Here is a 72,089-nt window from a genome sequence, read left to right as displayed (position 1 = left end):
TAGATGATGATATGTTAGATGACGGATCGGATGTAGAAGATCCCGATTTTTAGATTTGAAGTTTTTAGTGTTTGTTTTATTTATTTTTTATTGTAATAAGTGAAAATTGTTTTCCAAATGAATAACATGCTATTTGAATATCATGTGTGAGTTTGATTCTATTTTCGCAATCATAATAAATACTAAATAACATGAATAATGACTAAGTTCGGTGAGGGTGGATACAAATCAATGAACCTGGTTTCCTTATTGAGAGTTAGGGGGCCATAGTAGTGGGAACGATTTTACTGATCCCAGCCCTCCCTCAATATGGTTAACTATGGAACAAAGATAAGTTTCGAGCCTGAGAATTAAGTCATATAGGATGATTAGAAACACACTTAGAAAATAAAGATGACTTGTTTTTCTAAGTATAGAAACCCACTCTAACAATAAATAAAGACCTATATAATTTTTTCATAAGAAGTCATAATAAATAGGTCTGAGATATGTTTGTTTTAGAATAAGTTTTTGCCTTAGAGCCTATTAGGAAAAGTTCTAACATGTTTCTTTTAAACTGTTAGAACTCTGCTACGATGTCGCTCCGAAGATCTGCACGCACCAACGGAAACGCCTCCAACGATGTTCCAGCGACCAATGCGGTTCCAACAGTTCGCCGAAGGGGAGTGCGTGCTACTGCTCGCCGCAACGCACCGGCACAGCCAGCTGACAACATTGCGGAGATTGCCAAACTGCGACAGCAAGTCGAGGAACTTCTACAGCAACAACGCCAACATGCTCAATCTCAGCCTCAGCCGCAGCCGCAGCCACAGCAAATGGCCCCAGCACCCCAACAAGTTGGTCCGTATGGGGGATGGCCTATGACGAATTACGCGCCGTATCCAGTACAGCACCTGGAGCCAGTGTACGAGAGGTTCCGCAAACAGCACGCTCCAAACTTCGAAGGGACTACAAACCCCTTTGAGGCAGAAGAGTGGCTAAGGAACGTGGAGCCGATTCTAGCCCACATGAACCTAAGTAATGCAGACCGCATATCCTGCGTCTCATCTTTGCTCAAGAAAGATGCCAGGATATGGTGGGACTTGGTCTAGCAATCCCATGATGCTGCCACCATGACGTGGACCCGATTTGTGGAGCTGTTCCACAAAAAGTACTATAACTCGGCTGTACTCGCTACGAGGGTTGAGGAGTTCACCAATCTAAAGCAAGGTACTTTAACAGTTAGTCAATCCTCTATCGATGACTTACTAACGAGTTGGGTGCAAATTATCGTTTTACTAAGTTCCTTATAAATGATATTTTCGTGAACTTAATCACAGAAATGAGATCTCAATCATTTAACCTTTCGAACAAAGGAATTAAGGAAATCATCTTTTAACTTCTCATACAGAAGTTGTAGATTTCACATCTATGAATAATACTCCAACTCAATTACACTACTAAATCTCCAAGATGTAAGTATGGGCTAGACAGTAGGGTAAACTGGTAACGAACAAGTCAAAAGATTTAAATAATATAATTAGCAGAATGTTATCACTCAGAATTAAGATCGACTTAACCTATAGTCAACGTTGTGACATTGATTAGATTCGATAACAACAATACTTATTTATCAATCAATAATTAATACCGGTCCTAGTCCGATGTAACCAAATACATCTGATCTTATTTACTTGGTCAATGCCTTGGACAAGACATCACACCCCGAATGTATAAGTAGATTATATCGTAAATTGCCTAATCAGTGAAAATCCAATGCACTGATCTAATCTTAGGACTCGTTCTTTTGAACATTTAATTACAAATATAATCCACTGTGACCTAGTCACTATAATTGTAACTATCCATATGTTAAGGATTTTATAAATGTTTGTATTATTTCAATAATCATGTAATAAAACAAGCAAGCAACACGGTTGTCAAACTAAATGATTTATACTACTTTTATTGACAATATGAAATTGTGTTACATGTTCGACATGATTTTACAAGGGCATAAAACCCAACACACGCGAGTGTGGTGCACTCGCCTGTCACCAACCAAAATTTTGGCTCACATGCTCTCTCCGCGAATGGTTATCGTCTGCACCACTTAAAGACGTGTGTTGAAATGTTTTTTGCCTCTTATTTAGGTGCTGCCAAGTGTCCCATTTTCACCCAATAAGGTCTTGACAAGTGTCCAAGTTGCAGCCCACTTTAACCAACAATAATGTGACACATGTCTAGCTGCCCAAACTCAGCCAATCAGCTTATGACACGTGGCAAGTGTGAAATTTAATATTTTTTATTACAAAATCATCCTATGCAATTTGTAGTAAACTATTTCACTTTTAGTTATTTTGCCTTACTATAAATATGTGCTTAGGTTTTTAGAAAAGATATATCATTAAAAACAAAGAAATCCAGGGATGACACTATTAGCCCTTATAGACTTTTTTTTTAAAAAAAAAATTTAAAAAGAAAAATTTATTAACAAAAAACCCGAACTACTGAGAAGGAAAATCTGCTAAAAGAAGAGTAGATGCACAATAAGGAATAAAATCCAGCCAACATCTTTTTGTTGACTTGTTAAAAGCAACCTTAGAAATATAGCGAGCTACCTTATTAGCCTCACGAAAAGAATGAAACAAATTCCTACAATGATGGAAACTAGAGGAACTTTTGATATGATTAATAATGACAGACCAGTCTAAGAGGTTCTCAAAAGAAGTCCTTAACGCCTCTATCATTATAGCACTATGTGAAGTGAGATGGAAATTAGTGCAGCCAATATGCTGAGCAAGTTGGAAACCTAGATCAATGGCCAAAATTTTAGCCACCTCAAGAGAGAAAATCCCTTGCTTATAATCTGCTTCAGCTGCTATGACAATCCCCAAATGTTAACGAATAATCACACCTAAAGCATAACATGCAGATGTAAGTTTTAAAGAAGCATCACAGTCGATTAAAAGAACTCCTAGAGGAGGGGCTTTCCAGTGCACACTTTGAATTTTGATAAGTAGCCTGCTGTTATGGCAAGAAGATGGTAGAAGAGATAGCACCCAGAAAATCAAATCAACATCACTAGGGACAAATTGATGGTGAAAATACTTATTCCTCCTATGCCAGATTGCCCAAGAAAGCAGACAACCCTGAGTCGAGCTTATCACTGACAGTAAGTGTACATGTTCGGTCATTCTCCAGAAAGCATAAACCTTGGCTCGCTCTGATACCAACACTGTAATGCCCTACTTCCTTAGAGCTGTTACTAAGTGAGTTTAAAACGTGCATTTAACTCGCTAATCGAGGTTTTAAGACAAAAGTGTAACTAAGCCACAAACAGAGTCATAAACTTAGAAAATAATTCCATTTACTGAAGATCATAAAGTGTTTAATATTTGGGATCCCAAAATACTGTTTAGAAATATTTACAACTAAAAAATATAACTAAAGTCGGCTAAACGACAAAATTCAGGTTTAGTACAAACATCTCCCAAAAATACCCCTGGCCGTGGCAGCCAGGCAAACAAAACATGTACGCACCGCTTCACGCTCTCCGTACTCATGGTTGGTCGACTTTCCTTTTGCCCTTACCTGCACCATATAGCACCTGTGAGCCGAAGTCCAGCAAGAAAACCCTCATAAGCAGATAACATATGCATATTTAACATTCAACAAATAATCAAGCCGCCAATAGGCTAAACATATATGGTTATGCCGTCCTAGGCGCTTTACCAGGCCCTAGGTTCACGGTCTACACCGTAAGGATATCCCAGGTATCCTATAGGGTCTCGCCCTGGCAACTCGCACTCCGCGTGCTAACCGCTGCTTCCGGCCCCTTGCCGTACTCGGCCTTGCCGTTCTCGGCTCTTGTCGTTCATCCACACATATACATGCATAGCATCAAAAAATAAACACTTAAACACGTATAATCATTATCAATGGGCTACACCCAGCAACACAATCATATAGGGTTGTGCCCTGCAACACAAGCTATAAGGCCTCGCCCTGCTCTATGGGTACAACAGTATTCTTACCTGTGTCCCGAGCTTCCAAGCACAGTCCCCTAGTCCGAGCCTCGCTGAAACCCTAGTCACAATGCACCAAAAATATTCATCCATCAAGTTCGAATCCGTTAAATAGCTTTGGGTCATAATTCTAGTCTCCGGATCATTGAATTCTATCAATCTGGGTGATAAAATCCATCCCGAGCCTTAACTATTGGATTCCCGAGCCTAAAACCTTCTTAAAGCCCAAAAATGCACTAAGTGTCGCGACCCTAAGAATCCATGCCGCGGCCCCAAGCTCAACTAGAGGCCCTGCCTCATTTTGCCCACACGCGCCGCGGCCCTGCTTGTAGGGCGTTGCGGCACGCCTCCACTTTCAGGCGCCCAGGTGTTCTAAGGGGTCGTGGCTCAGCAAGAACAATGTCGCGGCCCGACCCCTCGAACCTAGAAAAACTCACCATTTTCACCACAAAAACCAATCCAATTAACCCCAAAATAAACCCAACAGCCCAAGCTAATCATCACAGAAGTTATACCATGGACACAGTAACAAAACCTAACAAAAAGTCCAGCTCAAAACCTCCTCAAACTAAAATATGATTCTTCACCCAACACACATGCAACACTCTAAAATTTCAACAGAAAACTAGCATAATTCACTAAGTTTAGAGCTTACCTTGAGCTGAGATGAGTCCCTGGATTAGTTCCCTAAGCTCTAAGCCTCTAGCTCCCAAAATCCCAGCTCAAACTTCTTAGTCTTTGATTAGTTTTCACCAAAAATTCTTCAAGCTTCTAATGAGAGAAACTCCAAGAGAGAGAGAGAGGAAGAAATAGGGTCAGTTCCTGAATTTCTAAAAGCTTCTTTGGTTTTGTTTTATTTAACTTAAGTTTCTAAGGTTACCTCAAGGCTCGGGGTACCAAAAACGTCATCGAGGGAAAAATAGTAAATTTCCCCAATATTCCCTCCTAAACATTCTATCTTCAAATATATCTCCAAATATTTATTTCCATACCCCGATAACCCCATAAAACGTCTAATACCTGAAATACCCCTCGACTCGCTCCGAGTTGGGCTTTCAACCCCGTTGTGACTTTCTAGCTAACCGCTCCCTAAGATTGTCTCGGATCGTGCAACACAGATATATCACAAGTGTAATGCCCTGGTTACCCCAAAACAGTTACGGTGAACCAGAAATTTGACTCGCTACCCGAGTCCTTTGGTTAAAAACGTGCATTTAAGTGTTATTAACAGGCTAAGGTGGAAAACCAATAAAAATGAAAGAATATATTTTATTTAATACATAAAACAGTTCCTGGGCCCATAAAAATGTTTTCCAAGTTATTTACAACTCAAAATGGTCATTATTGTTTCAAGTTTACAAACCCACCGACCTAAGCGGCAAAAATAAGGTAAAACCCCTAGTTCCTCTGAGAACTCCTTGGTCGTGGTGGTCAAGCGGCCGCATATGTACACATCACCACCTAAGCTCTCCACTAAAGGCTGGGTGAGCTTTTCTTTCCCTTTACCTGCACCACATAGCACCCATGAGACAAGGTCTAGCAAGAAAACACAATAATGCATATAGATATTAACAACTGATTATTATTATAATCACACAGAGCTTATAGCTCTTAAACAGATGAGTGAATATCACTTGAGGTTTTGGTAAACCATAATGAGTGATTGACAAGCAAGTCACTAATTTAAACAGATGAGTGACTGTTGGGTAAGTCACTAACTTAAACAGATGAGTGACTGCTGGGTAAGTCACTAGCTTAAACAGATGAGAGACTGATGGGTAAGAATCTAACTTAACAGATGAGAGACTGCTGGGTTAGTCACTAGCTTAAACAGATGAGAGACTGATGGGTAAGTCTCACAAGCGCTTTTAGTTTTCATCGAACTTGAGGTCGGTCCGGCATTAACGCTCTTCTGAGTCATTTAATGCAGATGTCAATTAGATCTAATCTTTATTGGCTTACGTTGAATACGCTAAGGCCGTCCTGACTCATAAGTCAGCACTGTGTGACCAGTGCCCAGTACCATTGCCGAACTTGACTAATAAGTCCCAGCTTCACAGTTAATACTGACACCTTTGCAAAATCTGACTAATTAGTCAGTACCATGCACAAGTGCGCAAGATTTGCTAAGCATTCAATAATCAATCCATGTCCACATTTACACAATCAACATGCCTCATGAATGACCATGCATGTCACATATGGGGTGTGCAGTTTTCTTACCTCTGATTCGAGCGAGAATGAATAAAAGAACGACCCTTGGGAACGATCTGACTTTTAGTCCTTTAGCGGTCACCTAGTCATAACAAATTATAGGATACCATCAATAAAATGATTAACAAAGGTTCCCAAACCAAGATCTAGCCTCCAGGACATCAATCCCCACTAATCTGGGTAGTAAGAACGATCCCGAGTCTTAAAACCAAGTTCCTGGGGCAAAAAACACTCAAACGGGCTCAAACCTGTCCAAGGGCTGCGACCCTAACACCTTGGGCCGCGGCCCCCAGCCACTCCAAGAGCAAGGGCCATGGCGCCCAACACCTAGGGCTGCGGCGCCCAGCAAGGCCAAACTTGCTCCACCAGCTTCTTCGAGCTAGGGTCGTGGTGCCCAAAGACAGGGTTGCGGCCCAACCCAGAACCATCCCCAAACTCGTTCTCCTTCATCCCAAACCTCCCAAAAACATACCTAAACATTCCAAATCATCAAATCAAAGTTCCCAAGCTTTCCAATGATCCAAAACCATCAAACCCCATGGCTCAAACGAACCAAAAACTCAACGATTCACAAAAGCCAATTCGAAGCTTAGAAACGCTAAAAACTCAAAACTTAAAACTTAGATTACCTTTGATTCGGAGGTTTCTCGTCAAATCCTTCGGTCAAGAAGCTTCTACTCTTTCCTAGGATCGCTATGCCTCAATCCTCGCTTGATTCCGACTCCTAGAACTCGAGATTTCTTCGAAAATGCTTCGAACGGTAAAATGAGCTAACGGGAAGAGAACGAGAGGTTTTCTAACGCACGGTTCTATCTGAAAAGCTACTTCAAGCTTAAGTAACCTCAAATAAAACCTAGTGCTCGGGGTCCCGAAAGCACCCCCGGGGACATTATAGTCAAAACTCCCAGAATTTCCTCCTGATCTCAATAATTCCCAATTTATCTTCAAATAACATTCTCATAACTCACTATCCCAATAAAAGACCCCCCCGTTATGACAAAACGGCTAATTCATAATATAAGACCGTCTCATGCCGAATAGCTCGAATATATCTCCATAATAATGGGATCTCATTCACAAATAACAATATGCACCCAAATTCACAAATATGCCCCCATCGGGCCAAATTACCAAAACATCATAATAATCAAATGTAGACCTACATGCATGCATATAACATCATATTATAATATAATTCACATAAACATGCATATATTCATTTAATGGCACAATTAAACAGTTATGGCCCTCCCGGCCTACTAATCCAGCCATTAAACCGCATTAGGGATTCCGGGCATTACAACAAGTATATCACAATTATTACAATTATCACATTTATGCCCTCAACGGGCTAAAATTACAAACTTGCCCCTAATAACCAAACGGGGCCCACATGCATATTTAATTCACCTAAACATGCATCATTAATCACATATTCACACCAATTCACATATTATAACAATAAATCACTTATTGCCCTCCAAGCACGCTAATCAAGGACCTAAGCCTTATTAACAAATTTGGGTCATTACAACTATCCCCTCCTAACAGAAATTTCGTCCTCGAAATTACCGGAACAACTCAGGATACCGCTCCCGCATTTCTGACTCAAGTTCCCACGTCGTCTCCTCAACCTTGATGTTCCCCCACAACACTTTCACCAAGGCGATGGTTTTGATCCACAAGACTTTGTCCTTCCGGTTAAGAATCTGAACCGACTTCTCCTCATAAGACAAATCCTAGTCTAGCTCCAAATTCTCATAACTCAGTATATGTGTCGAATCAGATACATACCTCCGGAGCATGGATACGTAAAAAATATTATGAACCCCTGATAAGGCTGGAGGCATCGCCAATTTGTAAGCTACCTCTCCAACCCATTCCAGAACCTCTAAGGGGCCAACAAACCTAGGACTCAGCTTGCCCCGAACACCAAACCGTTTCACTCCCCTCAATGGTGAAACCTTAAGGAACACATGGTCACCAACCTGAAATTCTACGCTCCTGCGTTTCAGGTCTGAGTAACTCTTCTGGCGACTCTGGGAGGCGAGCATTCGAGCTCTAATCTTTTCAACCACTCATTGGTCTTCTGAACTATCTCAGGACCTAAGTACCTCCTCCCACCCGTCTCATCCCAATGGATAGATGATTTGCACTTCCTCCCATATAGCATCTCATACGGAGCCACTCCGATGGTCTCCTGATAACTGTTGTTGTACGAGAACTCAATCAAAGAGAGATACTTACTCCAAGATCCCCCAAAATCTAGCACACAGGCTCGTAGCATGTCCTCCAATATCTAAATCGTTCCTCTCAGACTGTCCATCTGTCTGAGGATGATAAGCGGTACTAAACCGCAACTTTGTGACCATAGCCTTCTGCAGACTCTCCCAAAACTTGGAGGTGAAGGTGGGGTCCCTGTCGGATACTATCGACCTTGGAGCCCCATGAAGTTGTACAATTTCCTTCACATATAACTCAACATAATGTTCCATATTATAAGTCATCCTGACAGGTAAGAAGTGGGTGGACTCGGTATACCTATCCACAATTACCAACACCGAGTCGTGTTGTCCCACGGTCTTCGACAAACCAACCACGAAGTCCATGGTAATATCTTCCCACTTCCACTCCAGAATCCCTAGAGGCTGCAGCAGCCCTGCTGGCCTCTGATGTTCAGCCTTGACCTGCTGGCAAGTTAAGCACTTGGCCACGTAATCCACCACATCCCTCTTCATGCCCGACCACCAATACAAAGCTCTCAGATCCTGATACATCTTCATCGTACCTGGATGTAAGGAATAGGGAGTGGTATACGACTCATCTAAGATCTCCCGCCGTACATTAGAATCCATCGGAACACATATCCAACCCTTGTACTTTAGTAACCCCATCTTTGAGATAGAGAAGTCCTTAGCCACTCCAACTAAGACGTTCTCCCTGTAACCCCTCAACTGGGAATCCTTCCCCTGCACCTCCTTGATCCTCTCAAGAAGTGTAGACTGAAGAGTGATGTTGTCTAATCGACCAACCACCAACTCTATACCCGCTCTAGTCATCTCCTCTGCTACCTTATCGGATATTTGTCTCGAATTGAACAACTGTCCTGGGCCTTTCCGGCTCAATGCATCAGCAACCACATTAGCCTTCCCAGGATGGTATAGGATATCACAATCATAATCCTTAACCAACTCTATCCACCGTCTCTGGCGCATATTCAGATCCTTCTGGGTAAAGAAGTACTTCAAACTCTTATGGTCGGTGTATATCTCGCACTTCTCACTATACAAATAATGTCTCCAAATATTAAGTGTGAATACCACCACTGCCAACTCTAGATCATGCGTGGGATATCTCTGCTCATACTCCTTTAACTGTCTCAATGCGTAGGCTATCACCTTCTCAGCTTGCATTAGCACACACCCTAAACCTTGTCTGGAAGCATCACAATAAACCACAAACTTCTCATTGCCTGTCGACAAACTCAACACTGGCGCGGTGGTCAGTTGCCGCTTCAACTCCTTGAAATTGTTCTCACATCTATCTGTCCAAACATACTTTTCCTTCTTCTTTGTCAATTTTTTCAATGGTGTAGCTATCCTGGAGAACCCCTCAACAAATCGCCGGTAATACCTTGCCAACCCTAGAAAACTCCTCACTTCAGAAACACTGCTCGGTCTAGGCCAGTCTCTTACTGCCTCAATCTTACTTGGGTCAACCAGAATCCCCTCCTTATTGATGATATGGCCCAGAAATGTAACTTGCGGTAACCAGAACTCACACTTGCTGAACTTAGCATATAACCTATGCTCCCTCAACCGCTGCAACACCAAACGTTGATGCTGCTCATGCTCTGTCTCTCATTGAGAGTACACCAGAATGTCGTCGATGAACACAATCACAAACTTGTCCAAATAGTCCTTGAAAACCCTATTAATCATGTCCACAAAAGCTGCTGGAGCATTGGTTAATCCAAAGGACATAACCAGAAATTCATAGTGTCCATACCTCGTTCGGAAAGTGGTCTTTGGTATGTCCTCTTCTTTAATCCTTAACTGGTGGTAACCTGATCGGAGATCAATCTTGGAAAACACTTACCTTCCCTGTAGCTGATCAAACAAATCGTAGATCCTAGGCAGTGGATACTTGTTCTTAATAGTCAACTTGTTCAACTCTCTGTAGTCAATACACATCCTAAGAGATCCATCCTTCTTCTTGACAAACAACACTGGAGCACCCCATGGCGAGAAACTCAGTCTAATCAACCCCAAATCCAATAACTCCTGCAACTGAATCTTCAACTCCTTCAACTCTGCCGGAGCCATTCTGTAAGGTGTCATAGATACTGGCTCCGCCCCTGGTACCAACTCTATAACAAAATCAATCTCCCGCTGCGGCGGCAGCCCTGGCAGATCTGCTGGAAATAAATCTGGAAACTCACATACCAATCTGGTCTCCCCTGGTCCCACCGACACAACCCTAGAGGTATCAGCAACATTCGCTAGGAATCCTATGCAACCTTCATGCATCAGGTCTCTAGCCTTCAGTGCTGAAATCATAAGTACTCGCGGTCCACTAACTGTCCCCACAAATACAAAGGGTACATCCCCTTCTGGTTCAAAAGTTACCATCATGCGCTTGTGATACAAATTTTTTTACCGCAAGTGTACGGTGTATTGAAATATAGTTTTAAATTAAAAGATGTCGAACCCACAGGGATTAAATATTAAATTCACTAATTACTATTACTGTTAAGTCTATAATTTTAATTAGAAAAGCCAATAAATAAATCAAACAATAAAATAAAGAATATGAAATAAGAAGATAATCAAATCTAATGCTCTTGGAAAATGATTAAATAAAAGATAAATGTACTAGAGTAATGATTTCAATATTCAATTATGAACATGGTTTCTTTATTATCCTAATTAGTTCTCCTCATTTGTAATTTCTAGAATTCTAATATAATGCATTTATCTCTCTCAAGCATATATGCAATTAATCTCAATTAATCAATATGATATCTCTATTCAGTATTAATTAATCAAGACGTCATTAAGCAATAGTTATTCTAAACCAAATTCATAGAGTTCAAGGAATCTCTCAATCTCACAATCACTCTATGTCAAATCTTCTTATATCCAATCTATGTTTATCTTTCTCAAGCATAAACCCTAGATCTCAATTCACAATAATGATGGCCAAACATTAATATGAGAAAATTAAATCAAGAAGATATGAACAAACGAGAAGAACTTCATAGAAATAATAATAAAAACCACAATTCAATAATCAAAATAGATTCATCTAATACTCTAGCACAAAAAGAGTTTAGTTATCCATTACAAACATCAACATAATAGCAATGTAGTTGTTCATAATTAAAAACTAAAAATGAAAGGAAGAAGAAATAAACTAGATATAATGGTGATGATCTTGATGAAGTCTAGCCTCCTCTTCTTTCCCAAGCATGTAATCTCTGATCTAATCTCCTCCAAAACCTAATTAGAACCCTAATTAAACTTTTCATTTTATATCCCCTTCAAAAAGACCTTTTTTGCTCTTCAAAAATCGCAATTTAAACTTTCCGTACGGATCCCGGCGCTCCAGCCCTTTAAACAGGCACTGCTGCGCTACAAAAATGCCAATAACAAGCTCTCTGTTTCAGTCAGGCGCTGCAGCCCTTAATGATGGCGCTGCAGCCCTAATTCAGGTCAGAAATTGCGATGCAGCCCCTGAATATGGCGATGCAGCCCTATTTCATGAATTTTTTATTTTTCTTCGTTTCACTTCCGTTTTGTACGAATTTCGCGCCACTTTTCCTTGGACCCTACACAAACACAACACAAGCATAAAACCAAACAAAACAACCTAAACACCTACAACTTAGACATAAAATGACACTAATAAGTGAATCTAAAATTCACTTATCAGCTTGCAGTCTATCGTTGCCCCATACTTCGATAACCAATCCATCCCTAAGATCATATCGAAGTCATCCATCACTAGCTCAATCAAGTCAACAGATAACTCCCCACCATCTATCTCTACTGGTAAAGCTCTATCCTATCTCCTAGAGACAACCAGTTCCCTAGTCGGCAACAAAGTCTGAAAACCCCTAGCATGCAAAACACTAGGTCTACACAGTTGATCTATCACTCTAGCAGATACAAATGAATGAGTAGCTCCCGAATCAATCAATACAGTATAAGAAAATCCAACACTAGAAATTTGAATTGTCACAACCGAAGGACTAGCCTCTGCCTCAGTCTGAGTCAAAGTAAACACTCTGGCAGGAGCGAGGCTGTCGCCCTGCTTTGGCTCCTCCTTTCTGACTTGTGGGCAGTCCTTCTTCAGATGATTGGCACTCCCACAGACAAAACAGGCCCTAATCCTGCACTCACCCTGATGTCGTCATCTGCACCGGGGACACACTGGAAAACTCCTCTAGTTGTCACTTCCGCCCTGACGGCCACTAGAAGCACCCCGTGCCCTCCTATCCAAATTGGGAGGAACAAAGGAATCTGGGGCCTTTCTCTTTTTCTCACTGGAGCCACTACCCCGACTGGATCCAATGAAATGAGGCACCGCCCTCCTAACATCGCGCCTAACAGCGCTCTCTCTCCAAATTTGATCCTCGGTCCCCTTAGCTATAAGGACCTTGTCCACAACCTGAGCATAGGTAGTAGTCTCTGGATCTAAAGTGATCTTTACATCGCGGGCGATCATAACATTCAACCCCCGCAAAAATCTGTCTCTTCTTGCCGCATCAGTCGGCACCAACTCCGGCGCGAACTTTGCCAACCGGTCAAATTTCAAGACATACTCTGTCACGGTCAACTGGTTCTGAGTCAGGTTGATGAACTCGTCAACCTTTGTAGCCTGGACTGCAACACTATAGTATTTCTCGTTAAAGATGTTCCTGAACTCTTCCCAAGTCATAACTGTCACATTTTTCCTCTGAGCTACTACATCCCACCAGATGCGGGCATCCTCTCTGAACATGTAGCTATCATAAGCTACTCTCTCGTTCCCCTCAACCCTCATAAAATCGAGAATAGAGGAAATCATATTCATCCACTGCTCTACCCGCAGTGGGTCTGGTCCACCCTCAAAGGTGGGAGGATGCTGTTTTCTGAATCTCTCAAATAAAGGTTCCCACTTGTTCTCCACAACAGATTGAACTGGCACTGGCGCCACAACCTATTGAACTAGCAACCCAGTGACCTGTGGAGGGGCTGACTGCCTCAACTATCGAAGTTCTTCCTCTGTTCACTGCAATCTTGCTTCCATTTTGACAAACATCTGTTGCTAATTCTGTGGGGCAGGTGGAGGGTCCTGACCCTGGTTATCATCCTCGGCCCTACTGCCACGGAGTCTAGATGATTGTCGAGGCATCTCAACAAATATGCCTGCAATCAACGACGCTGCTCATTAGGCATGATAACAACATCCAAAACCACCTCCCAATCACATCAGCCAACCATAAACAACAATCCACATAACATACAAATAGCATATAACACACAACGGGCCATGCCCTGGCATCATGCATATGTTAAACCATTCATCATGCTCTATATGAAATAATCAGGCAAACATGGCATTTAAACACATATTCAAACATATAAGTTAATCATTACCAACCAACCCTGAGTCGAGCTTATCACTGACAGCGAGTGTACATGTTCGGTCATTCTCCCTTAAGCATAAACTTTGGCTCGCTCTGATACCAACACTGTAACGCCCTACTTCCTTAGAGTCGTTACTAAGTGAGTTTAAAACGTGCATTTATCTCGCTAATCAAGGTTTTAAGACAAAAGTGTAACTAAGCCACAAACAGAGTTACAAACTTAGAAAATAATTCCATTTACTGAAGATCATAAAGCGTTTAATATTTTGGATCCCAAAATACTAATTAGAAATATTTACAACTAAAAAATATAACTAAATTCGGCTAAACGACAAAATTCAGGTTTAGTACAAACATCTCCCAAAAATACCCCTGGTCGTGGCAGCCAGGCAGGCCAAACATGTACGCGCCGCTTCACGCTCTCCGTACTCATGGTTGGTCGACTTTCCCTTTGCCCTTACCTGCACCATAGAGCACCCATGAGCCGAAGCCCAGCAAGAAAACCCTCATAAGCAGATAACATATGCATATTTAACATTCAACAAATAATCAAGCCGCCAATAGGCTAAACATATACGGCCATGCCATCATAGGCGCTTTACCAGGCCCTAGGTTCGCAGTCTACACCGTAAGGATATCCCAGGTATCCTATAAGGTCTCGCCCTGGCAACTCGCACTCCGTGTGCTAACCTCTGCTTCCGGCCCCTTGCCGTACTCGGCCTTGCCGTTTGATGCGTGTCGTATTGCGTACCAAATTTAACAAATATTTTATTTACTCTAAAGCCAATTATTTAGTATAACGGCAAATAGAGGTCGAACCCAAGGGAACTATATTCAGTTTATTATTCACAAAAGCTTAACAAAGTTAAATTGGAAAAATGGGGTTTTGAAAAGTAAAAGTAAAAGCAAGAATTAAGAAAACAATTGATAGCAAGACGAGATTAACAACGATTTTAAAGACGGTTAAGAATTATTCTCCACCTCAGAAAATCATGCATGATCATCAATAATAAATATTATTCCGATTCCAATTAAACTATTAACCCCGCAGATAACGCTTAAGCAGTCAATTATCCCAATCTCCCAATCACAATCAATTACGGCTTAGCGCTCAATAATCAATTATTTTTACCAAACAACAAACCTATTAAGCATACAATTCATTCAATTTAGTAAAAGCATTAACAACAGTGGAGATAGGTTAATCTAGGCAATAAATCAATGAAGCATTTAATTCATTTAACCTAGGTTCTATTCTTCATCACAATCAACAACGCTTTTGACCACATCATCAATTGCAATTTATCACAAACACTTAGAATCCTAAACTATTAGGTGAATAGAAATTCTAAGATGACAGTAAAATAATGCAAGCCCTAATTAGTTGTACACCCTAACAAGGAATCACAATATTTCATACAATAGGCATAGAAGAATAGAAGCAATTTAACATTATGGAAATCAAGAACAATATTCACATCTCAAATCTAACATTCATGTCTGGGTTTTGAATAACCCTTAACCTAAAAGAAACTTAGCCAAAAATCATGATGAAAAACATAACCAAAATCAAAGAATAGAAGAGTTTAGAGAAGAAGAAAACTATTGAAAAAGTTGAATGCGATCGTCCTTCTTCTCATGCGCTCTCTCTGTGTTTCTCTCTCTAAAACCCTCTATGTCCAACTCTCTTCACGAATATGACCTAATCCCCCTTTTATTTCCCGTCCAAAAATTAAGAAAAATTGAATTTAAATTTGAATTCAAACGCGTGCCGCAGCAGCCATATTTCCTTGCCGCGGCACGAGACTTCAGATATGCGATATAGGCTTTGCGTGCCGCGGTATGCAACTTTCCTTGTCGCGGCACGAGACTCTCTGTTTCTCTTGTAGCGGCAGGGACTTTTCCCTGTAGCGGCAAGCTCTCAGATTTCTTGTACTTTTGTTCTTTTCTCGATTTTTCTTCTCTTTAACACTTTACTCCAATGGTTAGAATCCTACAAAATCATCATTCAACCAAAAATCATCAAAAATATACAATTATCCTTAAAAATAATGATTTAGATTAAATGAAACAAATTAACAAAACGATTCTAACTATCCCCAAACACACTACTTATGAACACAAAATCTGATAAGTAGAAAGGTAAACTTTATACAAAAATATACTTATCACCGTTCTCGGCTCTTGTGATTCATCCACATATATGCACGCATAGCATCAATAAATAAACACTTAAACACATATAATCATTATCAATGGGCTACACCCAGCAACACAATCATATAGGGTTGTGCCCTGCAACACAAGCTATAGGGCCTCGCCTTGCTCTATGGGTACAACAGTTTTCTTACCTGTGTCTCGAGCTTCCAAGCACCGATGTCCCGAGTGTGGCGTGCTGCCCCTTTGGCACACCCACATGGGGCCATTTTGTAAGTGAGCATGCCTTGGTGCTTGATCATTAGTCAAGTCTTGCACCAAGCAACCTCGTGGGGTAGGGTAGTGGCAATTGTGTAATTATGCATAAGTCTCCCAGACAAAAATCATATGTTATTGGGAATACCTTGTATCCCTAGAAGGCTCCTTAGGGGGAGGTGACCTGGTGACTTAGGGAAGCACCATGGCCACCAGCAGATATGGGCCAAAGTTGTGTACTCCTTTGCCCTATCAAGGCTATATATTAATAAAACGATGTTTATCCATACTTTCCCTTGTATGCTCCTTTGTTGCCTATGTGTTACTTGTTTACTATCTTCATTGGGCCATTGTGTGCCACTTGCCTTGTTGTGTTCTTTGTGTTGTGTGGACGTTCCAATGAATGACTTGCTTTGTGCTTGCTCATACTTCGTTATTGCCCGTTGCATGTCCAAGATGTGTATGTGGCTAACCACTGAGTTTGTTTGCCTGTAGGTGTGTGTTGTAGGCTGACTTGCTAGCTTGAAGTGTCTGCAAGTGCCGCACGTTCCGTCTACTTAGAGTACCCAAATAGTCGGCCCGTGACAGTTGGTATCAGAGACATGTTAGAGAAAGCTTGGCAAAACACACTAATGGTGAGCAACATTCAGAGGATCGAAACACTTGAGAAGCGTGTGGGGGAATTAGATGGCCTGGAGGAAAGGGTCAGGGATCTTTCCTCTGCAAGTCATAACTTTGGATCGTCAGATGCAAGCAATCGCATAGCTGTGCTAGAGAAGGAAAATGATGTTCTCTTATCCAGAATAATCGCGTTGGAGCAAAGAAACACTCCAACAAGTACTTATGTTTCCTCTCGGTGGGAAGAGTGCATTGCGGCGGTGGAGCGCGTGCTGAAGGAACAACAAGTTTCCATAAATGACACTACGGAAGACTGTAGGGAGGCAGTTGGCGTGCTCAGAGAATAAATGGATGAGCTAACTGCAAAGGTAAACCTAACCATGCGAGCAGTTAGGAATGCACCTGCAACAGGGCCGATAGGTATGGAATATGGCCGAGATAAAGTGCCTGAGCCGAGGCCCTATAACGAGGCTAGAGACGCAAAGGACTTGGAAAATTTCCTCTTCGACATGGAACACTATTTTAGAGTCGTGCAGGCTGATTTAGAAGAAGGAAAGGTCGCCATGGATACCATGTACTTGTCTGGGGATGCCAAGGTGTGGTGGAGGACAAAATATGATGACATAGAGAATGTTAGATGCACCATCACATCTTGGGTAGACCTAAAGAGAGAGCTGAAGACGCAATTTCTGCCAGAAAATGTCGCCTACATGGCTCGACGCCAGTTGAGAGAGCTTAAACAAGTCGGGACAGTCCGAGAATATGTGAAGAAGTTTTCGGGACTAATGCTCGATATAAAGGACATGCCCGAAGTAGACAGGCTCTTCTGCTTCCTCGAGGGATTGAAACCGTGGGCCAAGAAAGAACTTCAGAGACAGCGTGTGTCTGACCTAGCCATCGCTCAAGCTGCTGCTGAATGATTGACAGACAACACTCTGGAGAGCAGCCTGCCGAAAAGGGCTACCCCTCCAACCAGCTCAAGTAGCGCTGGGAGTAAGAAGTCTGGGAAGTCATGGCAGGGCAAGAGTGGGGGAGAGAAGAGGACAACAAAGTCCAGTTCTTCTAGCGGTACAGATGCTATTGCATGGAGGAAGCTGCTAGCTTTTTGGCTCTGTAAAGGACCACATAAGTCGGCAGTTTGCCCTTACAGGGGCAAGTTGAATGCCCTCATTGGCCAAGAAGAACAATGCGAAGGAGAAGAGGAGGATGAAAAGTACGCGCACATGGGCGCTGTCCGCCTGTTGAATGCTCTCAAAAGGCATGTCGAAAAAGGGAAGAAGACCTTGGGGAAGGGGCTAATGTTCATGGATCCCACCATCAACGACAAGCCCACCAAAAGCATGATGATTGATACTGGCACCACCCACAACTTCATCTCAGAACTCAAAGCCAAGCGACTGGGACTAAAACTGGAGAAAGATGCAGGCCGCATGAAAGCGGTCAACTCCAAGGCCTTGGCCACAACTAGAGTGGCTAAAGGCGTAAAAGTGAAAATCAACACGTGGGAGGGGCAAACTGACTTAGTGGTGGTCCATATGGATGACTGATGTAGTTTTGGGAATGGACTTCCTAACCGAGAAAGGTGCCATCCCAATTCTTGCCACTGGGAGTTCACTCATAATGGGAGAGACTCCTTCAATGGTGCCCGCAAAGGTGAAACCAACCCTAGTGTGAAGCTTTTATCAGCTTTACATTTCAAGAAGGGTGTGAAGAAGCAGGAGCCCACTTATGTAGCGGTACCCACCGTGTTCGAAGAATCAGTGGAAGAGATTGTTCCACTATAAATTATAAAGGTCTTGAAGATGTATGGGGACGTGATGCCAGATAAACTCCCCAAAGCCTTGCCACCAAAGAGGGGGATTGATCACCCGATAGAGCTGGTGCCGAGAGCGAAACCTCCAAAAAAAGCGTCGTACATAATGGCACCCCCTGAGCTAGAAAAGTTGAGGAAACAACTAAAAGAGTTATTGGAGGCAGGCTTCATCAGACCGTCGAAGGCGCCATTTGGCGCACCTGTGCTATTCCAGAAGAAACACGATGGGAGCTTGAGACTGTACATTGATTATAGGGCTCTCAACAAGGTGACAATTCGCAACACCTACCCCATCCCTCTGATTGCTGATTTGTTCGACCAGCTAAGTTGAGCTAAATACTTCACAAATTTGGACTTGAGATCAGGATATTATCAGGTGAGGATCGCAGATGGGGATGAACCAAAGACAACGTGCGTTACTCGATATGGAGCATTTGAGTTTCGAGTAATGCCGTTTGGGTTGACAAATGCACCTGCCACTTTCTGCACACTGATGAACCAAGTATTCCAAGAGTATCTAGATAAGTTCGTGGTGGTGTACTTGGATGATATCGTGCTTTATAGCGCCACGATTGAAGAGCATCAAGAACACTTGGCTCAAGTGTTTCAGAAGTTGAGAGATAACCAGCTATATGTGAAGTGCGAGAAATGCTCATTTGCACAGGAGAGCATCAAGTTCCTAGGCCACGTTGTGGAACGTGGCCGAATTCGTATGGATCTGGAGAAGGTGAGGGCAATCCAAGAATGGAAAGCCCCCACAAACGTGAAATAACTCCGCTCTTTCTTGGGCCTAGCCAACTACTATAGGCGATTTGTGGACAGCTACTCAAGAAGAGCGACACCCTTGACCGAGCTGCTGAAAAAGGGTGTGACTTGGGCGTGGATTGACAAGTGTGCTGAAGCATTCAGGAGTTTGAAGGAAGCCATGATGAAGGATCCTTTTCTTGCCTTGCCAGATTTAGCAAGCCCTTCGAAGTACAGACAAATGCCTCAGATTATGCTTTGGGAGGGGTACTAGTACAAGAAGACCACCTGGTAGCATATGAGAGTCGCAAGCTGTCTAAAGCTGAGAGGCGGTATACTGCCTAGGAGAGGAACTCCTCGCAGTTATCCATTGCTTGTGAGTGTGGAGACACTACTTGTTGGGGTCGAAGTTTGTGGTGAAGACGGATAATGCAGCGGTTAGTCATTTCCTTACACAGCCAAAATTGACCCCTAAGCAAGCTCGATGGCACAGGGCAGGACGTTTGAACCAGACAGCTGATGCCTTGAGTCACAAAGCAGAATTGGTGACTCTAAAGACCTTGGCTAGTTTTTCGGCTAGCGTGGTGAACACTCCACTTAAGGAGCGCATCGAAGAAAACCTGGAGAAAGACCTGGTTGTCAGAACCATCCTGAAGCTCGTAAAAGAAGGCAAGACTCGCCAATTCTGGGTGGAGAATGATCTTCTGTGGGCCAAAGGGGGCTGCTTGTATGTTCCGAAAGCTGGAGATTTGCGGAAGACATTACTAAGCGAGTGTCATGACACCTTGTGGGCAGGTCATCCAGGGGGGCAGAGAACACATGCCCTTATGAAGCAGGGATACTACTGGCCACAAATGCGAGATGATGTAGTGGAGTACACCAAGACCTGTCTCGTCTGTCAGCAAGAAAAGGTCGATAGGAACAAGACACCTGGGTTGTTGGAGCTGTTTCGAGTCCCAAGCCAACCATGGGAGAGTGTGTCGCTTGACTTTATAACCAGCCTACTGAAGACAAGGGATTTAAGTGCGATCTTGGTAGTCGTGGACAGATTCTCGAAATACGCAACATTCATCCCGGTGTCGAAGTACTGTTCGGCAGAGGAGATAGCACGAAAATTCTTCAAGCATATTGTCAAATATTGGGGAATGCCCCAGAACATTGTTAGTGACCGAGATTGAAGATTCACTGGGACCTTTTGGTCCGAACTGCTCAGTCTCTTGGGGTCACAATTGAACATATCCTCGAGCTACCATCCACAGACAGATGGGCAGACAGAAAGATTCAACGGCATGTTGGAGGAGTACTTGCACCACTTTGTCAATGCCAATTAGAAGAACTGGCTGCAACTATTCGATGTAGCTCAATTTTGCTTCAACTCTCAAAAGAGTTCTTCATCGAATATGAGCCCTTTTGAAGTTGTTAATGGACAGTAGCCACTGTTGCCCCACAGAATGGATGAATACCGCGGTCGGAACCTGCGAGCCTTTCACTTCACAAAAGACTGGAAGAAAACAACAGAGATTGCCTGAGCTTATTTAGAAAAAGCATCAAGAAGAATGAAGAAGTGGGCAGATCAGAAGCGCAGACCACTGGAGTTCAAAGCAGGTGACTTAGTGTTAATCAAGCTGAGGTCCAAACAGTTGAGATTCCGAGGGGACAAAGACATCAGACTCGTTCGCAAGTACGAGGGTCCGGTCTCAATCATCTCAAAAGTTGGCCTAACTTCCTACAAATTTGACCTACCAGCATGGATGAAGATACACCCGGTCCTTCACGTCAGCAACTTGAAGCCGTATCATGAAGATCCAACAAATCCAGAGCGTAACTAGTCAACTAGATGAGGAGTCATCATTCAGTCAAGGAGCAAGCGTCAACCTGAAGAAATCCTGGCGGAAAGGACAGTCACCACTGACCGTACAAAGCATAAGGAGTATCTGGTAAAATGGAAGGGGCTCGCAGATGACGAGATCAACTGGGAGAGGGCAGAAGATTGAAGATCTACAAGCTACTTTATCGAGGACGCCGAAGAATTGAGTGGGGGAGAGTGTGGCGTGCTGCCCCTTTGGCACACCCACATGGGGCCATTTTGTAAGTGAGCATGCCTTGGTGCTTGATCACTAGTCAAGTCTTGCACCAAGCAACCTCATGGGGTAGGGTAATGGCAATTTTGTAATTATGCATATGTCTCCTAGACAAAAATCATATATGTTACTGGGAAGACCTTGTATCCCTAGAAGGCTCCTTAGGGGGAGGTGACCTGGTGACTTAGGGAGCACCATGGCCACCAACAGATATGGGACAAAGTTGTGTACTCCCTTGCCCTATCAAGGCTATATATTAATAAAACGATGTTTATCCATACTTGCCCTTGTATGCTCCCTTGTTGCCTATGTGTTACTTGTTTGCTATCTTCGTTGGGCCATTGTGTGCCACTTGCCTTGTTGTGTTCTTTGTGTTGTGTGGACGTTCCAAGAAATGACTTGCTGTGTGTTTGCTCATACTTCGTTATTGCCCGTTGCATGTCTGAGATGTGTATGTGGCTAACCACTGAGTTTGTTTGCCTGTAGGTGTGTGTTGTAGACTGACTTGCTAGCTTGAAGTGTCTGCAAGTGCCGCACGTTCCATCTACTTGGAGTACCCGAATAGCCGACCCGTGACACCGAGCACAGTCCCCTAGTCTGAGCCTCGCTGAAACCCTAGTCACAACACACCAAAAATATTCATCCATCAAGCTCTAATCCGTTAAATAGCTTTGGGTCATAATTCTAGTCTTCGGAGCATTGAATTCTATCAATCCGGGTGATAAAATCCATCCCGAGCCTTAACTATTGGATTCCCGAGCCTAAAATCTCCTTAAAGCCCAAAAATGCACTAAGCGTCGCGACCCTAAGAATCCATGCCACGGCCCCCAACTCAACCAGAGGCCCTGCCTCATTTTTCCCACACCATCGCGACCCTGCCTGTAGGGCGTTGCGACGCGCCTCCACTTTCAGGCACCCAGGTGTTCTAAGGGGTCGCGGCTCAGCAAGAACAATGCCGCGGCCCAACCCCTCGAACCCAGAAAAACTCACCATTTTCACCACGAAAACCAATCCAATTAACCCCAAAATCAACCCAACAACCCAAGTTAATCATCACAGAAGTTATACTATGGACTTAGTAACAAAACCTAACAAAAATTCTAGCTCAAAACCTCATCAAACTCAAATATGATTCTTCACCCAACACACATGCAACACTCTAAAATTTCAACAGAAAACTAGCATAATTCACTAAGTTTAGAGCTTACCTTGAGCTAAGTTGAGTCCCTAGATTAGTTCCCTAAGCTCCAAGCCTCTAGCTCCCAAAATCCCAACTCAAACTTCTTAGTCTTTGATTAGTTTTCACCGAAAATTCTTCAAGCTTCCAATGGGAGAAACTCCAAGAGAGAGAGAGAGAGGAAGAAAGAGGGTCGGTTCCTGTTTTTCTAAAAGCTTCTTTGGTTTTGTTTTATTTAACTTAAGTTTCTAAGGTTACCTCAAGGCACGGGGTACCAAAAACGTCCCCGTGGGCAAAATAGTAAATTTTCCCAATATTCCATCATAAACATTATATCTTCAAATATATCTCCAAATATTAATTTTCATACCCCGATAACCTTATAAAACATCTAATACCTGAAATACCCCTCAACTCGCCCCGAGTCAGGATTTCGACCCCGTTGTGACTTTCTAGCTAACCGCTCCCTTAAGACTGTCTCAGATCGTGCAACACAAATATATCACAAGTATATCACAATTATTACAATTATCACATTTATGCCCTCAACGTGCTAAAATTACAAACATGCCCATAATAACCAAACAGGGCCCACATGCATATTTAATTCAACTAAACATGCCTCACTAATCACATATTCACACCAATTCACATACTATAACAATAAATTACTTATTGCCCTCCAGACACGTTAATCAAGGTCCTAAGCCTTATTAGCAAATTTAGGTCATTACAAACATCCTGCCTCCCTGCCACCTGGGCCCGTCTCCACAGGCCCAACGAAGGCCCCTCCCCAAGCTACCTTTGGCCCAGCCTGGCCCCTTACACCAACAACCAAGCCCAATTCCCCCAATTCCCTCGAGGCCCACCACACCAGAGCTGCCTCCCAAGCCCAATCATAGCCACCCCCAGCCAGCTGTCGTTTTGCCTTGATCCCATCATTTGTCCCTTTGTCCAAAAATGTCATTTTTACCCAAACTTTTCTACTCACTTTACCCCAAAATCATCATTACACCCTAAAATTTACCCTTATATGCCATATTATTATTCATTTCAAATTTAATTTAATCAATTTAAATTGATTCTTTTAAACATTTTTTTTTCTATAAATAGGGAATTTTCAAGACCATTTGGGGGTGCTTATTTGAGGAGAGGCCATACCACAAAATTCCTACACTTGGAAGACCACTCCATTATCTTCATCTTTTTCTTCTTTTTGGTCATTTTTCTATGAGTTTTTAGAGGAGAAATTTGGGGGTTCCTCCAAATTTTCCTATTTATGTTTGTAATCTCTATTCTAGTTATGAGTTTCTAATCTTTTTAAGATTATTAAGGTAATGATGAAACAATATGTAACTAGATAGTATTTATGTTGTATGTTGATTTCCCATTTTGTGCAATAAAGTTTATGGATTTTCTTCTTCAAATATTTTATTTCATCAACATATTTACAATTTGTTCTTCATTAGTGCAAAAACATAATATTCTTTGTGTAAGATGTGTCATTAAATTGTACACATCCAATGCTTAGAACAAAAATATTATGTTTTGCCTTATAAATAATATTATTTGATTTTTTGTTGTTTCATTAGGTTGATTCACATTAAATACTTTGAAATTGTACTTTTTGAAAAGTGAAGAAAAATCCTATCTTTTTAGAAGTAATTTGTGCTTAAAATTATAAATTTATTTGGAAAATAATATTTTGATTTATTTTAACTATCACTAAAACTTGGGGATCAATGTATTATAAATATTATTGAACTTATATTTTGTGGATTCTAATACCTTAATAATCTTCTTTTACCATCTTGATTTCTACTAGTAATTTATTTTTATTTATTTTCTTAAATTTCTTTATTATTGTCTTTTATTTTATTTTCATTAAACAAAAATCTCATCAATCTTTGGAGCTAGGTTAGAATTTATTAATTTTTATTTAAAATAGTTTTCTTTTTTTATTTTAGACAACTCCTTTGGGTTCGATCTCGTGCTTACACAAACACTATACTTCATGTACGATTCGTGCACTTGCGAATATAAAATTTTAAAACATACCCGTTTTGGGTCCATCAGCTGAAAACTTTTGTTTTAGGAACTCATTGATGTAGATGGCTAGGAACATAATATATAGATATGAAATCTATACATTTCCGAGAATGGTTGATTTTTGGAACTGAAAGGTTATTAAGCTTAAATTCATAAATCAGTTCATGAATTAACCTTCACTAGTAAAGTTAATGGTACCTAAGGAAACAAGATATAATTAAAGATGTTAAACGGTAATTAATTCCTATTTTAATTATAACCATTAATAGATGATTGAATTTTATGTAGTTATTAAATCGATGGAAACATTTTATATTTAAAAGTACTTGTTATCCCCATTTCCTGACGTGGGCCCGGGACAGCGGTTTAAGCCCATGGACTGGGCGCTCGAATGTGGGCCCGGCCCAAGCCCGCTTGGTATAGGAATATCCGAGGGGGGGCACGGCCCTAGTGCTCTTCGGGGCCCTAATGGTGATCCAGGACGGTTGTCCGGGAGACGTACAGAGCTCAAGCCTCGTTCAAGTACGCGTGAACGTTCCCGGAGCCTGGTTCGGTCCGGGCCTGTGGTAAACAAAGAAGGACAAAGGTAAATGATGTATGCCTCAGGGCGACCCCTTTTCTAATAATAAAAATGGCGTGTACAAAACGTCATAAAGAAATATTGTAAAACAATGAGAATCTTTCCCAAGTGACCCCAGACCAGTCTCCGCTCACTTGCAGGGGGGTATCCCGGATATAAGAGAATACCCGGCGGGGCGCAAGCTCAGGCTAGTCCCGGTTCGGACCAACGAGGTCCGAATGACACGAACCCCGCGAGCCCAAGGCTGGTCCCGCCCGGTCGAACGATGTCCAGGGGTATAAATTAAAGGGACCGAGCCCAAGGCTGGTCCCTCCAGACGAACGATGTCCGGGGGCATAAATTAAAAAGGACCGAGCCCAAGGCCGGTCCCATCCCAGACGAGTGACGTCCGGGGGTATAAATTAAAGGGACCAAGCCCAAGGCTGGTCCCGCCCGGACGAACGATGTCTGGGGGTATAAATTAAAGGGACCGAGCCCAAGGCTGGTCCCGCCCGGACGAACGATGTCCGGGGGTATAAATTAAAGGGACCTAGCCTAAGGCTGGTCCCTCCGGACGAACGATGTCCGGGGGCATAAATTAAAGAGGATCGAGCCCAAGGCCGGTCCCACCCCAGATGAACGACGTCTGGGGGTACAAATTAAAGGGACCGAGCCCAAGGCTGGTCCCGCCCGAACGAACGATGTCCGGGGGTATAAATTAAAGGGACCGAGCCCAAGGCTGGTCCCGCCTGGACGAGCGATGTCCGGGGGTATAAATTAAAAGGACCAAGCCCAAGGCTGGTCCCACTCCGGATGAGCGTCCGGGAGTGAGAAGCATCCGGTATGCCCCAGTGCAAAGTCGTGGCCTACGATTGGCAAAGGGAGGACAAGGTTCCAAAAATTAAAAACTCAACAAATTAGTCAGTTGGTTTAGTCCAGGCCGTTGGAACCAGGACCAAACCCTCATAATCAATCAAGCACGGCAATAAAATGAAGTTTCTACTCAGGGAATAACAAAAATATATATATAAAAACTGGAGAAAGCAACATAAAGTGTTTTGGACGCGCGCACGTCTGGAAAAGTTATAAAATTACAAAAACAAGAGACAAGGTGAGGATCTGGGCCTAGCTTTTGTCCGCAAGGAGCTCCGCGTCTTCCTTCTCCTTGGCCTCGAATTCGGCCCGCTTTGATTCCAGATCGGGGAAGACCAGGAGGTTCATACTCTTATCCTTGCGCCAGGCCATGTAAATGGCCTCATTGAAGGTGACCTCCAGCATGCCCTCGGCCTTCTCCTTCTCGCGGCGGGATGCTTCGTGCGCCGCCTTCTCCTCGAGAAGAGAATCGCCCAGTTCGCAGACCCGGGCCTTCAAGGTGTGGATCTCCTCCTTGTCCAGGTCGGATTGAGACGCGGCCGCCTCCAAGAGTGTTGCCCGCTCATCGACCTCCTTTGTCTTCCGGGACAAAGCTTCTACTAGTCCGGCCTTGACGCGGTCGAACTCCTCGCGATCCGCTTGGGCCTGGGCCGTCCCCCTGGCAAGGGCCTCCTTAGAGGCCTCCCTCTGATTCGCTGCCGCCTCCAGCTCCCGCTTGGCCGTCTCCATCTTCATGGCCAGCTCGGCCACCAGATCAGCACTCCGGTGGGATAGCAGATCAACCTAGAGCAAAGAAAAGTTAGAGATTCTTATTAACAAGTAAGAAGGGGGAAGAAAGAGAAGAAGAACCTACCGCAGTGGCCTGGTGGCGGAGCGCCTGGGAAATGAACAGCACGTCCGGCTTGGCAATCGTGGCGTACCGTTTGAGCTGGAGATCGGACATGGTGTTCCCCACCTGGTCCAGCAGGTCAGCCGCCACAGGGGCCATGTCCTGCCCGAGCTTAGGACGGAAGCCCGTCTCGACGACTGGCCGATCCACGATCGGCTGAGGAACGCTGAACGCTGTCGGACGCTCTGCGAATTTTACCTGACGATAGATTGTCAGGGCCCGGTATGTGTCATCCCTCCAACTTCGACCGTGTTCCCAGGTCCGGTTGATAAGTCGGGACTGCTCATCTCGCGCAGCGGACTCCCCCTCCTCGAGAAGAGTCGGACGTATGGGGAGGACAGGCAGGACGAGGACCTCTTTCGCGGCGAGCCGACTCTCGCTGTGTGACTCATCGGTCGAGCCAGCCCGCCTAGTCCGAGGCCTCTTCCCGGTGTTGGCCTCCTCAGCACCGGCTTCTAAGCCCCTTTTTCCGGAACTTTGGCTAGCTGCTGCACCCACCTCCAAGTCTATCACAGGGTTTTGGGCAGGGTCGGAGACTGCAGCCGGCTCCATGACTTGAATGGGGACCGCGATAAGGGCCCCCCCACCGGGAAGAAGTTCTGTCCCAGGTACTTCTTTGTTGAGGCTGGGTTCTGGGCCCGTCGCCCTTCTTGCTTTCCTGGCCGCCCTATCCTTGAGGACCCACCTCATTTCGCTGGCAACAGTAGACATACCGGAGTCTCCTGTTAAAGCACAGAAAAGGGAGTCAGTATGGCAAAACAAACAAAAAAGGAGATAATCAGAACTAATAGTGACCCGGGACGAACCCTCATCTATGCCCCGGGCGCGACTCAACTCCTCTAAAGCAAAGGAATGGACTCGATCCCCCATGTCGTCCGGGTTCAAGAAATTCCCGTACTGAAGGAACCCGGAAAAAAACATAAGGACCTCCGAGCCTACAGGAACGGGAGTCGAAGGTCTCGTCTCCCGGTCAGCCCCAAACGCGGGGCTTCAGAGTACTAGCCTATCCCTAGCTAAGTCCCAAACTTGGGGAGAAAAAGTCAAGATTAAAGGGGAGTTACCTCGCCCCGATACGCTAGCCCCGGGAGTCCTCGTGTTCAGTAGGGCGTCCTCGAAGAGCTCCTCCAGCTCCTCCGAAGAGGCCGTCTCCGGCTGGGCCTGGTCTTTCTTTCGTTGGGCCGCGTCAGCTCGCGCCGCCTTCTCCACTTCCGCAATGTGTTCCAAGGCTAGTTGTTCCCGGATGACGACGATCTTCTTGCAGGTGATGCCCCGAAGGTTCGGGATGACGATGGTTTGGGTGGCCGCGAGCATCCCGACCAGTCGGAGGTTGTTATCCGTAACGTAGCTGCCTACATCCAGGTCTTCCGTGCTCAGCCCGGAGTAAAACTTCCTCCTCTCCATCATGAACTTGGTGAGAGGAGTTTGAGCGAAAGGTCCTGCCACCCGAAAGAACATGAAGAGAGACGGAGAAAAAGAGAATAAAAACGAAGAGAAAAAGGATCGGGGAAGCACTTACCCACTCGCTGGAAGTCCAACAGCAGCGTGGGGTTCTTCTCCACGAGGAACCCGGACATCATAAACCAGTAATGACGGACGTCTGGGGGATGTTTCCAGGAGCTTGTGGGAGAGGGGTAGCCACTTCGCGGCTTCAGTCTGTAGAAGCCATCCAAGGTCTTGTCCTTGACATTGACCTGCAACTCCAGCTTGTAGAAGTACAAGATTTCTGCAGGAGTCGGATCCTCGATCTGCTTTGCGATACAGAACACTCGCCATCCCGCGAGTAGTTGGTACGCTTGCGCAGAAGCTGGAACGGCGCGATCCCCACATACGTCAGGAATCGCACGAAGTAGTCGTGGAGCGGGAGCGTGGCCCCCGCGCTAATGTGGCCAGCACTCCAGGCCCCGAATCCCTCAACAGACGTGTGCGCCCGCTCCTCGATCCTGGCCATGCGGTTGTGGAAGAGTTCGGGAGTGGATTCAATGCCCAAACGCTTCTCCAGGAGGTACATCATCCGGTAATTCCAGAACAGGTTGGGCACCACGTCCATTTCCCACCTGTTACCTTTGGATGTCCGGGACCCAGAGATGGCGACAGGGGCCCTGTTGACTTCTTCTTCGGAGTGGAGGGTGACGCCTGTTGCCATAGTCGATGATCTGGGAATAAAGAAAGAAAGCCAAGCAGTCAGTACCTGAACCCAGAAGAGTCGGTTGAGGTACGGGGGGTCTCCTAAGGACTGCTTGGAGCCCCTTTGGATCGGGCCCGGGATCAAAGTGGAATCTCAAGACCCCGATCGGGAACGAAAGAAGAGCTACTGAGGCCCCGCCCTCAGTTCGGGAAACATCCGAAAACGGAGCAACCCGAACCAGGCGGCCTTCCTAACAACTCCTACATGTAATCAGATTCTAGCAACCTAAACGTGTGAATTAAAAGAACAGCCTAAGTTCACATGTTCACCAAGAAGGTCAGAAGGACTTACTATGAGTTGTTGGCCGTAGAAGATGGTGGTTGTCCAACAGTAGGAACGGCAGAACTTCGTTCTTGAAATGGTGAAGCCGGCTCAGCAATTCGTCAATAGGACAGGCACAAGACGAGTTCACAGGCAAACGAGCAGACGCTGGGGCCGTAGGGAATAGACGACGGCGCAGAATTAGCAGATGATGGTGGATGTCGCCGGCGATATCGGGCATGCAAAGCTTGGACAAAGCTAATAAATTCTTAAGATGGCTCGAGAGTGTAAAAATGTCAAACGAGCATCTGTGGGGTATTTATAAGGGTCCGAATCCTGGCCTCTGATCCAACGGACAAGTGTCTCCCCATCGGAAGGGAAGGCAACTGTGAATCGTCCGGGGGCAAGGCAAGCCTCTGCCTGGCGGCCCCAGGCGAAGGCTTGGGTGGTAAATGTTATCCCCATTTCCTGATGTGGGCCCGGGACGGCGGTTTAGGCCCATGGACTGGGTGCTCGAATGTGGGCCCGACCCAGGCCCGCTTGGTACAGGAATATCCGAGGGGGGGCACGACCCTAGTGCTCTTCGGGGCCCTGATGGTGATCCAAGATGGTTGTCCGGGAGACGTACAGAGCTCAAGCCCCGTTGAAGTACGCGTGAACGTTCTCGGAGCCTGGTTCGGTCCGAGCCTGTGGTAAACAAAGAGGGACAAAGGTAAACGTACCCGGATTAGATCTTCCTCGGTTGGTAAGGGAAAGCGTCCGTGACTCTGAAGCCGCCCACTCTGCGTGGGGGGTTGTCCCCACTTTTCGTCTGCAGAAAAGGTCACCTCGGGATTGCACGCCGCTGTTTCTGATCCACGCTGCCAAGTACTCTGACTGATCTTGTCCCCTGAATCTGCCTCGTAACTCAAAGTGCCCAGACCAAAAGCACCGTTTTGTCGGGCGAAGTATAGCTCTTGGGCCACCTTATTGGGCCTTAATTAGTCTTGAATTTATGTATGTTTTATCTTTTATATTGGGCTTCCACTAGAGAAGCCAAGAGTATCCATATCTCTGATGGGCCAGGGTTATACCCGGCCCAGACCTAGTGTTCCCATGAGTCTATAAATACAGGCTATAGAACACTGGAAAAAGGACCTCTCTTCGACTAGTATACAGTTACTTTGCCAAAACATAGAGAGAAACTCCATTGTAAAAGACTTTTCTAAGCTCTAATGCAACTGACTCGTGGACTAAGGCTCATTAACGCCTCAACCACGTAAAAACCTTGTGTTAATCTTCTACATTCTATATCTTTATTCTTGGCTAATATCTATTAGTGTGGTTTCTGAAAATCTCGGTAAACAGTACTCAATAAATAAATGTCTATAATTATAAGAGTGTAGTCTCCTATTTTTAGTCGAATAATATTGAGATTAATAAATTATGTTTTTTTTGTTAAAGAGTTTTAATTAATAATATAATTTTATTGGAGCTTGAAATTATAGGTCCATAGGTTCTCGAGATGACTCTATTAACATTATTCAAGGTACGAGTTGAAATTTGGAAGAATCAGGAAAATTGCATATTTGGAAGAAATTTGTTCTAAGGTCAAATATGTAATTGAGACAAATTAATTAATTAATATATTAATTTTTGAAATTAATAAATTAATTAATATATTTTTCAAAAATTATTTTCTAAATAAAATGGTATTTTCAAAAATAACATTTAAATAATTAAGATAATTAATTATGAATTAATTATTTTTATTTATTTAAATAATGTGAAAATATATTTATGATATTTCAAATTGGATTTGAATTTAAATGATATTTATTCTTTAATTAATATGATAAAATAGTTTATCACGTTTAGATATTTTTGAATAAATAATAATTAAAGAAAATGGTTAGAACACATCCCTGAAATAAGGGATGTGTTACATGCCAACTACAGTGCAGAATGAGTCTTGGATATTTCTTTTATTTATTTAATTATTTAATAATTAATTAATATTTTGAATTTTAAAATTTAATTAATTCTTTTATAAATCTATCAATTGGAAATAGTTTTCATAATATGCTTAACAGAGAGAAAAATGTATCATATTATTTTTTCTATCCCTAAAAACTGTCTCAAACCTTATATTCCAAGATCTCATGAGTTGAGTATATCTTGTGAATTATAAACTTTCCCACTATTACTCTACGTGTCCACACATGTCTTGAGGTGTAGAGATACTTCTTTGAAAATCTTGGTCGGAGTACTCAAAATGCTTATTTGGATTGGATGTTCATTGGAGTTACTAAAAGATAGCAATGATTCTTGAGTGTTCTACAACAGGTAAGTCCTTATCTTTTTCTTTCTCTTTGATTGATGTTTTGCATATTAATGGATCTTTTATTTAATGATTGTTTAAATATTTTTTTTTTAAATCTCTGGGCCCACCACCCCGTGTTTTTCGCTGCATATATAGTAAACAAGTTACCAATATTTCTAAGTTATCTTATTATTAAGATGAACGATGAAACCTAGTATACTTAATTAAGTATCTATTTTTGTATTGATTCTCAATAGTATGATAAAGTGTTAATGATTTTCATTTCTCTCAATACTTTCTTTCATCTTTAATATCAAATATTTTTTTTTATAGTTATAAATTATTAAAGCTTGGTTTTATATTTTGCTAAAATTAATATTTTTTTTTATTATTTGTAGTTTCATTAAATTGTTTCACATTTAATACCTTAAAGTTATAATTTTGAAGCGAAGGAAAATATATTTTAGAAAAATAGTTTAATTGATTTCTAATTAATCATGATAATAATATATCAATAAATCTTATTATTTATAGTTAGGTAGAATCTGAAATCTTAATAATTCTTACTCAAACTATTAAAATAATCTTTCAGGTAGTTATTTTCATATTTTAAATATTTTATTTTGTTACCAAAAATCTCATAATTATTGGAATTATGTTAGAATTAAAATAATTTAGATTGAATTAGTTTTTCAATTTTTTTGGGTTCAACCTCGTGCTTACGTAATTTTTATACTCAATTAAAGATTTGTGCGCTTGCGAGTTGATAAATTTTAAAATGTACTGCTTTTTGGTCCAACAGTTTGTACAAACATTAAATTATTTTTATACATTCTACCTTACTCCACTTTATCACTAATTAATTTTGAGATAAAATTTTGATGTCTCTTACAATATATACCTTTTACAATATACTATCTAATACCTATCAAAATACTTTTCACACTACTTTTTGAAGATATGAAGGTAATAAACATATCTATGTATATATAACACAGTACGATACATCAAAGAATAAAAAAAGAAAAAAAATTAATTATAGTAATCAATTTAAAGTTATTACTTTTATATCATGTAAGATAAAGATAATATACTTTTTTTTTACCATGCTAAGAAAACATGAATAGTGGAAGAATTTTTTAAACATAGTTACACCATTACTAATGCGAAAAGTTATATAAGAGCACTCACAATAGCTTCTCAAATTTATTCTTTAAATTACATCACTAATTTTTTTTCCTTCCTTACATCTAACTTTTATCAAATAGTATATATCAATTTTTCTTTCTTTTTTTCTTCATATTATTTATATATTATATTATTTTTAATAATTTTTTATTCATTTTAAATATAGTTGACTGCGTTTTTAGCCAACGACGTGAGAACGTCAATAACGACAAGCCTTCAAGAGAAATAAAAACGACACAGACGGTTTAAAAAAGAAAATAAAGAACACACGAGATTTTTATAGTGGTTCAGCCACGATTGTCGGTAATAGCCTAATCCACTTAGAGTTGTGATTTATAAATCTGTTCTCAAGATCAGATGGACTGAGCCAACTGAGTTTCTTCAGTACAAATTGCAAAAATACAAGAATTCTCTCTCTAGAATACTCAGACCCAACTTTCTCTCTCTAGAATACACAGTCCCAATTTTCTCTCTCTAGAAAGAAGAAGCAGAAGAAGTCATTCTCTCATCCCATAAGCTCTCTATTTATAGGCCTGGGATCCTCAACTGATATCCCCTTATGATAGGGATATTTTATTATACTTATTACATTTAAACATTCAAAATTCGAAATGTAACAAACCCCCCATTTGTGGGAAGAATGAGAGATTCCCGCGTATGTTGTTGAAGCTGTCTCTGGGAATCTTGACTTAGTCTCCTCTAGCTAGTTGATCCACCTCCTACTGACCACCCATGCAAGTGTTGGTCGGACGTGCATGGTGGTAGGACATGCACTTCTCTCCTCTAGCATGCCATGTTCCTCCTTGAACCAATCTCCTTGGCTTCTCCTCGGACCAAGGTGGTCCGAGTCAACCTCCTTGGCACCTCACCTTGGACAACATTGAGGCAACCTCCTTAGCACCTCACATTGGACAACATTGAGGCAACCTCCTCCATAACATCTCACCTTGGACAAGATCAAGGCATTCTCCTTTAGCATCTCCCAAACATGTCCGATCGAACATTGTATAGGCTCTCCTTATCAAAATCTAAGTCTCCTTCCTCTTGCATGAGACTCCTCCTCCTTAGCTACTTACTTTGGACACGTTCGAGCTAACACTTAGGAAACCTTGGGAGGCTTGCCTCCTACACACCCTTGGGGTCTCCTAAGACCACATCCTCCTTGGGGTCTCCTAGGACCACTCCCCTTAGCTCTCCTAGAATGCATTCTCCTTAGCCTCCTAGGATGCATTCTCCAATTTTGGGTATAACAAATATGAAATAATCAGGTAGGATAAAATGAGAGATGACAAAAGAGAAAAATATTATTAAAAAAATAGTTTGAAAGATAAATAGAAATATAAAAGTATAGAGAAAATACTATAATAATATGTAAATACTGTATATATATATTAAATACAATATATATTTGCTTAATTTTATTTATAAAATTTATTAATTATTTTTATTAAACTCTATTATTGTCATATAAATTTCAAATAAATAAATAATATTATATATAAAAGAATGACATAAACATATTAAATTAAAATTAAATCAAAATATTGTTTATAATTTTTAAATATATATAATATGATAATATTTTTAATTAAAATTAAAATTAAAATTATGTATTATATATTATTTAAAGTGCATTATTATATATATAACTTTATAATATTTAAAGTTATATTGATATAAATATTAAATATTTCTTGTATTAAATATTATTATAATAATATTTTATAACATTTTAATTTAAATTTAAATTTATATTAATATAATTATTATATATGTAGTTTTATATTAAATATTATTATAATAATAATATTTTATAATATTTGAATTTATATTAATATAATTAATAAATATTTATTTTTAATTAGTTTTAAATGTATATTCTGTTAAATATTTAAAATATTAACAAATCGTGAAAACTAAGAATTTCCGTTATCTATACAACGATATATATTTATATAATAAGTAGAAGCAACATGCAATGCACGTTTGCTTAGTTTTAAAGTTGTAAACATTTTTTATAATTTTAATAAAAGCAGGTTCACTATTTTTTTAAATATATATAATAGAATGAATTATAGTTCTATAGTATATATAAATATTTATATCAATAATCTCTACTTATATGACATCTAAACACGACGTTGACATAGAAATATATTTACATGGCTACATGACATATATATATATAATACAATAATATTTAAAAGGAAATTAATAATAGAAATAAAATAAGAATAGAAAAAGTTATGGTGTAGACATGTATCAACTATTTTTAGTTTCCAATATACCTCACAATGTCCATTGGTGAAGTTGATGAAGAAAAAGAGCTCAAATCACTTTATAAGAAACAAACTATCACACAAATTTATAAGATAAAAAAATGATATGTATGCATTTATTATTTTTAAATATATATGATTTAATTATTTAAATTTTCATAAAATATCTTTAAAATATTATATTTTAATTAATTAATTTTTGTTTAAGTTTATGTTTGTTCTAATTTTTTAATTTGACAGTGACAACAAAATATTATATATTATATGTTTAATATAATATTAAGTTTAAATTTTATTTAATTTATTAAATATATGGTTTTATGAGTTTTAAATGATTATTATTGTAAAATATATTTAAAATATTATATTTTAATTTGTTTAATTATTTATTTATTTAAATTTAAGTCATATTTATAATCTACCGTTAAATATAAAAATATTCCATTAAAATTAACGAAAAAAATAAAAAGCTGTTAAAATAAGAGTTTTTGGAATCTTATATAGAAGAGATATATAAAATTTACTTTAGAATGTTAATATTTTTCTATATATTTTAAAGGAAAATCTATTTACATAATCCTCTACTCACATGGGACATTAAATTAACCAAATGCAAATTAAATTCCTGACCAATTATTCACATGCTCCTTCAACTGCCACTTATTCACCCAGGTAAATATCTAGAAAAATTATAAGTAGCCTGATGGAATTTATATCTTGGGTTGAAGCGGCTAGAATGCTTGGTTTTTTTTTTTTTTTTTAAATGTGTAAATTTTATAGTTTTATTTAGAATGTAAATATTCTAGAGCCACTAATAAATACTCACATGGATCGTGATTAAATTCCACTTGGGTTGAATAGCAAAATTCAAATATCTATGGTCTTTCATAGTTTCTTAACTTGGGAAAAAAAAAGTTAGCTAACTATTATTACTTATTTGGCTACTGATTTGATGATTTTTTTGGGGGGTTATAATGTCAAAATTGATCATTATTTATTATAGGGTTTTTACCGGCGAAAATACCCAATGTTTACATGTTGTTCCACTTATACACCCAATTTTTATTTTTCGCGGTGAATATACTCAAACCCACATGAACTGTGTCTCCGTCACTACTTTACCCCTAACAGCGTTAAAAACGCTTACATGGCCAATTGCGTGTACAAAACCAGACACATCATTTAGCCCAGGTAAGTTTTTAATTATTGATTGAAAAAAAAAAACTTTAAATCCTTAAATACCATATGCACGAGAGATCTCCATTGTAGAAGAAGAAGAAGAGAGAAGAGATGAAAGGGGAAGACCCAAGTGTGTCTTGGGGCGAATCAATAAACCGAGGTGGAGCCAAAATGAGGTCATCGAGATCTAGGGCACAAGGTGTATATCAAGCTTGTCGTAAGCATTGTGATTGTGGGGCAGAAACAGTAGAGAGGACATCATGGACCGATGATAATCCAGGGAGACGGTTCAAATCTTGCTATAGGATGAAAGTAAGCTTGTTTATATTTTTTGTCTTCTTTTTCCTTTATATATTATTAGCTTGGAAATAAATTAATTCAAGAAAACTATTTGTGAACAGTGGAATGGGGGTTGTAACTATTTCCAATGGATTGACCCCCCTATGTGTGAAAGGTCAAAGATGGTGATACCTGGTTTGCTAAGAAGAGTACGTGAGTTTGATGGTGATCTGGGCAGATATTATGAATATGAAGATAGATATGAGTCTTGCTTTGAACCTAGTGTGGAGCCTTTTCAATGTCAAAATTGTGGCTATATGAATGGGAGTTTGGATGGAAGAGTTCATGCAAGTTCCTGGTTGGTAAAGGGAAATGTGAGGAAGATGATGTTGTTTTTTTTTTTTTTTGTAATTGTGTATTGGCTGAAAAATATTATGTAATGTTCGACTTCCCTGTTTATTGTATTTAGTGTTGCTTTCAAGCATAATAAAAATTATGTATTTTATTTAGTGTTCGACCCTTCTCTGAAAAAAAAATCATGGCTTCATTGAATGTAAGAGAAATATATTTATTTAGTGTTGCTTTCAAGCATAATAGAATGATGCACCAAACCAGATATTTTGTCATTGATTAATATTTTCAACTTTACAGAGCAAACATATGACATATTGTTAAGTAGCATAATGTCTACATGTCAAAAGTATTCCTAATGGCCAAGATGTCCCAAAATATTGATAAAGTCAGACTGAATATGTACATGTCAAAAGTATGGTAATGCCTATATTGTATGGCGACTACACCAAAAAGAAAACAAGTTTTCTACATCAAAAGGGTTTAAGATTAAAGAGCAGCTTCTTAGTTGGTCTGAGATGTGGAACCACCATTCCTTTGCTTCTGTCTCTTAGCTCGCTCCTTCCTTTTAATAGTTTCAGTAGTAGGATTCTGAGATGGTGGTCTTCCTCTCTTTTTTTTCCTTGCAGGCTGTAATTAAACCAAAAACATAACTCATCATACTTAAGCAAATCACATTCATTTTAACTGCAAATGAATACAAGTCTGGCATACCGTGTACCAAGATTACCTCCATAGTTGCATTCTTGCATGTTACTCATGAATGGCCTGTTTGCTTGCAATTGCTGCAGTGATTAACTTGGCCAACTCTCCTAGCCTTTGTTGCAGTAGTAGGTGGTGGTTCATCTGCCTCTTTGTTTATAGACTTTTTAGGCCTTCCAGGTAAAATTGTCTCTGTTGGAGGATGTATCGGATTCAGACCAGTGTCAGGCCACTTATCTGGGCTAGGCATTGGTTCGATTGGTGTCGCATAAGTTTCTTCATATGCTTGCCTCTTGTAGTAGTCATCTATGAATCCCACTGGATCTAGGTTTGAAAACCAGATAGCAGCTAAAGCATGCCCACATGGTATGCCAGACAATTGGAATAGCCTACATGTGCATGTTTTCGTTTCCAAGTTCACAACAAATGACTGAGCATTGATGCTTTGCAATAAATTTACCTGGAACTTACCACCTCCAGCAAGCATAGGGAAACAATGCTCAGCAACATTCTTGCTTTTCTCAATGATGTCCATAATTCTTTTGGAAACAGGATGCACCCACTTAGAGACACTCATTCTTCTATTGCAGAACAAACTCATCATCCAATGCCTAATATTTTCTAGCAAAGTGATAATAGATTTATCTCTGGCATCAAGAATGGCATTGTTGAAACTTTCACAGAGGTTATTAATAAGAATGTCACATTTCACATGCTCCCTGAAATGAGACTTGGTCCATTCTTCTGGGTTTTTTTTCATCAGCCATTCATACTCCTTGAAATTCTCTTGCTTAATTTCATTCATCCTATTTTTCCATTCCACTTTAGTTGTTGCCCTTGCAGCGGCCCACATCATTTGCTTAAGTAAGAGTCCAGGGAATTGCTTCTTGAAATTGGCATGCATATGTCTCACACAGAATCTCACTTATGAACCTTGAAATACAGTACTTAATGCCTTTTCTAAGCCATTTTGCCTATCTGAAATCATTGTTAATCTCTCTGGTTCATCAATCTTCAAATCCTCCTTCAATAAATTTAAAAACCATGTCCAGCTACCAGGGTACTCCTTCTCCACTACAGCATAAGCCACTGGAAACATGGCATTTGCTGCATCAATGCCAATTGCAGCTAATAACATTCCTTTGCAATATCCTTTTAAAAAACAACCATCCAAGCAGATAAGGGGCCTACAACCATTGAGGAATCCATCTTTACAAGCTTTAAGACATATATACACCCTTTCAAATAACCTCTTTCCATCCTGCATTCTGGTTTTCAATATTGATGTGCTCCCAGGATTTGTCTCTAACAGTTGCTTGCAATAATCTTCCAGTATGGCATATTGTTCCCTTATAGTTCCTTCTAACATCACTTTTGCACAATTCTTTGCTCTATATAAAGTTGACCTTGTTGTTCTTGAAAATTGAGTACGTGTTGTTAGCTGCATGAAACCAGTGTAAGTTAAGTTTGGGTTTATTTTGAACTGTTCAAGATAATGCTTTGCAAGCCAATTGGAGGTTGCATGTTTGTTGTTGAAAACCAATCCACACGTGTGCCTATCCACCAATGTATTTACCCTGAATGAGCGCTTGTCTGACAGTTGGACTCTTGCATAAATGACCCAATTGCAGCCTGCACTCTTGCATTTTTCCCTTACCCGACTTTGGTCATTGGCCAGCCAAACATACTCCATGTTAATCTTAATAAAATGCTCCTTCAATGCAGTTCTAAATTGGTCCACGGTAGCAAAAAGCATGCCTAATTTAAATCTGAAGTTATCCATGTTTGTTGCATGATTGAATTGGGTGTTGGATCTTTTTCTCCTCCTGGCATTACCATCCTCATCTGAACTAGACAAACTTTGTAGGTCTTCCTCACTAACATAAGCACCTTCATCATCATTTGGATTAGCTTGGCTACAACCGTCTGTAACTGAATGCCACCATGTTGCAGGATTAGCATTAGCAAACATCTCTTCAGCCTCACCCTCATTCTGCATGTACTCCTCCTCCTCCATAACAAATTCAGACTCTTCATTACCTTCACCTTCATTTTGCCCATTCTCATTAACAGCAGCTTCATCATGCTGACTCTCTAGACCCCTTTCACCAACATCACCTTCACTCTGAATATTCTCACCAACATCAGCTTCATCATTTTGACTTGGGCCAAAATCATTATACTCATACTCATATTCGACCTCTTCTCCAACTTGGGCCTCTTCTGCAGCATAATTGAGTTTTGGATTGACAACCACATCGACAAATACATCTGCATCATCAGGCAAGTCTTCAATGACACAACTAGATTGTGTCCATTCCTCTGGCATATTGACAACAAAAAAAGGGTCCTCATCTTCAGAGTTCATAGAGTCAATGTCTACAACTTCAGGACCATCCTCATATCTAATTTCATTGTGATCAAACCAAGGATCTTCATCATCTGATAATGGGTTGACCACTACATCTGCTGGGATAGTTGTATCATCAGGCAACTCTTCTATAGTGCACACCGTCTTCTTCTTAGAAAGTTCTGGGATATAAGGAATTGCATCTTTCTCCTTACTCCATTCCAACTCCAAAGTTCTTTCTGGTTGGACCACAAAAATATCCACTTGTCTATACTTTCTCCTCATCATATCTTCAACCATTTCAATAACTTGTTTATCACCAATTACCATTTCAGCCAAATTCAAATGCTTCTCCTTAGGCTTCCACAAAAAACTCACAGGCAATTTATACCCTAAGCATTGCACCATCCAATCCAACTCATATCTACTGAAGTAATCAGTGTGATTCCAGTCAAAAAAAGAAACTTTACCTCCATGATACCTTTTGTTGCCAAATGGAGTGAAGAAATTTCCTCCATGGTGCATTGCCACAGTAAAATGGCCCCCACACAGATCTAGCATATCAGATAATAAAAAAATACAAAGAAAGTTAGTGGGAAAATGGACAAACTCATGTGATATACGACAAAGCACATTACCCAAACAAAACAAAGAATATCCCACAAAAGTACATGCACAACACAGTCAGGGGCTTACCATATCCAGGGGGTTCTTCGTCCTCAGTCCGAAGCATGGGAATTTTGTTCCAGTTCCTCCTCCTGCTTCGTCGTCGTCCTCAATCCGAAACGGTAAAAAACAGGGGGTTCTTCGTCCTCAGTCTACGTCGTCCTCCTCAATCCGAAATGGTAAAAAGCAGGGGGTTCTTCGTCCTCAGTCTTCGTCGTCGTCCTCTGTGATCTTCATAGTCTCAAGAAATTAGTTTCAGAAAAAAATTTGAATGTGGGTTTGCCTTTTCTACATGAAATGTGGGTATAAATAAATCATTCCCTGTTCAAGCCGTTGGAAATTTTTTTTTTGATTTGCAGTTAATATTTTAAAGCACATATGTCTGGTTTTGTACACGCAATTGGCCACGTAAGCGTTTTTAACGCTGTTAGGGGTAAAGTAATGACGGAAACACAGTTCATGTGAGTTTGAGTATATTCACCGCGAAAAATAAAGATTGAGTGTATAAATGGAACAACATGTAAACATTGAGTATTTTCGCCGGTAAAAACCCTTTATTATAATATAATTTCATACATGAATTTGTCAAATGAATAACTTTAATAATAAAAATTTAACTATAGATTGGTCCTGATTAAATTTTAATTTGTGCTTTCTAATAATTTTTCACCATAAAACTTAAATGGGTTTGAAACAATGAACAATAATAACAAAACCTTTTGAATGTTCTTTTTAGTAACACTAAATTGTGTTATTAAGTGTTTGTTTTTTTATTCCTTAGACAAAGTTTGAACTATTCATGTTAAAAGCATATTGTTATTTCATTTTTTCGATAATAGTTTTTTGACGATAGTTTTATGACAATGGCTTGATTAGAACTGGTGTGTTGCACTTTTGTTATTTAACTTAGTTTTTAATTTTATTTTGGCAATATCAAATTTCGTATATTTCCGACCAAGTTGTTATGGTTCTGTACCGTTTCAATTTTTTCTTTTTCTTTTTTATAGTTATTTAGGTTAATTTTATTTTTTAATTTATTAATATTTTTTTACTTTCATTCTATTTCTAGTGAAACTGAAAAGTAGTGGTAAACTTTTTTTTTCTCTTATCCTTTATTCTTTTTTTTTTTTTGACAAACTTCTAATTTCCATCCTAAAGAATTTTAGAAACCAATTGTATTGTCTTATTTTTTTTTTCCTTCCAGGCGTATTTTTAGCATCTATTCGAAGTAATTCATACTAAGAATGCACTTATAATTAATAATAAACTTTCTTAGTTGGAAAAAATCCCTCCATACTTCTTATCTTTTGAAATTGATACGAATTAGGCATTTGTTAATTTTTTTTTACCTGATCTTAAGACAAGACTTGGTGGTTTGGCGGACTGGATGATAAATGTCATGATATATTTCATTTTTATCACACGGTCGGTTTGATTCCATCAGTTGGTAATGGAATGACAAGGTTTGCGTTTTACTTCGTATTTTTACATTAATCCAAAACCCTTTTTACCTCTCTCATCATACCACCACTTTCATGATGAAACCAAACAAAAAATAATTATATCACTCATTTTATGAAAACCGATGCATAAATATTCTAAACATTAAAACACTTCTCGATAGTATGTTACAGGAGGATAAAGCTTCGAAAGCTAAATCTGATTACATTTCGAGATTTTATTAGATGGTAAGTAAAGCCACATAATTCATAAACCTTACCAACCAACCCAGTTCGAGGGCAGCATACTTGTTTTATTGCTCACAGGCGTGCCCTTGAAGCAGCTGATGACGAAGCAGGTTCACTCTGCAGGAGAAGAAAATCAACAAAAACCGACCACCGTCAGTATTTCTTTTCATTGTATTAATAATTTGAGAAAAAGAGCATCGAGTGCTTTCAACTTGGACATTTTCAATAATGAGTGATCACAACAATTGAGATGCCAAAACTATACTACACTCTTTGGTTGTTTGGTTTTTACTTTTTCCTGAATGATGTTGCGAAGTCATGTTGCGTATTATTCATTAAATGTTAGAGAGAAGGGGGAGAAGAAAGTCAAGAAAACAACAAAAGGGGTAGAGGTTCTTACCAGTAGAATGCCTTTTGTTGCTCGTTCTTCCAAAAATCTTGATGGTTTGTAGAAGTTTCCGTATAGTGCGGACCATTTCTTCAGACTTGAGTAAACATGTTTAGGCCCAACCAAATCTGCCCAGAAAACAATACCACCCCTGCCACACAATATATTGCAGCTTGTAAGATACTAATTTACAAAAAATTCTGCCATGTAAGTCAACATCAAATGAGAGTAAGTTTTACTAATAAAGCATGGAAAGTTTACACTGAAAAGGCTACACCCTATAATTCAGAAAAAAGAAGAAAAAAATCCTTTCCTTCCATTGCCTAAAAGATATTTTTGTCATATAGGCGGAGGACAAATTAGAAAGTCACAAAATCACTCACCGGTAAGATGGGAAACTCATCCCAAAAACAGATGCAACGTCAAGGTCTGCTGCTCGGACAACTATTCCTTCGTCCAAAACACGGCATGCCTCATTTACTACAGGAAAGAGTATCATCTCCACAATTTCTTGGTCTGTTACAGATATGGGCTGTCACCATGATACGCAAAACTCATTAAGCACTAGTCCAATAGATGCTCAAAAATATTTAAAACAAAATTTGTCATGCAGAGCTTTAAGTGTCAGAAGCATTTGATAGCAAGTGTAATTCCAACTATGATTATTACTGTGAATGGTGGTCTACATTTTGAAGATAGCAATAAATACCTTTCTGCCTGGCATAATATCTGCTAGCCGTCGAGCCTCTTCAATTATTGGTAGTACTGTCAGATCAGGTTTCGGTTGGTTTCCCCTTTCATATAGGTAATATCCTTTTCCATTGTTTTTGCCTAAATTCCACAAGTGCAGAGAAGGCTAAGATGATATGCATACAAAAGTATTCACTAAACTTAAAGACAAGATCGCTATTTCATATAAAGGGCACGCGGTTTTATATTACCATTCCTTCCACTTTTCATTAAGAGTTCAATCAAAGGTGATTGAAATGTTCTGTCAGGAAAGGCATCTCGAAACTGTTTAGAAGTTGCCATGAATACTCCGTAACCTGCTAAGTCTTGAAGCCTGCAGATAAGGACATCGTTTACAATAATGTATGTTCCATATAGATTATTAAGACTTTTTTTAAAAAAATCATTTAGTGAAGCTAATAGGGAAATGCTGAAGTGGCTCAACAATGCTATAATGGAATGCTTATTTCAGTAGAAAAAATGCTACATTTTACATTAGTGAAATAGTAAGAGCTAATATTAGATGTATCCTGGTTAGGATTGCAAATTGATTTTTTGCATTCAAAAGACCATAAGGGGCATCTATTACAATAGTAAAACTAAAAACCTTTTTTGCATAAGTGCATAAACTTTATTCTTAGAACAGCCACTGCATAGAGCTGATCTGAAAATTCAAATTATATGGAATTCCTCCCCCAGGACTCTTATTTGTTAAAACTAACTAAAAGGACCTTCTTAAGCTTCGTCACAATTCTAAATCAGTGTTGGAGGTGCATCATCCTATAAACATTCAAGCTTTCAACTAAATTATCCTTTGCAAAAATGAATCCTAAAAGCCAATTGATGTTTATCACATGCAAATAAACATTTAAATGAACAAACAGTTTCTCAAAAGAATCTTACTGGAATGGGCCAAGAGGGAGGCCGAAATTCTTGATTACCCTGTCTATTCTGAAAACATCCACACCTAAATGGACCAGCATAGTAGCACCTTGTGAGTATGGGAAGAACGTTCTATTAACTGCAAAACCAGTGCAGTTTCCCACCACAACAGGAACCTTCTTTATGACTTTTCCAACTGTCATAAGATCAAGTATCACTTGTGGTGAAGTCTTCTCTGTTCGCACAATTTCCAGGAGAGGCATCACATGAGCAGGACTGTCAAAAAAAAAGGAGGCAAAAGACGATCTTCAGCTTTGGTTACCTCATTATGAGGAAACATTCTAGCTATTAGAAATATTGAGTTACATAGAGTAAAGAGATCCAAAAAATTAAAAAGATGATCAGGTGTGTATGATACATTACAACAGCCATGTAGGCAAGGCTTGGTTATCGAATAACATCTTTCTGACATTAGATACAAAAGATATCTAAGATTTTGAGTCAGTAGATGTACTATAACCGGCAAGCATGCTTGGAGCAGCAATATATCAAGAATTTTCCATTTTACCTAAAAAAGTGTGCCCCAATAATGCGATCTTGGGAGCTTGTTTTCTCCCCAACTAAAAGAAGGTCAATAGTAGATGTGTTACTAGCCAATATGCAGTGAGAAGGACAAGCTTTCTCAATTTCACTAAATATTGTTTGCTTAAGAGGAACCTTTTCAATGACAGCCTGTATAAAAAAAAATAGCTGTATCAGACTTTTTTTTAACAGGATCTAATATGTAAATAATTCATTTACAAGACTCATCATGATTAAAATTACAGGATAAAAAATAGACAAGATATGGTCGTATTAACTTAATATTGGAAAATTAAAATTCTGAATTCTATCATGCTAATTAATTTTGAGCGCCTACCTCTATGACCATATCAACATCCTTAAATTCTGTGTAATCCAAAACGCCTTTAAGCAAAGAGAGGGCCTTTTCAGCCTTATCCCGTGCCAGCTTCCCTTTTGTTACTAAGCCCCGCACATTTGCTACATGATAAAAGAAATAAGCAACATCAGGTAAGACCATGAGATGAAAATAAACCTCAATAAATTTCTATTAAGTAAATACATACCTTCAATCATTTTTGTTCCCTTCAGAAGATATTCAGAATTAATTTCCTTAAGAACAACATTTATATTGCTTAGAATAAGAGCTGTAGCAATGCCAGAGCCCATCAGACCTCCGCCAATGACAGCAACTTTCTTTATGTGCCTTGGTTTAAGCCCAATATCAGAAACATTTGGCACCTGTCAAAATTGTAAGTTCCCAAACATAGTAAGAAATGTAGAGAGGCTAGAAGTGTAGAAATTATTGAGAGAAGAAAATAGTTAAATGAAAAAAAAAAAAAAAAAAAAAACTGATGCAATCTAGCAATGCTGACTTCCAAAAAAAAAAAACCATAGATTTACTTTCTAAAAAGTAGAATTTTTTTTTGGGAAAGAGGCAGCTTGTATAAACCCTGTACCTTAGTTGTTGAACGTTGAGCAAAAAAGACATGAACAAGACCTTTAGAGGTGTCTGTTATAACCAACTTCTTAAAATCTTTTGCCTCCTGTATTGACAAGTTTTGTCATTAGCACAATTATAAACAGGTACAGCCAGTGGCCACAAAATATTTAGCGTAATGTTTGGGTCCAGGTATGTTTAGCCCTCAACATAGAAAGACCTAAGAAATAAGGTGATGTTTGGTTGGGATAATGGAATGGAATAGAAAATAATCAATTTTCATTTCATTCATTTGTTTGGTTGCATTTTAGAGTATTGGAATGTCATTCCAAGTTTTTCCAACATTTTGGTGGAATGACTATTCCATTTAAAAATGAGAGAAAAGATCATTCTAATGCAAGATTGAAAAAAAAAATTAATAATTTTTTATCAAATTTTTTTATTCATATTAATATTTATTTTATTCCATTCCTATTCCTAATCATTTTCTATTCTCATTCCTATTCCTCTATTTTCATTCTTTCCAACCAAACGCTACCTAAGAAGCATGCATGTTTCCAAATGATAAAAGTTCCTAGTTCCTGTATGGATAAAAGAAACAGGAGAGCAGGTAGTACTTTCTGAAACTGAAACCTCCATAAGGCAATAGAGAAAATAATATCCATGGTGAGAAACTAAATGAAAAATACCTTTAGAACTCCACTGTATCCTCCATGAACAATGCCCTCCTCAATCACATCAAGACAAACTTGGTGCTGAGGCATATTTGGAGCAGTTCTCTTCGCTTGTTGACGTGCAACTTTTAGTATCTCACGTGCTTCAGACAGGGATCCAATCTTGTCTGTCCTGTGAAGGGAACGAATCCACGGTTTGCGCCTCTCTGCAATGCCTAATGCCCACAGACGTGATACTTTCAGCAACTCTTCAGAAGACACTATGGAATCGATAAGGCCCAGCTTCTTCCCTTCTTCAGATAATATTGGTTTTGATGACTGAAAAAGCAAAGTATTAGCATACTGATTTGCAAACAATGGAAGATAAAATCAAGCATATTGAACCATTAAATACACAAATGTGTTGTTTCTATGCTACTGTAAACAAGCAGCAGACCAAAAACTATCCTAATTTTTTTGTTCTTTCTCTCAACTGCTCTAACCCACTAAAACATTTCATTCAAGAAAAATTCCCTGTCTCCTCCCTTCTCTCGCTCAATAATTGCTAGCTACTTCTAAAATATAAAGTAAATAAGTATAACCTCCAATAAAAAGTTTTATTTAATTTATTTATCCACTTATACATTTTTATAAGAATGGAAGTGAAGAAATCAGTTACCAGCATCATTTCAATCGCCTTTGACAGCCCTGCAAGCCTTGGAAGACGCTGTGTACCTTAAATAAGCAAAAACCAAATGTTAAAATTTTGGTAAATGCTGATATTTGAGTACTCGTTAAAATATATGCAAACAAAGCCAGTATACCTCCAAATCCTGGAATAACACCAAGAGAAAGCTCAGGCAACCCAAGTTGAGCTCGAGGAGCAGCAATACGTGCATGACATCCCTGCAAGAAGTAAAATTAGAACAATAAACCAATCCACCAAAAACTAGAGATGTTGGTGCTTTGGTTAGGATGACAAACCATTGCTAGTTCTAAACCACCTCCAAGGGCAAGTCCCTCTATGGCAGCAACAATCGGCTTCTTTGAATCTATATAAAGAAGCTCATATTAAGTGTCATCAGTAATTTGATAATAGGAAATAAAATGGAGAGTCAGAATCTGCACAATAATGATATAAGGGGTAGGGGTTGCGTTTGAGACCTTCAATTATGTTAACCACAAGGTCAACGGATACATCAGGCATAAGTGAAACATCCCCTGCCATATGAAGGTGAGTTTGATCAATTTACATATCCAAATTCCATAATCCAATCCATAAATAAACACTCAGTTACTTAACAAAGCACGGTGTATAGAGTCTCGTACCACTCTTGTGAACTTTCTCAAAAACGTTAATATCAAAACCACCCGAAAATCTTCCTCCTTTGCCTACATTCAGTAACAAATAATTCATTGTCGAAACAAATATAATTCCCAAAGGACTAGCCGAATTCGATTATTACAAAAATACTCTCACGAAATCAAATTTCACATATAATCAAAAAGACAATTCAATTTCAGTTAACAGCGTACCAGTCAAAACAATAGCTTTCACATCATTTCTTCTCGTTGCCTCTTCGAACTTTTCCTTTAATCCCGCAATAACTAGAACAACAAAATTCATCGAAAATCAGGAAGAAAAAAAAGAAGGATAAGATGATCGAAGAAGACAGACAGAGGAAGGGGAAAATCATACTGGGAATAGCTAAGGCGTTAACTGGCGGATTAGATATGGTAATGAGTGCAACGGCGTCGTCTCCGACCTGAATGGTGACGTTAGCCCTCGCCATGGCGTTTGTCAAATCTGAAAGTAGAAGAAGAAAGGGCAAGACCAGCTATAATGAAGATCACTCCGAAAACTCTCTATCAGTTTTGCTCTTTTCTTTTTTTGTTTTTGGATTGGAACGTTATTTAAAGGTGGGGAAGATATTGTTGTTCTCAAAGCGAGCGTTGACGGTGACAGAGACAGCAGTGAGTTTTCGCGTTTTAGATTTTATTAGAGGAATAGGTCCTTCTACTCCACGCCGAATGGCAAATTTTTGTACCAATCCTACGGTAATAAAAATGAGAGAAATTATAAGAAATGACCCAAAATAAAGCCATTAAAAAGCTAATGTCTTCATTTTTAAAATTAGAGATAAATGACCATTTTACATTGTTAATTACCTAAATTACTATTTTTTATAATTTATTTATTTATTTAGGACTGTATGATTTTAATATAGTGGTATATGTATATTAGTTTTGTTTAATTAGTTTTTATTTTAAAGTTATATTGATTTTTTAAGTTTTTTATTGGTTGTTGGTATATTATTTTCCAATTAGTGTATATATATTTTGTGCTATGGTATATAATTTTTTTTTATGATATTTAATTTCTATTTTATTATACATAGTGGTAGTATATAATTTTGTATTATGGTATATAGATTTTAATGGTAGTATATAATTTTGTTAGCATAGTATATACATTTTTTAGTAATAATTTTGTAAGTTTTGATGGTATATTATTTTTCAACTCAGTATATATATTTTGTGGTATGGTATATCATTCAACAACTCATAAAAAACGAAAAAAAATCAAAATAACTTTAAAATAAAAACTAATTAAACAAAACTAATATACATATACCATAATATTAAAATATTTAGAATAAAATAGTAATTTGTTAAAGTGTATATTTGGTAATATGTGATATTAAATAGATGATTAAGCTATTTTACTACAAAATTAAAAACATAAACATTTATTTACTTTCACACAATATTAAAAGTCATTTTGCTTCATGCTTATATCATTTTTCCTTAAAAAAAACCCAGCCAAAAAAGAAAAAAAAAGAGTTATGTAATTAATAAAAAATGACTAATAATTTTTTTATTTTTTATTTTTAAAATTTAATTCTATTCTAATTATTTAATATTCATTAAATAGTTTTGTACATAATATTTATATTTATGTGAAGTGATGTGCGCTTTTGTACTCTTATCTCTCTATTATTTCTAATGAACTAATGATTTATAAAATTTTGAGGTAAGAAGATTCAAAATAAGGCGCAAAAATTAGTTTTCTTATCACTTTCTTATTTTTTATTTGTGTATTAAAACATAATACTTAATACTAAACGTTATAATAAATATATCTTTATCTTGTTTATTTCAAATCGGAAAATGTTAAATACATTCTTATCAATAATAATTAGATAATACATGACTGATTGACTCATAACTTTTTATTAAATTGTATTGGAAATAACAATGAGGATGGGGTAATGGTAAGAAGGCGGCAAATTTCTTTACTGAGTGGAGTTAAGGGGTATTAGAGTAATTGTACATTATTTCTCTTCTCACCGTCCTAGGGGAACTACCGTGCAAGTAAATGATATTGGAACGACCTACGGAACTATGTCTATCAATATCAATCAATCACTAATAATAATGTTTCTTGTCATGATATGCTAATGCTATGGTCAATTCAAACCTTCTTTTTTTCTATTTCATTACTGTTCTTTTTTCTTCTTCTTAAAAATAGGCTAATCTTGTAGATTTTTAGTTAATATTTTTGGTATAAAACTTAACAACTTTTATTGCTCAAAAAAAATACTCTAATACTTTTTTTGCAGCAAAAACTTAACAACTTTAAATCAATTAAAAAAAAAAAAAGAAGAATCTCTTTTTATTAGTCTCTGACACTAGAGAACTCTGACGGGTGCATGTTGTCTATCTAATTTCACTTTAAACAAACTAATTTAAAAGGTTATTGGAAATTGAAAAGAAAAGCTTTTTTCAATAAAAAAATGTTTTGCAAATTAAAGACTTTTGAAAGTGGAAGCACAGTAGCTTCTTTAGACTTTGTTTGTCAGGAAAAAAAAAAGGGAGAAGTAAAAGTTTTGGAGAGAAGTAAAAATTTTGAAGTTTGATAGGAGAGAAAATATGGAGGGAATGGAAGGTGAGAGGAAAAAAAATATGGGATTCACAACAAATATTTTTTTTTTAAATTGGAGAGAAAATGCTTAATAATTTTATTTTACTAAAATAACCTTGTGATGCTTTTACATATTCTCTATTTTCTTTTTAATAAATTAATTCTTTTAAAATATTTATTTTATTTTATTTTATTTATTCATGAATATCATTACTACTACCAATATAAACATTCTATATATATTTATTTTATTAATTTATTCACAATACTTTTTTTAACTTTCTACATTAATAACAATTAAGTTATGTCTTATCTTCATATTTTTATATACCACTAAAAAATAATATATATATTAATTTTAGCTTTTTATATTTTCTAATTTATTTATTTTTAGTCTAAATTTTATAATATATATTATTTATATGTTTTATTTTAAGAATAGGAAAGAAAAAAAAATAGAAAAAAGTAGGTATAGTTATTTATTTTTTTAAAAAATTCTAATTTTCAATAATAGGCACGATAATTTATAAAACTTTTGGGTCAAAATAATAAGTAATACATATAAAAATTAATATGAGTATAAACAACATATAAATATAAGAGCAAAAATGTCAAAATATATATATTTCCTCTCAACTTTAACTCAAATACCAAATAAAGGAAATAAAATAATTTTCTTTCTACTCTTTCTACCAAACAAGTGAGTGAGAAAATACATTTCTTTACTTTCCTTTACTTTTTCTATCTACTTCAATTTTTCTTTCTTTCCTATTTTCTTTCCTCCCTACCAAACATAGGCTAAGAGTATCTATCAACCTGCATAAAAGCTCTTTCGGAATTAAGAATTTCAAATGAGCACTTCAACCGAATCATTTGTAAGTTCCACTTCTATGATTATTGTTACATTGAACCTCTAGGATTATCAAGTGGACTTGGTTTGAAAAGATGTGTGGATTTGACAATCTCGCAAGCATGTAAAAACGTTATTATTGGCTCTACAGCCTCAGACCCCCTGTGTTTAGGTGGACTATTTTGGCAATTTATGGACCCTCCTCCTACAGAAGCCCAGAGGAATTTTGGCTTAGGATTGGAGCAATTATGGATAATACCAGCGGAGCAGCGATTCTTATTGGGGACCTCAATGGTACTTTTCACGATTCTAAGTGCATCAACTACAGCAGGCAAGGAAACATATCTCGACATTCATTTGATTTGAGAAGAATGGTGGCAACCTCTGGCCTGGTGGATATTTCAGCGGCTGGTCTAAAATTCACATGGCGTCAACAATGTAAGGAAGCAGGGGGATTGAGTGCCCTTAAAAGAGCTAGGCTGGATAGGTGTTTGGCTAACCCGGATTGGATAATCAGATTCCATAAGGCAATGTTGCTTAATCTGGTTTCATCTACCTCAGATCACAACCTTATTTTATTGGAAACCCTGGGAGATCATGAAAAGATTCGCAAGCCATTTAGATATGAAAATATGTGGGATTGTGACCCTAATTGTGTTTGGGTCGTGAAGAGGGCTTGGAGATTAGTTTACAATTCCATTCTCATGCTCAATTTCGAACAAAGGAAAAAGGCTACAAGAATAGAACTTTCAAGATGGAATAGGCTCAATCGATTCAGATGCAGATTCGCAAAGCAAGAGAAGATTTGCAACACATAGAATCTACCTAACCTAATAACTATGAGAGGGAGGTTGAAGCTAGAGGGAAACTGAATGAAGCTCTGCGAATAGAAGAGATCCACTGGAAGCAAAAACTGTGGATTAGCTAGCTCAGCGATGGAGATAGGAGCACCAAACTTTTCCACACTTCTACAATTATCAGAATAAGGCAGAAAAACATACAAGCTCTGAAAAATGCAGAGGGTATCTGGTTGTATGGCAGAGAGCAAATTGGAAAGAGTCTTATGGAAAAATATAAGGAAATCTTCATCGCCAATCCCACTGAATTCCCTTCTATACTTGAAGGAGTAGTGGATAAATGCATATCTAACGAACAGAATGAAGCTTTGTGCAATATCCCAGACAAAGATGAGATAGAGGAACCTCTAGGCTAGATCAATCCCGATAAAGCTCCAGGCCCGGATGGGTTCCCAGGGTCATTTTACAAACAACATTGGGATAATATTAAGAACGATGTGCTCAAAATGGTTCAAGGTTTCTTCCAGCATTCCACTATGTCAATTTTCTTGAATCGAGCCACTGTAGTCTTAATTCAAAAAAAAAAAGATAATGTCGGATCAGCCCATGCCTACAAGTTGATCGCCTTATGCAATGTGGCGTACACGTTTATCTCCAATATTCTAGCTAATTGTCTATGAGAGAACTCCGACAAGGCGACCATCTCTCTCCGACCCTGTTTATTATTGCGGCAAACATGCTTTCCAGGTTGATTACCATCAGTGAAGCTCAGAAGAGGATAAAGGACATAAAAGACGCTCGACAAGCGCCACCAATATCTCACCTCCTATTCGTAGATGACATCATGCTTCATGGTAAGGCATCTATTAAAGAAGTTGAGGGCCTCTTAGATTGTCTAAACACCTACTACAAATGGTCGAGCCAGAAAATTAATACAAAAAAATTGGAAGTTTTTTTCTTTACAAGAGTTTCAAGAGCCAAGGTCATACAAATTTCAGAATTCCTGAGTATGCCTAGGAAAAAAAAGGAAGCTAAGCATCTCGGACTAACTCTATTCCACTCAAGATCTAAGACAAGGGACTTATCATTTATCCTAAACAGAGTTTCATCGAGAATTCAAGGCTGGAAAGCTTAACTCATGTCTAAGGCAGGTCGTACAACCATGGTTCAAATCATTGGTTCTTCCATTGTTTCGTACGATGCTGCAGCGGGTCCAATCCCAAAAACAACAGCAAATTATGTGGACATGATGCTGAGAAACTTCTGATGGGGAGATATAAATGAAAAGAGAAAGTGCCACACCATTTCTTGGGATAGGCTGTGTAGATCGAAGCAACTACGGGGCTTGGGTTTCCGTCCTACAACTCACCTAAACGAAGCATTCATGGCCAAAAGAGGGTGGGAATTGATCACTAGAAAATAAGGCCTTTGACATAAGGTTATGCTTGCCAAGTACGATAGAGACAAAAACTTCTTAGAGATCCAACCTCGATCAACAGATTCCATTCTATGGAAATAAATTTTGAAAGGAAGAGCGAGCAATTTTGAGCAAAGGTCTATGCAGGAAAATTGGAAATGGCAAATCCAATTCCATTTGGATTGACAAGAGACTCCTGGAAGTGAACCTAACCCTATTCCAAAAAAAGATGCAACGTATAAAATCAATTGGGTCAACGCTTTCATAAGTAACGCCCAGTGGAATATCCCCCTATTAGGAGAATGGTTCGAGGCCAATGATGTTCAAAGAATCCTTAGGATCACCATTTCCAACGAAGAGCGGGAGGACACTTGGATGTGGGACCCCGATTCAACATGATCGTTCTTAATCAGAACGACTATGGCCCAACGTCACTCCAATATTATTAATGATCATTAGGAAGTTTGGATAATTATATGGAAAGCCAAAATCCACCCGCGTCACACGATCTTATGGTGGTAGGTGTTTAACGAGGCCTTACCAACTAGAGACAAGTTAATGTTATTCTCTTCAGGGAACGATACATACTACTATTTATACAATCTGGAAAATGAAACACCTTTGCACTTGTTCTGGAATTGTCTTCTAACTACTCAGCTCTGGTTTTTCAACATGTGGAGACTTAGGATTGATGCATTCAATCTTAACTCTTGAGAGGAATCGATTAATATCTTCAAGGATGACATGAATAGACCCTCGAAGCTCAACGATGAGGGCTTTTTCAGTAGTGCATCCATCTTGATGGAGCTCATATGGAGGGAAAAAAACCATATCACTCACGAAGGGATCCCAAAACCTTTCAACATTCTTTGAAACAACTACAATCACAAAAGAGATAAGTGGTTTCGAGAATTTTGTCCATAAACTTCTCCCTTAGTGATTGAACAACCTCCTCCAGGTTGGACTTGCTTTGCTACTTATGCTGCAATGAGCTAAAACAAAGCTTATCTGGCAACGCTCAACCGAGAAAGATAAGGGATCATTAATCTGCCAAAACATATTTCTCTAGTGCATATGATCCCATGACAACTGAAGCTAAGGCTATCCTTGAGGCGACCAAAGAGGCTACACAATCTGGAAAAAGGTTAGTCATGTTTCAATGTGATAACACTCAGGTTGTGAATTCGTTTAACCAAATAAGGAGATTCTAATCTCGGTTACTAGAGGAGTATACAGAAGAATTCAAGAAACTCATGCTTAGGTTTGATGATTGGAACCTGTAGAAGATCCCCAGGTCTCTCAACTTTGTAGCTCATAATCTTGTGAAATTCGTTGCTACTAACAGACTGCAAGAAGAGGTGGACATCCTGCATTGTAATCCCAGAGTTCTTAAAGATTACCACAGAGTGTTCCCTCCGTAACGCCCTCACGATACCTTCATCATTTCCTAACTCTACAATCTTTGTTGTTATTTTCTTTGTTGGATGTTCTTGTTGTTTTCTGGTTTTTTTTCCTTTGTACTTTTTGTTAGTTTCGGGCTTGCTTTGGCCAAGTTTATCTTTGCTTTAAACTCTAGTTGATGGTTCCGTTTCCAATAAAGTATGCCCCTCATTTTGGGGCTTTCACCGAGCAAAAAAAAAAAAAGAAAAGAGAAGAGCACCAGAAGTAAAAAAAAAAATGGCACTACATCAAATGATATATTTTAGAGAAGGATATAAAGAATGGAATAGTATTTATCTAAATTTAGAGAAATACTATTTTTTTAAAAGGTAGATGAAATATCCATTAATAATAAGTCAATCGGACATATTCCATTACATAAAAATAACGTTCATAGAGCAAAATCAACCAACATAGGCTTACCAACCCGTTTATAATAAACAATAGAAAGAAAACCCTAATAGAAACTTCAACTAAGGGTATATAATAAGGCACAAGCATTCAAGATTCCAATGAGTGTGAAGTAATCTAGATTTCCTTTGTACACGGGCAAATGACAGATCAACCCCACCAATAGCTATCAACCAATGAACTTCCAAAAGAAAGGGGAAAGTAACAATTCCCTTATTCAACCAAAAAATAAATGACATAACAAATGACCAACCATGTTCAAGTATCCTGACACTAGAGATTGGGGTGCCACGTAAGAAGGGGTCCATAAAGATCGAGTAATCCCCCAAATCTAGAAACCAAGGAGACAATCCTTGACACATTCACATAAGAGGATTGTAAAAATCTTACTACCTAAAGTTATCCTCCACCACCATACAAACTAAAACCCCCACTAATCTAGGAGGGGTGTTGGTATTAAATGAGAAAAATAAGAATACGCAGATGTACGTCCTAAATATCCACACATATTGGCGAGCTAGAAAAGGGCCTAATTCGATTTGACACGTGTAGATCGTCTACCTGGAGCTATGTGTTACGAGCCTCCTTCTGTCATGCCCAAGATAATTAGAGAGTTAACTGCTACACGGAGGCATCGTGTAGCAGAAGTATGAGTGTCACAAGCTGGCGCCACACTAAGCTCGTGATGCAACCGAGATTTGACATTCGAACCCTTGTAAAGTCAACCACGCAATATAAATGTGCATATATCAGACATCACATGTCTATTCCATTCCTGAATTCTCGGACACGCAGTATAAACGTGCGTGTTCAGGCATCCCACGCCTGGTTTAGGCCATGCGGCCCATTATCCCGCCTTACCTATTGATTAGACCAGACTTCATTGCAAAGTTTAGGAATTAATCATCAGTGTCACAGAGATGATGTGAGGGATAAAGAGATCACGGGATGACCCCATTGCCAACCCAGATATCTTCTTCCTATAAATACCAAGACCCTGGGTAGTACAAGGGGTTGGCATATCTTTGTAAAGAAACACCCTGTAAAGAATAGTCAAGAGATATCAATAATATCGTTTAGTGGACTAGAGGGATTTTAACCTTCGAACCACCTAAAAAGAATTGAGTTATCATCTCCTCATGATATTAGTTTCTCCAGTCTAAAATATAGTTATTCTCATATTACGGTTCACCAATTAGCACTAAGCCATCCCACTTATTCGTATAATTACCTGTTGATGAAGAATCGCGTCAACAGTAGCGAAATAGATCTTTAAAAATTTATTAATACCAGTCAGGATCATACATATATATATTAAATGACACATAAATAGATAAAATATTACATCTAGTAGCCTATCAAGTGTCCTTGAATCTTTTCGTATAAATCAACGATCTTCCTATCATTTCTGAAAGCTCACACCTTAGCCTTCTAAGCCAATCCTCTAACATACAAGAACGTGTGTGGGCACGTAGGATTCAAATGTTTATTTAGAGCTCTCTAGATGTACTTAACACATGAGATCTATAGATGTTTGAGAAGCGAGAGGCTATTGAAATTCAAATTTCAAGTTTAGGAAATTCTATCGTTTCTTCTATTAGAAGAGTTGACAGTCAAAATTAACAACTTTCTTTTAAAAAGAATTGCTTCTTTTTAGGTTTACAAAGATAATTAACTAATTTAATTAATCTTTATTTTATTTAAAGAAAACTGATCAGTTACATCTATTTTAATTATTTAATTTAAATCATATTTAAAAAAGAATAATTAAATAAACAAATTAATTTAAAATTAAAAATTCAAGTCCAAAGATAGAAATATCCCTGAGTTAGGCGCCACTCACTGTGCAATACAGGGAGTGGCATGAGCCACTTAGTGGCTCTACATGATTCTCATTTGTTTGTTTAATTAATATTTAAGATCATATATTTATCCCAAAATAAATATCAATCAATTAAAAATTAACTTTATCTTACAATATCAATTTTAAATCATACTTAGAGTGTAATTTCATATTTAAATCACATAATTATTTTCTTGCCCCGAAAAATTAATCCATTTGTAATTTGGTCATTCTCTCTACAAATCTTCCTTATGACATCCTTACCCTTGAAAATGTAGGACATATGTGACTTAGGGAACAAATACAAAGCTCCAATAAACCAGATTATTAATTAAACTCTTTAATCTAATAATCTTATTTATTAATTCCATGATTACTCCACTCTAAATATGGAGATGCACTATAAGTATTTATAGAATTATGTTTACAAATTTTTCTCTTGTAGTCCATTGATATAGTCAATAAATGTAGTTTCTGTTAGAAAATATATTTTATTACTCAATAGAAAAGTGGAAAAACCAAAATACAACTCTTTGCAAAGAATACAATAGACAAGGTAATTGATTAAATATATATTACAACTCAATTACTCAAAATACAAGTAAATAGAAATAAGAGAAGGAAGAGAATTATAAGAACTAAAACCCTAAAACAAAAGATACAAATAAATATGTAATTAAGAATAAGAGAAGAGGATTACAAACTCAATACACTAATAATACAAGAAGAACAACAGAATAAAAAAGATCAATGGAAAACTGATGAGTCCGTTTTTAGCATAGTTTTGACATGTGTTTAGGGTAAGTTTGAGTCATTTTGGTGGAGTGTTATGTGGTATTATGCTTGTTTTGGTATGTTTGCAGGAAATAGGAGAAGAAATCGTGAAGTTTGGGAAATGACTGAAAAATCAGCTGAAATTGGGAAATTTGTGCTAAAAGTTGACAAGAATGAAGTTGAAGACTCATTCGTGGAGATAATTGTTCGATTCGGAGTTTGGAATCAAGTTTTTGGAAGAATTAGAGGGGCCGCGGCGCTTGAAGAAGAGTTGCGGTGCAAGGGAGAAGCAGAGAGAATCAAGTTTCTGGAATTTTTGAAGGGCCGCGGCGCCTAAGGGAAGCGCCGCGGCGCTCGCTGAAGTCAGAGAAGGGGGCTACGCTGGGCATAGAGGCGCGCCGCGGCGCTTGGATGCTAGGGCCGCGGCGCGTGTGGCTGATCGTGACTTTCAGAAGTGTCAAATTTGTTATATATTTTAGGGTTTTTGTTTAAAATACGTTTTAAGAGTTAATTATTCTATTCTATTCATAATTAGAAGTGTGGAGAAGTCATTAGAGGCAGAAGGAGAACATTGAAGACCTAGAGTTTGATTTCTTATTTTCTTCTGTAATCTCTTACTGGATTTCATGTTCATATTTAATTTGATTGATTTCATTATGTCTGCTTTGAACTAATCTTGTTATTAGGGTTTTAGTGGATTCTTCTTGAAACTTTTGATATCTTAATGAAGTTTTCCTGAGTTTCTTTCTTCTGCTGTGGATTACTTATCATATGCTTAATGCTTGTGAATGTTTGATCATCATTTACATGTTTATATGATTTTAACCTATACTCTGAAAAAAGAAGGATAATTATGCTATAGGTAAATAATCACAATTTTATATTAGACGAAAGTACTTTTATGAATTGTGTAGTTTAGGGATTATGTGTTTAAAGCCTGCAATATATTGATTTACCATAGAGATGTAGGAGACATTATATTGTAGAGAATTATAGATCCTAACAAGACTATAATTTATAATTGTAATCTGCTACCACAATAGAATTAAGAAATATTGAGAATTGGTTAGAAATCACAAGTGGATGGTTGATGAAACTAAAGCCCTAACTTTTGCATCTATTGACTTAAATCAAATTTCATCTCTTCATTTCTTTAAGTGCTTAGTAGTTTTCTTAATTTATAGTAATAATTATTTTATTTATCAATATGAAATTATTATTTCAATCAATTAGAAATAGAGGTTAATTATTGGTAATTAATAGCAGTCTTCGTGGGAATCAACACTTTACTTATCATATATTACTTTATTAGACCGCGTATACTTGCGTGTTACATTTTGGCGATCAAAAACACAAACTCTCACTCAACCAAAGTGTTAAGTAGTGGGGATCACCAACTTGAACAAGGTTCAAAACCTTTATCCAAAAGTTTATTTCCCCCTATTCTCTAAGCACTAAGGGATCTCTCTAGGAAATAGCTCTCTGGAATTATTAAGTCTCTATGGTGTATTTTCCAGCCAAATGTTTTGTGGATGGAAAATGGTGTGTCTTACAAGTGAGCATTAGGCTCCTATTTATAGAGTTTGAGATACCCTTTGGATTTCAAATTCCACCAACCCCTATGGCTGTTACCAATGCTTAATTGGATGTTTATGGAATTAAAATTGAGATTTTGGAGTTATTTGGGATGTTAGAACCGTTCAATTTGGAAAAAACTGAAAATCTACATAGGCTGTTAGCCTCATTGGCCGCAGCCACTGGCCTCTGTCCCCCAGGCCGCGGCCAGGGAAAGACAGTGGCCGCGCCCACAACCTTTTTTCAGCCAAAAAATGTCATTTTCCAAATCGTTCCAAAACGTCCCAAATCCTTTCCCACATGATTTTGTAACCTCCAAACACCTATTGGGAGTTAAAAACATGTCTCCAACAGCCATATTTCATTATGGCTTTATGAAATCCAATCTCAAATGTGTAACAAATTTTGTAACTCTAAAATATGTCACATTTTGGCACACACATGTGTCCAATTTTGTGACTCTTAATAATATGTTACAAGGTGTGACAAATCACATTTTGTCACATTATTTAATCTAATATTATATTATATGAAATAATATAACATTCTCCCACTAGATTAAATAATCACTTTTGTAACACTTATTTAATCAATCAAACATTATATTAAAATATAATAGTTTTGTCCTCCATTTATTGGTTCGTTAATTAGAGCTGGTAAAAATTAATGTTTTACCCTTCTAATTATCTCTTGATCCTTAAGTATCATTAATTCACTAGCGAATAATTAAATAATAATCAAATTATAAATTTGAGCTCAATAACTATTCAATTCCAGAATTAACCCTTAAGGGAACCAATATTCGATCCGTTAGGAAAGTATAGATTCCATTATTGTAAATCATATTCCCAGCCATTCATGAAATTGAATCTCCAAAACAAAAGTCACTAGTCTCATTGTATTAAGAGACCTTAACAAGTGAATCAATAGATCCAATAAGCACAAAGAATAGTTTATGACTATTTAAGATTTAGACTGATCTACAAATGATCATCTATTATGATAAGAATTAAATCTTTATGGCAAATGGTAAGTTTATAAAGATAGTTAATTCATATCGGTCCTGTCACATATAATCTCTATTATATACAGTATACCAAGATGTCTATTCACATCAGTAATTCGAATCTTGATTACTTGCATCCCATATACTTAGCAAACCGTACTAGTAACCATTCATCAAAGATTTATTACTTTAATATGTTATTGACTATTTTATTTATTGTATATGATCTGAATTCTCTCGTACTAATACAAGAACATATACTCGTAAGTTAACATGAAATTTTCTTGATATTCATATAAATTATTCAAACAATATTTATAACATTCAAATATAATAAAATTGTATTTTTATTTAAATCAATAAAATGTCTTTACATGATTTTAAGACATAAATCCTAATGAGCGGTAGAGAAACACCACCTTTATTTTAGAAATTAAACAAAATAAACAAAAACTAGAAACCAAAAGAAATAGGCGACGAAAACTAACCCACTTCACACTGAAGTCGTTGACACCCACAGAAGCCTCACAACCCGAACTGCCTCGTTGCCAGATCCACCTAGCCCACGCTGAACTAATGTCGCCAACGCCCCTTGAAGCTTAGATATTGTCTAAGAAAAGGAGCCTCCCACCCACCCCCCATATCGCACCACTTGCAGAATGATTATTAGAGATCCCCTCTTGGTCTAGAGGGAGAAGGTGGCGAGAGAGAATGAATTTTTTGTGTGCTTATTTAGAGAAACACTATTCATGCCTCGAAAATATTTTAATAATATTTTATTTATATTTGATTGATATTTTATTATTGTGTAATATATATAGTAAAAAATATATTCTCTAAATGATGAAGGAAAATATAAAAAATATATGTTATATGGCATATTGTAAAAGTTTGATGTAAAATAGAGAAAGTGATGTTTGATAGTTTAGAAACACATTATGAACATTAAAATTATAAATCATATTCAACAACAAGAATTAATGCTCATGTAACAACCAATATCACATTCTATTTAGGACATTAATTACACAAAGATAAACATATCTCTTAAACTTGACATTAAGTCTCCAATGCTCATCTTTATCACTTTTCAATCTGTCCAAAACAATATACAAAATCAAATGCAAATGCAAGAGAGGGCTTATGAAGAGCAAACCCTTACCAAATACCACCTTATCTCCAATTACCACTTCATACACTATATGCATGATGCCCTCTTACCCTAAGGGGTATTAGTGGACTAATTAGGTTCATTATAATATGAGGTGGTGGATTATAGTTTAATAGGTCAACACATAGTCATTAGGGTTCTATTATGTGCTTCTAATGCAATTAGTAAGTGTGAATCATCCCATTATGATTATTGGCAATTGATAGGCACTTTAATTCATAATTGTATTTATATTAGTCCATATAATAATTCTAACAAGATTTTAGTGATGTATTTTAAAAATTGATAAGAAAAATTGTTGGTAGTGGCATGATGTGAAGGCATCTTGTTCATTTGTTTGCAGAAAATAATAATAATATAACGGATTTGTTTTTATTTTATTAATTTATTTACTTATAATTTAAAATATTAGAATGGGTCTTTATCTTGACGCGAAAACAAGCAAAACAATTGAGAAATACTTTAAATTTATTGGAGAGGAGAGTCAGTAGCTCTTTTTTTTGCTTTATATTGGTACTCTCAGCTTAGTTTTACTAATTTTATTATTGAGAGTGTTGCCTAAGTTGTGGTTAATTCTATTTTCTTTTCTCGTGAGGTAGTTTCTTAATGGAGTAGTATTCTTAAGAACATTAGATCAATGTTTAGTTCATGTGTTGTGTATGTCTTTTTAGGTGATCCTTATATATTTGTTTTTTTTTTGGTGTATGTATAAATTATGTGTTGCGTATTTGTAATATTGTTGTTTATGGCTTTGTTAGATATGCTCTTCCGATAAAAATGGAGGTTACTTATTAATTGTAAAAGATTTTACCTTATATCATGACATGTGTATTACATGATTCTAATCAATAAGTATTTAATAGTTTGTCAAGAAAAAAGAATGAATTTTTATTTTTTTAAAATAAAATAAAAAAGTCATTTAAATTCATAATAATTTTTGTCACTCATATAAAGTTAGGGTAGTTTTTTGGTGCACCTCAAAAAGAGGCACACCAGTCCACCACTCTCTAGTTTTTTGTTTGGGAAGTATTTTTAGTACAATTTTTTTTATGATCGTGTATATTGTAGTTATTTAAAGTATCTTGCAAATTTTCAGGAAATTCTGAATAATTTACAGTATAAAAAGCAAAATTCAAATAATTTTTTGCATTCGTGACTATTTTTTTATGCACGTGGAAGATAACATGTTTAAATCTTATTTTCGGCACTGTAAATTATACATAATTTTTTAAAAATTTGCAGGATGCTATAAATAACTACAATGTACACATTCATAAAAAAAAAATCACCGAAAATACTTCCCGAGCCAAAAATACCAAGAGAGTGCACCGGTACACCGGAGAATCCTCCATAAAATTATATTATTCTCAATTTCTATTTCTATTCTTATTCACATTTTTCATTATTCCCAACTAAAAAACACTTAAATAAGTTATGTCAACTAAAATAATTTTATATTAATAATATTGCATCATATAGTGTAGTGATCCTCTCTTTGATATCTATAGTCAATTTTAATACTGCCAATTCTTAAACAAAATGTCAACTCAAGAATATGGGTTTTTAAAGACTTCAACTGCCTGAATTATTTGTTTTCTTCAAGAATAAATTCTGTTACTTATTTTTATTGGTCTGGTGTACAAATGTCTTATTGGTTAAATATAATTGGGCTCAATTTTTTTAATCTTTTGGTCCAAACTATTTCTTCAGTCTCTCTTTTTCTATAATTTTGGGTATTTTTTTTTATCTTAAAACTTGATAGTATAATTTTGTAGACATCTCTTTTTAACAAGAGTTTATACATTTTTAGGTCCTGTATTTTGTTACATTACCTGTTTAGACCTTGTATTTTGAAAAATTATTTTTTGGATCATATATTTTGTAAAATTATTAAAATAGAACCCTAAACTCAATTTTGATGAAAAAAATTGAATATAACAACACAGTTTTTAAGCAGAATGATTTTATTTTTATTCTAAATTGTTAGTTTGGTAAATTATTTGTGATTTTAGTTGAGAAATCATTGACCAAAATCGGGTTTAGGGTTCTATTTTAACAATTTTACAAAATATAGGGTCCAAAAAGTAATTTGTCAAAACACATGATCCAAAAAAGTATAAACCATTTTTTAATATAAGAGTTTATGCATTTTTAGAACTTGTATTTTATCTCATTATCTATTTGGACCATGTATTTTGATAAATTACTTTTTGGATCCTGTGTTTTCTAAAATAATTTAAATAGATCTCTAAACTTGATTTTGATCAAAAAAATTTGAACTAAAATTACAAATAATTTATCAAACTAACAACTCAGAACAAAAATACAGTTATTTGCATAAGAACTGTGTTATTATATTCAATTTTTTGTTAATCAAAATCAGGTTTAATGGCCTATTTGAACCATTTTACAAAACATAGAGTCTAAAAAATAATTTATCAAAACACAAAATACAAACAAATAATAAGATTAAACAAAAAAGGTAAAAAAAGTATAAGCGCTTAATATAATTTTAGTCTCGATATTAATGTTTGCAAATCATAATGGGTCGGCTAAGTGTATTTTATAGGCTAGATGATGCTCTGAAAGAAATTCCTTGTATTACGTTCTCTTCATCTGAAAAGGCGAGGACAATTTTTTTAATAAATTGCTAAGTATAATTCTTGTGGAATTACAGTGTAATATGCGGAAATGGGATAGTCTAAACTTAATTATAATTTTTTTGGATATTTATTTAGAAAATCTTAATAATCATGATTTCATTTTAATATAAATTGAAAAAGTTATCCCACAACAAGATGTAATAATAATTGTGATGAACATCATTTAAGGATGATATGTTTTTATTTATTTTTTAAATAAACGAAAATTATTAAAATAATAATAATAATAATAAATCTGTGACCCAAATCGTACCAAAATACACTTTTTCTTTTCCTCATTAAATTTTCTTTCACTCTACCAAAATAGCAATCCATCAAGTTGATATTCTAGGCTGCGGTGAGGATAAAACTGTCATATCCCCAAATTGGTTATGGAAACGATATGCATATGCTTGCTTGTTTTTTCTTGTTTGTTTATTCTAACTAATACTTCTGTTGGTTTGTGAAAACTTGCTTTTAAATGTAAAACAGTTTATTAAATGATTTTAAATGTCCGGCAATGGCTAAGGTGTCACAGATAGGACTGAGCATAAAATCTGAAAAAATCGAGTATACCGATTTTTTGAACACAAAAAAAATCAAAACCAATTAAACCGAACATCGAAAAAATCTTTAACGAAATAAATTGCTACTGTTCGGTCGATTTGAAAAATTCATGTGAACCGACCGGTTTGAATCGAAACCGACCGAAATTATAAATATATGTAGGTTATGTTATGCTTATGCATTTTTAATTATGTTTTCAAACTTTTAAATTTGTGAATGTAACTATGTTCAATGTATTTATGTTTTAAAAAAACACAAAAACAGATTCCAACAATCCAAATTTTTTAGTTTTTTTTTAACTAAAACTCTCTCAAAATTATGGAATTTTTTTTAAAAAAATTCGGTTTGGTTGGTTTAACCGACTAAACCGCGGTTCAAAACGGCTAGTTTATTTATTTAATTGGTTTGGTCGGTCGATTTTTTGATCGCACCAATTCAGACCAAAAACCGAATTCTGAATTTAATAATATGAAAAAACCGCCCAAACCGACCGACGCTCAGCCCTAATCACAGATGGATTTAAGTTTGTCAACATAATCAGAAATGGAAAGATAACTTTTATGAAAATGTTAGTTCAAGCCCCTTGAGTTGTAGTAGGCGAGCTTTCGATAGACTAGAAAATTTCTGTTCAAGGGCATGCCAGACCGAGTAGGAGGTAGTATATGTAGCTACAAATCCAAGAATCCCTTCGGTCACGAGGATGTGAGCCAAGACAACTAAGTAAAGTTAGGACAACTTAAACATAAAAGTAACTATGGTTATCAAAATGTCAAATTAAGAGTGTCATAATCTTAGGAATAATAAAATATGTAAGTGGATATTTACAATTACTCCATCTAGTCCTTTTATAGTGGCAGACATTAGAATTTGATGGTTTTGACTGAATATTTTACCACTCATATTATATTTAGTGTCTTCATTGCTTCTAAATTATTGGAATTTCAAGTGAAGAATTCAAGGAAAAATATAAATCTTAATTAATCCACTAGGAATTTTATTTATTTAAATTCCTTTCGGAAAAGAGCTTAGGAACTGTTTGGAAACCTTTTTAAAAATAATTTTATGTTTATTTAAATAAAAAATTTAAAAAAAAAAACAAAAACAAAAGTTTGTTCGGCAAGAGTATTTTTATTTTGTATTTTATTAAATTTTAATTAAAATTTTTAAAAGTAACTTTTTTATACTTTTGTTTTCCATTTAAGACAATTTTCTTTTTCACGCTGAATAATGGTTTGATGCCAAAAATATCTTTGACATCAAACCATTCCTAACAACTGCTCAATCAAACGCTGACTTAATTTATGTCGCCAACAACATTTACAAGACAGACCTTCACCACATGACACTCTCATTATTCAGAACTCCTCATTCTCCAATCATTCAAGTAGCAACCGATGATTTTGATAGAATTTATTGCATGGTTTCACTATATGTTAGCTATTCCAAATATTTTTTTTTTAGAAACCAAATTATAAAAGTATTTTAATTTTTGTTATAAAAAAACAAAAAGTAAAAATTACAATTTTTATATGGGTTCAAATGATTATAGATTCTCTATTTTGTTTTACTGTTATAGTTTGGACTATCGGTTTTCAACAATTACAAACATGCATATCTGTTTTATAAATTAGTAAAAAAAACACATTTAACTCATTTTTGGTCAAAACAATAAACTCAAAAAGTATCTATATTTTAGTTGTTGGTCTTTGTGGAGGATTGAATTTGCAAGAGGAGAAAAAGAAAAAAATGGAAAATAATTGAGTTTGAATAAGGGTACCATTTTTTATTAATGTTAAACATAGTCTTGTTTGTAATGATTTGAAACCAAAATTTCAAATTGGTATTAAAGGAACACAAGCCTAATGTTCTGATTAATCATGTAATTACGTACAATAATTGTCTCAAATTCACGACTCTGCCTCTATGTTCTTGTTTTATTACTTAAAGTAGCATAAATAACCATATTAGTATAAATAACCAAGACTGTTAGTATCTCATTTATTCTGTTTACTAGTTTTAAAGTAGCATAAATAACCATATTTAAAAGTAATATATTATTTTTCTAAATTTGGTCTAATTGGATTCAATTGGACTGTCCAGTCCAACTAAAATTTATAATAATTGTTTTAAAGAGAAACTCAGATTATTATCTTTTTTCTTCTTCACAAGTTTAAGTTTCTGTTTTATAATGGTTGTATTATTTGGATTTGTTAGAGCTAGGTGTTCATAGTTTGTTACTTTCAGTTGCTTCTGTTGTAACCAACTGTACTTAGTTGTTTCTGTTGTAACCAAATGTACTTAGCTTCCTCTACTATATAAGTGTACTTAGCATCATTGAATTAATACAACTGAGATTACTTTTCAATATTGTTCTTTACTTCCTCACATGGTATCAGAGTAAATCAAATCCAATCTTTTTCTTCTTCGTTTGTTCATTTCTGCCATGGCAGCTCCCCCTGACAGCTCATCTACTCAAACACTCGGTGCTAGTTGAGAATATGATGAAATGAGCTGTGTAAGTCACATGAGCTCTTGATATTATTTATATATGCAGAGACTAATACATTAGGCAAATAACAGAATTCAGTTAGAGAAAATAAAGGGAGCTGTGAAAGAGTAACAAACTCTTCCTAACCGCACAGCTTACTAACAAGATAACTAACTTAGCCTAACTGTATTAACAACTTCACTAATACCCCCCCTCAAGCTATATTTGGAGTGTTCCAAATAAAGCTTGTTACATAAAAACTGAAACTGCGGAGAAGATAAAGGTTTAGTGAATAAGTCTGCTGTTTGATCTTCAGTTGGAATGTAGCAAACTTCAAGTTTGTTCTGTGCAATTTGATCTCGAATGTAATGGACATCAAGCTCTATATGTTTGGTCCTTGTGTGGAAAACAGGATTCAGTTCTAATGGTTGAGCACTTTGATTGTCATACCACAAAACAGGTGGTGTCTTGTGAAGAGTTATTCCAAGTTCACTAAGAAGAGAACTAATCCAAACAAGCTCAGTAGCTGCAGAAGCAAGAGCTCGATATTCAGATTCTGTGCTTGATCGAGCTACTGCCCTTTGCTTTCTAGAACTCCAATTTACCAGATTTCCTCCAAGAAAAATGCAGAAACCACTTGTAGATTTTCTGTCATCAAGACTAGAGGCCCAATCTGCATAGGAATAAGCTTTAAGATTGAGCAAGGTGGAGGGTTTGAAGTGAAGACCGAGATGAGGGGTCCCTTTGATGTATCTGAAAACTCTCTTACATGCATTCCAATGGTTGATTGTGGGAGCCTTCAAATATTGACTTAACTTGTTCACTGAGTATGCAAGATCAAGTCTAGTCAATGTTAAGTATTGAAGAGCGCCTATGGTGCTGCGATACATCTCTGGTTTATCAAAGGCAAGACTATCATCTAGAGACAACTTGTTGGCCAATATCATAGGTGTGTCGCATTCCTTAGCATCTTCAAACTGAGTTCAGGCTAATAAATCAGTAGCATATTTAGATTGTGTTAGGTACAATCCTGATTTGTTTCGGTATGCTTCAAAGCCCAAGAAGTAACTAACTAAACCAAGGGATTTGAGAGCAAACTTAGTGTGAAGATCTGTTATCAGTCTTGTGATTGCAACTGGATCGACTCCTGTGATTAAGAGATCATCCACATACACTAGAACAAGTAAGATAGACCCCTGCTGATTTTGATAAAAGATAGATGTATCTGAGACAGAAACTGTAAAACCCCAAGTAATGAGAGTAGACTTGAGAGTGTCAAACCAAGCTCTTGGGGCTTGTTTTAAGCCATAAAGAGATTTGTTAAGTTAACACACATAATGAGGTTTGGAGGGGTCTTCATACCCTTGTGGCTGCTGCATATATACTTTTTCCTTTAATTCTCCATTCAAAAAAGCATTATTTACATCAATTTGTTGAATATCCCAGCCATAAGTCACTGCTAAGGAGAAGACTAGCCTTATAGTAGAAGCTTTTATCACAGGACTGAATGTGTTTTGAAAATCCAAACCAGGAGCTTACTGAAAACCTCTCACGACCAACCTTGCTTTAAATTTGTCAAGAGAGCCATCTTTCTTATATTTAGTCCTGAAGATCCATTTGTTTGTCAAAATATTCATTTCTGGACTAGAAGGAACCAGAACATAGGTCTTCTTCCTGAGTAATGCCATATTTTTGTGATCCATTGCTTGTTTCCAATGAGGCAAGCTGAGAGCATGTTTAACCGTTTTAGGCTCCTCATAGAGCTACTGCTGGGAAGCTGTAACAAGAAAAATCTTAGGTATATAGATACCAAATTTTGATCTAGTTTGCATAGGGTGACCATGAGGTAAAGGTGGAGTAGAGGGAGAAACATGAGCAGCAGGAACGACAACCTCTTCTGTGGAAGAAGAATCAGCAGCAGAAATATCTATAGGTGACTCAGAAACGGAGTTTGCTGTGGAAGAAGACTGAGTAAATGGGACAACAGTTTGATTAGAAGAAGATGATGCAGATAAAAGAGAATGTGCAGCATTTGGATTTAAAGGGAGAGAACCAAACTGTATAGGAGGAAAACTATCAAAAGAGGACATAGATGGAATAACAAAGGCTAGAGCAAGCAAGTTATTGTGACACGAGTTAGTGAGTTTGTTTGGAAAGAGAGTGGAGTAAGGAAATTCAGTTTCATTAAAATTTACACTCCTAGCAATGTAAATGCGGCCTGAAGAGTGTAGACACCTATAGCCTTTATGGAAGGGACTATATCCAAGAAAGACACATTTGGATGTTTTGAACTGTAATTTATGCTGATTGTATGGCCTAAGAAAAGGAAAACAAGCACATCCAAAGGTTTTTAAGAAATCATAGTCTGGTGTAGTACCATAGAGACACTGAAAAGGTGATTTGTATGCATTAACAACTATTGGTAGTCTATTTATGAGAAAGACAGCAGATACAAAAGCATCCCACCAGAAATTTAATGGCATTTTTGCTTGAGCCAGCAAGGTTAACCCAATTTCAGTAACATGTCTGTGTTTTCTTTCTACTCTACCATGTTGTTGGTGAGTATGAGGACAAGGATGCCTAAATAAAATGCCTAGATTTTGGAGAAGAGGCTGTAATTTTCTGTACTCCCCACCCCAGTCTGTTTGAAGGCCTTTGATTTTAGTGTCAAACTGATTTTCGACAAAGGTTTTAAAGGTTAGAAAGATTGGAAATGCATCAGTTTTGGTTTTCATTGGATATATCCAACTGTATTTGGTAAAGTCATCAACAAAAAGGATATAAAATCTGTATCCTTCAGGAGTGATATGTGGGGAAGGTCCCCAAACATCCGAATGAATAAGTTGTAGTGGCTTAGTTATTTTGAGAGAAGAGCTACTGAAATGCATTAAGTGATTTTTCCCAAATTGACAAGCATCACAGAATGAGAAATATGATTTTGAAAACTTTGTATTTATTGACTTTAAAACCTTTGTAAGTATTACAGATGATGGGTGGCCTAATCTATTGTGCCAAAGTGCAGTAATACAATTTGATTCTTTACATGAAACAGAAGTTGAAGGAGTAAAAGTACAATCTGTTTTATTATAGGTAGTAGAGGTGCTAAGATGCACAGTAGGCTGATGCAAGGCACGATTGACTCGAGAGGAAGCAAATGGAAGATGACTGGAAGTGGGAAGAGAAAGCTTGTAAAGACCTTGATTAAGAGTGCCCTGCAGAAGGACCTGCCTCGTAATCTTGTCAATGACAAAGCAAGTATTAGAATCAAACTCAATAACAACATTATTATCAGTAGAAAATTGAGAGATACTAATGAGGTTTTTATGAATGGCAGGGACATGTAAGACTCCTTTTAAAACCAGGATTTTAGAGCAAGGAATGGAAAATTTTCCAACTGCTGATATGAAAAGAGAGGCACCATTACCTACTGTCAGCTTTCCCTTTCCTTTGTATTCAATCTTATCAGTGAGCACAGCAGCATTAGAAGTAACATGATGCGAGGCACCACTGTCCAGGTACCATTGTGGATCAGCAACAGTCATTGCAGTGGCAAGCATGGCTTGTGGTTCCTCAGAATTTGTCTCAGCCTGGTTCGAACTACCCTCTCCTTGGTAGCTTAGATCGAACCTATGATAGCATTTTAATGCTGTATGACCAGATCAGCCACATACTTGACAAATAGGGCGATATCCTCCACGATTGTTGTAGTTGCGACCACCTCGGCCCCGATTTGAACCATGACCACGGCTATGGTTGCCTGAATTGTATGGTGGTGGAGGACCCTTTCTGTTAGCGGCAGCATAGTTTGCAGTAGGATTTTGCAGATCCATAGTAGCAATGGAGGATTGTTGTTCTATCCTCATTTCTTGAGTTTGAAGCAAGAACTGAACATCTTGCAGAGTTACAGTTTCTTTAGAGGTTAGAGTGACAATTGCAGAGTCGTACTGTAATGCCCCAAATTCTCCGATGTGTTTAAAGGCGTGAATAGTAGGCCGGGAGGGCCATACTTGTTTAATTATGCCATTAAATGATAAAATGCATGTATATGTGGATTATATTATAATATGATGTTAAATGCATGCATGTGTGTCCATATTTATAATTAAAGGGGTGTGATGGTAATTTGGCTCGTTGAGGGTAAATTGTTTATTTGTACGCATGTTGGTGATATATTTTGAGACCACATTATAATGTGGGTTTGTTCGAGCAATTCGGCATGAGACGATCATGGTATGTTAATTATTGGTTTGGTCATAACAGGCTTAAGCTCGGGGCTCGGGGTGAGTCTCGGGGTGATTTTGATGATTAGAGCGTTACCGGGAATTATAGGGTAACGGGATATGAATTATTGGTGTTTGGAATTATTGAGATTAGCGGGAATTGGAGAGCGTTAATTATGATTAAGGGTGTAGGTTCGAAAGGACAATTTTGCCCTTGGAATGACTTTGGAAGCCTTAAATGACCTAGGGGCATTTAGGTCATTTGGTTTGGATGTATATGAGGTTTTAGATGGCTGTAGAAAACAGAACAA

The 72,089-nt window shown here is 37.5% G+C and overlaps 2 protein-coding genes and 1 long non-coding RNA gene across 3 annotated transcripts; 2 read left to right on the top strand and 1 right to left on the bottom strand.

Annotated features, from left to right (window-relative positions):
- Positions 1 to 36,559: 36,559 nt before the first annotated feature.
- Positions 36,560 to 37,251, top strand: LOC133797054 (uncharacterized). The gene is made up of 2 exons (XR_009875572.1): positions 36,560 to 36,775; positions 36,865 to 37,251. It is a non-coding gene; the product is annotated as an uncharacterized LOC133797054 (long non-coding RNA).
- Positions 37,252 to 42,362: 5,111 nt separating this feature from the next.
- On the bottom strand, positions 42,363 to 48,527 carry LOC133797053 (peroxisomal fatty acid beta-oxidation multifunctional protein AIM1). The gene is made up of 18 exons (XM_062234826.1): positions 48,352 to 48,527; positions 48,189 to 48,260; positions 47,982 to 48,044; positions 47,817 to 47,873; positions 47,637 to 47,704; positions 47,477 to 47,558; positions 47,332 to 47,387; positions 46,689 to 46,991; positions 46,019 to 46,105; positions 45,626 to 45,800; positions 45,418 to 45,539; positions 45,067 to 45,230; positions 44,520 to 44,774; positions 43,829 to 43,950; positions 43,597 to 43,718; positions 43,271 to 43,419; positions 42,900 to 43,038; positions 42,363 to 42,616 (listed from the first exon to the last, which is right to left on the bottom strand). Exons 1-18 carry the CDS (start codon positions 48,443 to 48,445, stop codon positions 42,572 to 42,574), a joined length of 2,175 nt encoding a protein of 724 aa, XP_062090810.1. The 5' UTR covers positions 48,446 to 48,527; the 3' UTR covers positions 42,363 to 42,571.
- A 3,148-nt stretch (positions 48,528 to 51,675) lies between these two features.
- LOC133795341 (uncharacterized) lies at positions 51,676 to 52,245 on the top strand. Its single transcript, XM_062232794.1, has one exon. It carries the CDS (start codon positions 51,676 to 51,678, stop codon positions 52,243 to 52,245), a length of 570 nt encoding a protein of 189 aa, XP_062088778.1.
- The last annotated feature ends 19,844 nt before the right edge of the window (positions 52,246 to 72,089 follow it).

The sequence above is a fragment of the Humulus lupulus genome, chromosome 8 (genome assembly GCF_963169125.1).
Source record: "Humulus lupulus chromosome 8, drHumLupu1.1, whole genome shotgun sequence".
Classification (NCBI taxonomy): domain Eukaryota; kingdom Viridiplantae; phylum Streptophyta; class Magnoliopsida; order Rosales; family Cannabaceae; genus Humulus; species Humulus lupulus.
The sequence above is the reverse complement of the archived record's forward strand: the minus strand, read 5'-3'. Positions and strand labels throughout refer to the sequence as shown.

Excerpts from the sequence above, each read along its gene's own strand:
- LOC133797053 (XM_062234826.1), bottom strand. The coding sequence starts at position 48,445 with ATGGCGAGGGCTAACGTCACCATTCAGGTCGGAGACGACGCCGTTGCA. Across the intron at positions 45,801-46,018 it reads CTCAACGTTCAACAACTAAG|GTGCCAAATGTTTCTGATAT; the intron begins GTACAGGGTTTA and ends CAATTTTGACAG. Across the intron at positions 45,540-45,625 it reads GGGAACAAAAATGATTGAAG|CAAATGTGCGGGGCTTAGTA; the intron begins GTATGTATTTAC and ends TTTATCATGTAG.
- LOC133795341 (XM_062232794.1), top strand. The coding sequence starts at position 51,676 with ATGGATAATACCAGCGGAGCAGCGATTCTTATTGGGGACCTCAATGGT.